At 45.5% G+C, this 65,397-nt stretch overlaps 3 long non-coding RNA genes across 3 annotated transcripts; all 3 read left to right on the plus strand.

Moving 5' to 3' along the window:
• The first annotated feature begins 2,841 nt into the window (after positions 1–2,841).
• LOC116746833 lies at positions 2,842–14,465 on the plus strand. Its single transcript, XR_004347888.1, has 4 exons — positions 2,842–2,901; positions 5,554–5,720; positions 13,064–13,161; positions 14,336–14,465. It is a non-coding gene; the product is annotated as an uncharacterized LOC116746833 (long non-coding RNA).
• A 2,878-nt stretch (positions 14,466–17,343) lies between these two features.
• LOC116746834 lies at positions 17,344–29,231 on the plus strand. The gene is made up of 3 exons (XR_004347889.1): positions 17,344–17,491; positions 23,678–23,940; positions 28,937–29,231. It is a non-coding gene; the product is annotated as an uncharacterized LOC116746834 (long non-coding RNA).
• A 2,345-nt stretch (positions 29,232–31,576) lies between these two features.
• LOC116746835 lies at positions 31,577–36,973 on the plus strand. The gene is made up of 3 exons (XR_004347890.1): positions 31,577–31,677; positions 33,178–33,331; positions 36,849–36,973. It is a non-coding gene; the product is annotated as an uncharacterized LOC116746835 (long non-coding RNA).
• The last annotated feature ends 28,424 nt before the right edge of the window (positions 36,974–65,397 follow it).

Below are 65,397 nucleotides of genomic sequence, written 5' to 3' on the forward strand. Positions count from 1 at the left end.
CGTTCATGGGAAAAGAGCTTGCTGCTGCAGGACTAGATAAATGCCAACCCAAAGCTACAGACATTGAGCAAGCCATACTGTCAAGTTCAATTATATCATCCTCACTCAGCCAAGTAATTGATATCCGATTATTTTGCCTGATACGTGTTGATGGAGAGAGAGTGTTTTCTCCCTGCCCAGGACCAGCGTCACGAGCAGCTCTGGACTGCTGCTCCAGGAACAAAAGAACAGGCAGGGCAGGCTCACTGGGGAATCTGTCCCCAGATCAACCCACCTGAGGCAACGGAGACAGGGCAGCCATCTCCTGGAATTCAAAGCAGAGATCACCCCCAGTCACCTGTCACCTTTTACTAAGTCTCTTTGACTTAGTAAAACCTTTGCATTCTGAATAGAGAACTTGCTGAAGCAACTTACTGCTTGGCAGGAATAAACTAGGTGGTGATGTTTCCCCCTCCTGTTAGCAGAAGTAGTTATGATAATGACAATGAATGTTGCTTAAAAAAAAAAAAAAGCCTATCTTTAAAAGATTGATTGAGTCCTTTGTTTCATGACCTTGATAGCTAAATGGTTATTTAATGAATGATTTGTAAGTGCTGTTACTTCATATTCAAGAATCGAGGGAAAGTATCCTTCAGATGCCCGTCTCCACAGTGAAGTGGAGATAATCTCTGAACAGCCATTTGAATCATTAGGGAATCTAATCCCAGTCCAGGGACATAGGATTTCAGTACTAACCTGAAAAAAGAAGTGAATTATACAGCTAATTATCATCGCACAGGCAAATAAATTCTAGCCATTCAAATCTGCTTCCACTCAAAAGTGCTATTTGTTGAACTTAAATAATGCCTTAGGACTTACCGATATAAACATTCTTATTTGCTAGAAAAGCCTTCATAGAAACAAAGCTCCAAGAGTCAAGCAAAGACTGAGACCAAGAAACATCAAAGAAGCACCTCATTGTATTAGGTATTTCCGTGGAGCCTTATTGGGCAGCCGACAACTGTGGGACTCTGTCTTGCTTTGATGACAATTCCGCAGGCAGAACTCTCAGACACCTGCTGTATCAGCAAACTGTTTTCTCCCAAGAGATAAAACCATATATTGGTCAATAGAACCCGTACTGTTAGGATGAAAAACACACTCATGGGTTTTTTAGGGTTAAAGGTGATGACCTTCTGGTCCAACCCAGAGAGGTTAAGACCCTGTGTGCTCTAGATCACACAGAGGCAGACCCAGGACATGAAACCACCACGTTTTCTGGACTGCTGATTCAGTGCTCTTTCTACTTCACTGAGCTGCCTCTTAGGGAACACGTTTGAATCCCTGGAGTTAAAAAAATTCAACAGAAATATTCAACTTGCTTTACACTTGAGATAGACAGCTCTCAAGTGCAAGGGGAAAAGAGGCTCCATCTCTCAGAGCCCACCTTGCCCCAGGTTTGGATGGAACTGCAGTTTCAGGGTGGGGTAAGGGGGGCAGGCAGCGATTTTGGCAAGTCTGAAGACAGCCTGGAAGTGGCTTGAAAATGTCCTAGCGATCGTGAGAGTTTCAGGAAGTACTACTGGCTTGTGGCCCACAGACTGCAGGAACTGAGCGATAAGGAGGACACATTCCAGGTGGGGGGACAAGATAGGGGGCACACGTTCTCTCCAGGAGGGGAAATCCACAGAAAAGCGAACTCTGTGGGTGTGATTGTTTCACTGTATAGCACACAGTTACTGAGTCTTTTCTATGTGAAATGAATTGCACCTTTTCACGAAATGATGATAAAAGGAGGTGTGGGTAGATGGAAGTGAGGATTGAAGACCTGGAGTTATGCTTAGTATAAAAGTCACTTGCCTGGGGGCTTCCCTGGTGGCGCAGTGGTTGAGGGTCCGCCTGCCGATGCAGGGGACACGGGTTCGTGCCCCGGTCCGGGAAGATCCCACATGCCGCGGAGTGGCTGGGCCCGTGAGCCATGGCCGCTGAGCCTGCGCGTCCGGAGCCTGTGCTCCGCAACGGGAGAGGCCACAGCAGTGAGAGGCCCGTGTACCGAAAAAAAAAAAAAAAAAAAAGTCACTTGCCTTGGAGTTCTATGTCAGGTACAACAAAGGACCCACAATGGGAATAGAGAGAACTATGGCACCTGGTCTCAGGTGGAAACAGGAGGCAAGGCCACTTTTCTTGAATGTTTTCAATTATAAGTCACTGTAGAGGAAGAGAAAGAGGAGGGTGTTATCTGCTACTTAAAATTCCCAGCAACTTCCAGAAAAATATTCTATATCTTCTAGATACACAGTAAATATTTGTTGAGAAATGAACTGCTGAACTGGTGAAAGAATGACTAGTCATGTCTCATTTATTTTGACTCTTTGTGGAATTATGTTGAATGATTTTTCCAGTTAACTAAGATTTCCTCCTATAGATGTGAAGTCACCTGCTTTTAAACATGTTATATGGTCATGTTTTTAGTGCTTCAGTCATGTTCCTTTCTTCTTAAATGTGGAACATAATTTTGCCTTTTCATTGGTTATTTTACTGTGTACAGCTGTGACTCTGAGGTTTGGAAGTGTGAGCTATTTGCCTCCACCCTACAGTGATTTTTTTTTTATTCGGGGCTTCTTCATTTTCCTTCCTTACCTTACCAATCATCACGAGTGTGCATTACTGTGAGCCGGACATGCCCTAGGTACCTGGAAACAACAGTGAACAAGACGGATGTGGTTCCTTTACAAAGTTTCCAGTCTAATCTGGAATTCAAACAAACCAGGCGAATAATTACAACCTGAGGGGAATTCTTTTTTTTTTTTTTCTGGCCACGCAGCTCGTGGGACCTTAGTTCCCTGACCAGGGATCGAACCTGTGCCCCCTGCATTGGAAGGGTGGAGTCTTAACCACTGGACCACCAGGAAAGTACCTGAGGTAAATTCTATGAAGATAACTGCTAAGATAGAGAATAATGTTAGAAAGCAGGTGGAGTATTCCTGTAGCATGGTGAGCCCTGAAGACCTTGCTCTGAAGGTGACAGCTAAGCCACATCCAGAAGGAGCAGGCCAGCCAACTGTGGGGAGAATGGCTGGCAACTCTTTCCACCTCGCTTTCCCCTCAGTCTCATTGCTGAAGTCGGCCAGCAAATATCAGAAACACACATCTGTTAAATCATTAATCTCATGTTCACAGAAAATAGAGATGTTGCTCTTAAGGGGATTTCAGTCTTTCCTTAGGTGAAAATATATGTTTATGACAACTATTTTATTTACTCTTCATCCCACTTTGGAAAGATGTGCAAAGCACTGATCCCCAGGGGAATAAAAACTGAATGATGCATGGCCCCCCTCTACCTTAGGAATTGTGTTAGTCAAGGTAAGTGAGGCTGCTTTGCAATAACAAGTAATCCCCAAATCTCGGTGGCTTAATGTACTAGTAGTTTATTTCTCACTCACACAATTTCCAAAGTGGGTCAGCAGCTCTCCTGGGTAGCTCTCCTACAAGTTGTTACTCAGAAATCCAGGTTCCTTTCATCTTGTGATTCTGGCCTCTATCCACAGAAGGTGAAGAGTGCGCTGGAGGCTCATCAAATATTTTATTTTATTTATTTTTTTATTTTATTTTATTTTATTTTTTTTGCGGTACGCGGGCCTCTCGCTCTTGTGGCCTCTCCCGTTGCGGAGCACAAGCTCCGGACATGCAAGGCTCAGCAGCCACGGCTCACGGGCCCAGCTGCTCCGCGGCATGTGGGATCTTCCCGGACCGGGGCACGAACCTGTGTCCCCTGCATCGGCAGGCGGACTCTCAACCACTGCACCACCAGGGAAGCCCTCATCAAATATTTTAAAAGACCAGTCTTGCAAGTTGCTTACAATACTTCCACCCAATTCCATCAGTCAGAACCCAAACATATAGTCTCACTCTAACAGCAAGGAAGACTGAGAAATGAGGTCTCCCTATGTTCCCAGAAAGAAGAAATGGGATTGATGAAGATATAGCTGGCCTCCATTGTAGGAAGCTCTTAATTTAGTGGCCCAGAAAGTCCAGCAGACACTAAAGTATCTTTAGGAGGGGCAACTGTTAAAAACATTAAATAGAGGTGGAATCAAAGATGGGAGTCCACAGGGATAAGATTGATTAATTCTGATTAATCAATAAGGGAGAGCTGATAAGGGAAGTCTGCTAGAGGAACTGGGTTTAATCAGGGTCTTAAAGGATGAATAGGTATTTAGGTATTTAAATGGTAGAAATAAAAAAGTGAAGTTAGACAAAGGCACAAAAATGTGAAAGTTCATACCAGCCAGAAACGGTGAGGCATCTGGTAAGACTGGAGGAAACAAGAGTGGGGAAAAAAGAGGGACCACATTCCCAAGGGTGTTGGATGTGAAGTTAAATAGTTGGATTTTGTTCTGTGGGAAATAGGACATCATGAAAGCTTTTTGAATAGGTGGTAATATCATGAGATTTGTGTTTAAAAAAAGATACTTTCTTTTCCATGTATTTGGTTGTTGGCTGAGGTTGCTGGGAAGCTTAATGAGTGATAATTAGGGATGTTGCTGCTTCATAACAGGTAGTTCTTTTCTTCCAAGAATTGACAACACTTTATATGTGCTGGAGAAGCTCATTAATCCTCAATTTCTTCAAGAATAGCACAGATGAATTAAATATCCCTCTGTGACCTACGTACTTTACTGAACTGAGAGAACCTCATGCTGGTGGCCCAAAAGACATATAAAAAATGTTACAGGTTGCATCATCTGTCAGCCTTGCAGAGAACTCTGTCCAAATTCTTTTGGGAGAGGCAGAGCCATGTGCCAGCTCCCCAGCGGAGCCCAGAATACTGACATACGAGTTCAGGGATTTTTGGCAACACTTTGGGACTCTTGTCATCAGTACGTTTGGGTTCCAGTTTTCAACTTGTTTCTGATCAGCTAATAACAGCCCATATCTTAAACTTTAACCTAAAAGATAAAGATCCATCTCTTCATGGATTCTCAATCCTACTGCTCCGTCGTCGTGTTGATAGTCAAATGTATTTCTCCATTACAGCGTTTGTCTAAATGCATGGAAATTTCGTTTAAGTCCTAACATAGTTGAAGTATCTTTAGTTTCTTTGTAGCTCCTCATCCAAGGTCCCAACCCTTTTCATTCCCATATCCCCAACCTGGAGAACAGTTGAAAATACAGAAACGTAAAAACGTTGCCACTAAGTGATCTTTCTCCAGAGAAGTTTAGCACACTTCACTTAAGTAGGAGTCTCTGTTGGTTCTGCATCCAATGGCCAGTTCTTTCCTGACTTACTCTTTGGTGTCAAAGCCATGATTTTGTCCAGATATCCTGGACTTTTCCCTAATCCGACTCAGGAATAAATCCAAATTAATCTAATCACAGCAATCTTGTGCCTCTTATCAGTGATGGATTTAGGGGTGACCCAGTGTATGCATGGATGAGAACACTTAAGATCTACTCTCTTAGCAACTTTCAATGGTGCATGAGTACAGGTCTGCTTGGGGGTTTCTTGGAAATGTTGCCTTGATTTTGAAAAGCACCGATGCCAGTATTTGTTTCTCTTCTCCCACCATCAAGATACGGTACCTGGAACAGCAGTAGCCACCTTGCAGCCCTGGGGAAGCCCAGCTGGAACAATGCCAGTGCCCTGAGGATGACCGAGCCAGGAGGACTTAGGGCTGTGGTGGCATTGCAAAGTCACCGGCTTAACCAAACCCAAGGAGTTCTACCAGGACCTCTTTTATGTGAGATGATTCATTTTCTTTACTACTCTAAGCTGATCAGTTTGGACTTTTCCGTTACTTGCAGCAGAAGCAGTGTAACCAATAACAATGGCAATTCACACCGTTTCTTACCATCCCAGTGAGGAAAGCAGATGGTCAGAGCAGAGCACTCACGTTACATCACTCTAAGCTATAATGTAATCAGTGCCCCTGGAGTTGCACAAAGCAGGTTCCGGAAAGCAGGGAGTGAGCAAATGGCTTCATTTGAGTCACCGAGGGGATCAAGAAGAAAGCCAGGAAGAAGGCAGCCAAGACAGTGGCTTCCTCCTTGAAGGTCAGCTGGAGCATGGAGCCTGGCTCAGCCAGCTCTGATTCCTTTTGCCCATAAACTTGGGCCACTTCACTCCACATCTCAAAGCTTCAGCTTTTCTCATCTGTAAGATATATGCCTCGCAGGTTGCTGTGAGAATACAAAATAATGCATGATAATTCATGCAGCGTGGTGCTTACAGCCCATGCACTATGGGCATTCAGTAAAGGCAGCTTTTATTTTAACAAGCGTGATGATTCCCAACCTTTTTCTGCCTCAGATCCTTGATGGTAGCAAAGAACCTCTGGGTCATTTATCCTCTTACTGTCACTTGACACCATAAATTCATAGGCCAGAAGGGAAGGAGAGTGTTCCATGAATGAGACTCAATTTGTAGCTGTGATCAGTGAGTCATTACTTCATGCCCGAAACCCACATCCAAACAACTCCATCTCCATGTGTGAAAGCTCGTATGCATCAGGAAAGATCCTGGGACCATACCTGAGAACACATTTTCTTTTTTTTCCTCGGATTTATTGAGATATAATTGCCATATAACATTGTGTAAGTTTAAGGTGTACAATGTGTTGATTTGATACTTATATGTTGCAGAATGATTGCAACCATAGCTAACACCTCCTTCACATCATATAATTACTAGTTCTTCTATAGTGTTGAGAACATTTAAGATCTACTCTCTTAGCAACTTTCAAGTATATAATACAGCATTATTAACTATAATCACCGTGCTATACATTAGATCCTCAGAACTTATTCATTTTATAACTGGAACTTTGTATCCTTTGAACAACATCTCCCTATCCACCCCCCAAGGCCCTGGTAACCACCATTCTAATCTCTGTTTCTATGAGTTCAGCATTTATAGATTCCACATATAAACGATATCATATAATTTTCTTTCTCTGACTCATTTCACTTAGTGTGATGGCCTCAAGATCTGCCTATGTTGTTACAAATAGCGGGATTTCCTTCTATCTTATGGCTGAATAGACATCTTCTTACGTATTCATCCATTGATAGGCACTTAGGTTGTTTCCATATCTTGGCTATTGTGAATGAACACACAGTATAGATATCTCTTAGAGATTCTGGTTTCATTTCCTTTGGATATGAAAAGGAAGTGGAATTGCTGGATCATATGATAGTTCTATTTTTAATTTTTTGAGGAACCCCTGTACTGTTTTCCATGGTGGCTGCACCAATTTACATTCCCACCAACAGTGCACAAGGGTCCACAGAACCCATTTTCTTTTTTTTTTTTAACATCTTTATTGGAGTATAATTGCTTTACAATGGTGTGTTAGTTTCTGTTTTATAACAAAGTGATCAGTTATACATATACAGAACCCATTTTCTTAAGCTATATTGCCACCTACAAACGGCGGAAAACTGGATTTGTAAGAGTCATTTCAACCGAGTGCCGCGCCACTTACAGATACGCCGCATTAATTTTTTTCATAACTACTTGTTAGCCTCCAGTTTGAGAGAAAGACAATTTAAAAAAAAAACCTGGAATGCTCTTGCTTGGAATTGTAATTGCTCATTAGAACCCCATTTCATTATAATTGTACAATTCATTATGCTGAGCACTTCATTAGAAGTATTGTAAAACTCCTGACAAGTTGAATATTGAAATGAATCTGATTTAGAGCTTTACTGTTTCTTGAGGGCATTTTCTAATTAATGCAAGTCTGAGAAACCAGAAAAAGCGAGAGTCTTCATATTTTCTTCTGGGGGTCATTACTGGAGATGTGTTTTTAAAAAAATCATTTTGAATTAGGAAGCTTTCTTTAGCACAGAAAGAAAAAAATAGTCCATAAACCCGAAATAGTCACAGTGAGGCCACATCTATCTTTACAGACACAGAGAGCTCAGAATGATCCGCACTTAATGCTAAGCCAAATGTTTTTAGAGTGCTGTTAGGGACTTCGGGGTAAAGAGAGCGGATTGAACATTTTCGCTGATTGCCCTTTCCTCTTGAAAGCCCACTGAAATGACAGCAACGGAGGTTTAAAAAGGGTAGAAACCCACAAGGACAAAGAAAATGCAGGGGAAGAACAGAGCAACAAAGTCCTGGCGGCTGCAGGCAGAAGGACAAGGACTATTGACATTTCAGAACCAAGAACCAGAATCCGAAGCCGACAGAGTAGGAGGTGAGGTGCAAACTCATTGCGCTCAGCACCCCCCTGATGTGCAGGAATTAGTGGTTCCAGTAAGTGGAGCTAAATGTGGGGCTCTAGGAGGATCAGCTGAGAGTCTGCTTGGGAAGCATTTGGATCCCCGGCAGAGGGACGGTCACTCGTCTCCACTGGTGCAAGTTGAGAGGTTTCTCCCTCTGGAGAGGGTGGAACAGAGGGTCTCTGGACTGGAAGATTCTAGAAATGGTTGATGGCAAGTCTACCATAATACAACAGGGGGACCAGATGAAAACTTACACATCTAATGATTAGACCTTCCCTCCAAGCCCTCTTAGGTCAGCAAAATGCCGGCAGCAGGGCCTAGACCCTGAGCATGAGATTGGAAGATGCTTCTTTGAGGAATCTGACCACCCAAGGAGAAATAGCTAAAAATGGCTCTCTCAGGGAGTTCCCAAGAAAACAGACAGTCAGAGCGGTGGCTCCCAAAGTGTGGTCTCCAAACCTGCAGTATCGGCAACACCTGGGAACCCGCTAAAAATGCAAATTCTCACACCCTGCTCCAGACCTACAGAATAAGAACCACTGGGGTAGGACCCTGAGATCTACTTTAAGAAGTCCCCCACCTATTCAGTAAAGTTGAGAACTACTGCTCTTCAGCGAAGCTCACCATGGACACAAAATGTCCCTTCCTTATAAATGTGAGCAGACGATCAAGGGTGAGCAGATATCTAAAGAAAGATGGAGAACAAAATAAATTGAAATAAATAACAATCTTGGAGGAAAAAGAGACTTTTCAGGAAAAATTAAACTTGGAAAACAGCTAACATTAATACCCTTGGAGGGGTAAGAAAAGATATTTCATCCATGAAAACAAGAAGAGGTGACTTTTTTTTTAAGAAGGGGTCCTTTGAAAAACAATGAAAATGGGCTTTTGAAAATTTTTAAATATGGTAGTAGAAAGGAAGAATTCAACCAAACACTAAAAAGTGAAGCAAAAAGACAGAAAAAAAAAAAAAAAACGGGGAGAAAAAAAGAAAAATCTGAAGATTAGTCTAGGAAAGTGAGCCGGACAAAGGAAGCAGAGGGGAGATATAATGAAAGAACTGAGAATTGTTTCCCAGCATTGAAGACCATACAGCCCTAGATGGGATCCACACCGTGTCCAGACATTGGATGAAAATAGATTTGTATCCAGGCATGTCATTGTCAGATTTCAGAATGTGGGAATAAAGAGAAGATCCTGCAAGTTTCCAGAAAGAAAACCTAGGCGCATACTAAGGATTAAGAACCAGAATGGCTTCAAATGTCTCTGGAGCAACATTGGATCCTGGAGGACAATGGAACAAAGAAGAGAGCCTGAAGGAAGATGGTGTCCAAAGTTGAATTCTATACCCTGGTAGACGATTAATTCTATGGGGAGACAGAATTAGTATCATCCAATGTGAGGGTAGAATAAAGACATTTAAAAACAGGCTCAGGGACTTCCCTGGTGGCGCAGTGGTTAAGAATCCGCCTGCCAATGCAGGAGACAAGGGATCGAGTCCTGGTCCGGGAAGATCCCACATGCCGCGAAGCAACTAAGCCCGTGCGTCACAACTACTGAGCCTGTGCTCTACAGCCCGTGCTCCACAACAAGAGAAGCCACTGCAACGAGAAGCCCGCGCACCGCAACGAAGAGTAGCCCCTGCTCACCACGACTAGGGAAAGCCTGCACGCAGCAACGAAGACCCAATGCAACCAATAAATAAATAAATAAATAAAGAAGTAAAATAAAAACAGGCTCAGTTTTCGAAGTTCTCAGATCGAGAGGTTAAATTTTATAAGAACTGGATAGTGGTCACTGTCAAAATATCAACTTCTGATTCACAGAGACGCTTATCAGAGAAGTACTTAAACCAAGGACTTTGTGATGACTACTGTTTGTCCTCTGCATCTATTCTCATCCCTCTTCCATCCAGGCTCTACCTGTGACCAGAAAGTTCTCTCTCCTGAAGACTTGTCTCTCCAGCCTTCCCCTACATCCTTAGGATACTAAGCAAACCCTTTTGTTCTCAATGAGGCTTCATCTTGCCTCAGTTCTAGAATTTCTATCAAGAGGGGTTTGGGTAGAAATCTAGATGAGGGGGTAGGAGGCCAGCCCTGGGGTCTTGTCTACAAGCTACATTCTTAAAAACTTAGATTTCATAGCACTTTAAATAAAACTTTTCAACGAGATTTTACTTACTCTAAATATAAGGTTAAGAAAATATTCCTTGCCCCATCAAATGTTATTTTTATTTGGGGTGGATTGGAGGACTGATAGAGATTGGGGCTGTGAGCTCAAGGCCCCCGCCTCAGCCATCCTTGGCCCTTCATCCTGGGATGATGGCAGGAACAGAGTCATTCTTCCCAGCAAGTAACTTGGAGGCTGTTTGGATGCGCCTTCTCGTTCCTGGGAATGAATTACTTCAGGTCTGACCCACTCGGAGTCTCTCGCAGTGAACCTCCCTCTTAGAAGCTGCTCTCATCAGCTGCCCAGCTGGCCTCCTCAGAGCTGCAACACCGCTTTCTCAGACAGCTACCCTTACAGAGACTGGCCAGGGCAGGCATTCTGGGTAAGGGCACAAGGACACCCTCCTGCTTTCTCAGCTTCACTGGGCCGAGCCTTAAGGCAGGACCCAGATCCACTGGGTTTTGGGTGAACGTTTTGTTTAACGTGGTGGTTAAGAGCCTGTCTTGCAGTGAGACAAAAATGGGTTCGAGTCCTGCCTCTGCAAACTATCTGGAGAATGGGACAAACGAACCTGTCTCAACTAGTGGTGGTGGATTCAACGAGCTAACGTATGCAAGGATTAAGCACATTAAATCCTCAATCAGTGACAGTTCATTAACAAAATTAACCACAACTCTCTAAGAGTTTCCTCTGAGGCAAAAGCACTGCAGAAATAGTCCCTCTGGGTTAAGGTATCTAGGAAACGAGACAAAAATCTCTAGGTTCTTTTATTTATATTCTCCCCTTCCCTTTTCCTTCCCTCCCCCCATATTGGCCTGGGGACACAGCTACAAATTAAGTCCAATCTCAGTACTAGTTCTAAAAGCTCTATAACCTGAAATATAGAAAAACAGACATATTAGATGCTTAAAGAAAATTTAAAAGACAAAATGAAACACAATGTAAAGCTTTTCCTCCCCCCTTTTATTCTAGAAGTGTGTCCCTATTTGTCTCTAACTTTCACCAGTGGGTAGAGTGATAATAATGCTAATTGGTGTTATTAGTCAAGAGCTTTCTATGTGCCAGAGTCTTTTCCAAGCATTTTACTAAGATTATCTCATTGAACCCTTATGGGACTCCTAGGAGGTAGGTACCTTTCTTATTCTTTTTCGGAGATAAGAAAACTGGGGCTTAGGGATGATAACTAACTTACGGGGAGGCATACAGCAGCTCACTGCGTGGAAGAACACCCCAACGGTTTGGGTTCCTGAAAGCATGGTGTCAGCCTCGTACAGGAGGGACATCCGTGGACTCCACCCTTCTTGTCCCTTATGGCTTCTAGGAACAGTGTGGAAAAGGTCAGTTTTCTTCTTAGTCCCATGTAGCTAGCAGGGAGCTTTCTGCATGTCCAGGGATATCTCTCTGTCCTCTGCCTCAACATACAGAGCTGTGCAGAAGGAGCTGGTCCGTGAGAACTTAGAGGCAGAGGCTGTCAGGGCTCAGTTCGACCCTCTGACTTGATTCCTATTCATCTCCAAACCCTTCAGAGGCCACGACTGGGTCTCAGATACTCTTGCCTTCCCCAGAGGGGTGCATAGCAGAAGCAACTATTCTAGCTTTGCTACCCACATTTATTTACTTTTTTTCATCTCTTCAGTTCCCTCTTGGCAAGATTATTCCCAACAGGTATATCAGGAGGAAACCTTGACTAGATGATCTGCAAAGTTCCAACAACTCTGAAATTCTCTCATTCTGTTGTTCTATAATTTAATGTTCTATAAAAGATAAAGATATGCATCACAGGTGTTAAGGGCATCCAGAAACGTCACTGGATATTAGTGCTTTCTGGGAATCTCTTTTAGGCATTGGCAGTTGGGGTCACATTTCCACTAGGCTGAGGAGAAATCAGAAGGGAAATGACCTTGAGCTGACCTTGTGTGGGCCTCTCTGTGGTCGGCTGAGAGCTCCTCTTTGACTGCTGCCATCGAGCCCAGCCCTGCAGGGTCCACGAAGAGTGGCTAAGGACCACCCTCAGAGGGTACATCATGGGTAGAGCGCGAGCTTGGATATTAAACCCTCCAGGGTTTAACTCCCAGCTCTGCTACTGACTGGCAGCGTCACCTAACCTCTCTGCTTTCTCGTCTGAAAAATGCAGGTAATGCCACCCTCTTCCCTGGGCTGTGGTAATGCCCATCTCATGGTAAGCAGTGCATCATCAGTAGCTGTTAATGATAGCATCACTAACTAGTCTAATTGCCCTTCCTGTTTTAAAGGCTCACAGCCTGTAATGCTGGGCTGGGGACCACTCTCACCGACATGGGGACTTTGAGTTTTGACTACCACCGATTCGCAAGAACTAAACTAGGAGTAGTTGTGGCTATCCCCACTGTCATTAAAAAAAATCAGATTTAATTTTGGAAATTTGAATGTATTTTTAATCTGAGCTGCCTGTTATTATCAGTGACAAAGAATTTTCTGACAGGTAAAGTTAACCAAAGATGGACTGGTTGCTTCAGCGGTAGGAGGGCTTATCACCATAGCAGGGGTGGCTGAAGGGTGGGGCAGAGGACAGCCTGGATGCAACGTATTAGAGGACATTGAAGGGCTGGTAATGGTTTTTGTTGATGACTTAAAGTTTTCTAAAATTCCAGATGTGCCTCACAGCTGTCTGAGCAGCCCTGGTAATCTGTCGTTTTTGCCTCAGGTTTCTTTGGTCTTCCAGACTACCCATCAAGTAATTGAGAAGCTATAAATAAACATTAGAAGCAAGCCCCTAATTGATCAACTTTCAGGTTTTCCTTGGTGAGTTTTCTTGAAACTTGGTTCCTGTGTATAATTTGATTCATGCATCTCTGGGGGAAAGACCTCTCCCCTGATCTTTGAGGAGGGTAGCAAATGGCTGCAAAGTCCAGGCAAGGAGGTGGTAGTGCTACATTTGCAGAGCTAACAGTCAAACCTACAAAACGAATGCAGTTTCCACGCAAGGAGGAAGGAGGAGGACAAATGGCTGTCAGACCTGTACATTTACCGAATCAACACCAGTCCCAGGACACAGAGCCCCGTACTTAGATGCTTTGGCCGGATTGCTCGAGTACTGACATAGCCTTGTAAACTGAGACCCTTCAAAGGAGTGAAAAGAAAAAATAAGTTTAGAGGAACGTTTACATAGAGGTTTCCCTTGGGTTGCAGCTGCCCAAGTGAATTAGCATCAAACCGTTGCCCTGGAAAAGGGTCATGAGCAGTGGTTTTCCCGGCCTCACACAATGCGCACAGTCAGTAAGGAAGCTGCCTGGTTCTCATTTGGAAGAAATTTGCATCTGATCCCACCCTTACCCCCAGACTTCTGCCTTCCTATATGCTTCACTCTATCATTCTGAGGCCCATATATTTACAAAAAGTGCCTTCACCACTGTCCTTTCTCCTGGTGACGTGGCTGTAAAATTCCTCTCGCTCAATCTTTCTTCCATCCCAAGCAAAACTCCCATTCTTGAGTTCAGACTAGTATCAATAAGGAGTTTGGAGTGAAAACGCTGAGTGAACTAATTCACACTAAATAACAAACAGCTGATAAATTCTTGGAGCGGTCCTAACACTTTTTATGCATTCAAGTATCTCAGTTACACAATTTCAGGGTTTAAAAGTTAACCTCTTGAATGGTGGCATCTCACTCACTAAGGTCAAGGGCAAAAAAAAGTTTTAGCATCGTAAGAGTTACCTCCTTTCCTCTGTGTTGCTTAATCTGATAATAAGGAAATGCTGCATCTGGGAATAGCGGATGGTTAACTCCCCAATATTCAGAGATCTACCATGAGGATAGATAAGAATCACGGAAACCTCTTTGGACATACAAGAAAGGAAAAGCAAGCCCACACAGGGTCCTAGAATTACTGGTCCTTATCCTGGGTACCCCTGAGATAGGGGTTCTCAGGGATGGGCCTCCTACTCCTATTTATTCTCCTTTCCTCCCTACTCGCAGTGCCAAATGAGGAGCGTCTTTGTCCTTTGGGAGTGCAGGCAGAAGGAGCACCCCTTGATGGTGGAGTTTTGACATTTAAATAATAAACACTAAAACTTACCAAAGGGGCTTCCCTGGTGGCGCAGTGGTTAAGAATCCGCCTGCCAATGCAGGGGACGCAGGTTTGAGCCCTGGTCCAGGAAGATCCCACATGCCACGGAGCAACTAAGTCCGTGCATCACAACTACTGAGCCTGCGCTCTAGAGCCTGCGAGCCACAACTACTGAAGCCCACATGCCTAGAGCCCACGCTCCGCAGCAGGAGAAGCCACCGCAGTGAGAAGCCCGTGCACCGCAACCAAGAGGAGCTCCCAATTGCCGTGACTAGAGAAAGTCCGTGCACAGCAACGAAGACCCAGCACAGCCAGAAATAAACAAAAAGAAGAAAAAAAGAAAACTTACCAAAGGCTTACTACGTGTTGTTACTGCTCTAAATGCTTTAATTCATTCATTTATTCAGCAAGTACTTACTGAGCGCATCCTGTGTGCCAGTCACTTCTAAATGCTGTTTATTCATTTATTCAACAAGTATTTACCGAGAGCCTCCTGTGTGTCAGGCACTGATCTAGGTTCTCTAGTGGTGAGCTAAACAAAGCTTCTGCCTTAACAGAGATGACACTTTATTGAGGGTTGCCGGGCGATGCACAAATAAACAAGAAGACATACGGTGTATCAGGTGATTTGAAGTCCTACAGAGAAAAATCAGCTGAGGCAAACGGGCAGAGTGCCAGGTAGATGTTGCCATATTTAGGTCTCATTGGTGAGGTGACATTTGAGCGGAGAGCGAGTAAACATGACAAAATCAAGTCACAGGAAACACCAGTACATAGACCCTGAGGTGGGAGTGTGGTTGGCCTACCTGAGAAAAATCAGGGGAGGAAGGGGTGACGGGAACAAGGGGGAGAGGGGTGAACAAGGTCAGATGGAGCTGGGAGGGAAACTAAGCAGGACCTCACAGGCTCTGTTGGATGGGGCACACGGTCGAGCGCTTTGACCACGGGAATGACTTGTTTTAAAAGCATCCTCCAGCTGCCATGCCGAAAATAGACTAGGGCGTCAGGGGGACAATTAAATGGCTAGTGCCGAACCCAGGCCGGAGGGGCTGCTGGCTTGGGCTGTGGCAGTTACACTGGAGGTGGTGAGAAGTGGTCAGTCGCCAGTTATCTCTGAAGGCAGAGCCCATGGGATTCGCTGGTGGACTGGATGTGTTATGTGAGAGGAAGAGGGGAGTCGGAGATGATCCCGAGGATTTTGTCCTGAGCAACTTCAATGGTAGGGTTGACATTTCCTGAGACAGTGAAAGTGCCGGAGGAGCTGTCTAGAGGGAGAGCTGGAATGGGGAGTTCAGTTCGGGATATTATTAAGTTTGAGATTCTCAGGCCGATCTCAGTAGAGAACTCGAGGCGGGCATTTCGGTGCTAGTCTGCCATTCCAGGGAGGCGTCCAGACTAAGAATATAAAAGTGGGCGGAGATGGTGTTGAAAAAATCACAGACCAGACACGTGAACTGAGCGTGTATGAGGTTAGAAGAAAAGTCCCAGCACAGAGTTGTAGGGCATGCCAAGGTCTAGAAAAGGAGGCAGGATCCAGGCGGGAGATGAAGATGTAACCAGTGAGATGGAAGGAAAACCAGAATCAACGGTTATTCTGGAAACCAAGCCAGGAGGCGCTTGAGAAAGAGGGAACCATCAACCACATCAAGTGCTGTGGGTAAGTCAGACCAGATGAGGCGTGACTGTTGTCCACTGGGAAGGTGCCCGAGGCCCTAACTGGAGCTGTTCAGAGGAGTGATGCCCCATCAGGGCATGTCAGGAACAACGGTGTTTATATTTAATTCCATGAGGGATATTGTGTTATATTTCTGTTTTACAAATGAGAGAACTGAGGCGCAAGAGAGGGTTGAACACAGCTGGATTGGAAGTCAGACGGTCTACTTGCTCCAGAGGACATGCCCTTCAAAGCCTGGTGTGCTTGGAACTTGAAGGCTCTCAAATCACCAGGGGCAGTGGAGAGCCAGGAGAAGCCTGCTGGCATCTTAGGACAGCAATCACTAGGTAAAGGGGACAAGAGAACAGAGAATGTGACCTCACACCCCACACCATCCGCCGCTGCCTCAAATTCATCTTAGCTTTTGGAGAGAAATGCTGGCTAAGATGGGCTGGGCAGGAGAGTTACCCTTTGCTTTTTTGATGGTATTTTATGTTTCTAGAAATTAATTCAGAATGCTTAGAGCATGCTAAATCTTCTAATAGTTAGAAGGTGTGGCATTAAATTGTCATTGGTAGAGAAGATGACAGTGGCTAAGGGTTGGTGCTGACATAAGGGTGTCTTGCTGTGAACTCCATGCTCACCAAAATTTATCTACGAACTGATGGCAGTCTCTGTGTGATGAGCGGCAGCAAACTCGTGTTTTTGCTGGATAAACGTTCTGGTTACAGGTGTGTTTCCATGTCCGGAACAGAATCCGGGGGCCTCTGAGCTAGAACGGGCTTGGAGGAGGGTGAAGGGCAGGTTACTGCACGGGAGCCAGGCTGGAAGGTCAGTGCTCCAGAGCGACCTCGCGGTCGTTCCTGGAGTGGGACCGAGGGAGGGGGCAGCTGGGAATATTCTTCTTCCTGTCGCTCCAGCGTCAGGGCTCCTTTCCTGCGGACCTGGCAGGCTGTCCTCCAGCAGTTACGCCGTAAGCCCTGGTCAGCCAAGTCTCCATTACGTTTTCTTGGTATTGGGGTGTGATTGGGGTGAAGATGGCAATCTGGATTCCTGTACTTGACGTTAGGAAGACGACCAGGTGTCTGATGGGGGCCCCTGGAGGGGACGCAGAGAGGGGGATGGGAGAGCCCCAAAGACCTGTGTCCCTGTTTCGCGTTTTGAGGCTGGTCTTTCCAGCCAGACAGATGGCAGGGATGGGCTCTAGCTGAAGTCTGCAACGACCTCAGTAAGGCTCTTGTTCTCTTATTCCTTCCAGAGGATTCTCCATCTTGCTTCTTTGGAGCCAGGGGAAAGCAGGAGCAGCCAGCATGCAGGCGACCATTTACCCTTTCCAGGCCTGGGAGAGAGAAAAGTCAGCTGACCCAAGGCCCTGGGCCCTCAGCTCTCATGAGCTGACATCCGAGAATCAGTGAGTTCTCTTTGGTGTTAAACTTTCTGCATTTTGAACAACTTCAACAGGACCTCCCAGTGCTTACATGGCTTTCTCTTTACAACTGTTTGTTCAACTGTACTTATTTTTCTCTGTGTGTATCACACACACACACACACACACACACACACACACACACACACACACACACAGGTAAAGTATCTCTCCCCCTCATCTCATCTCCTTCAAGAAAAAACCTCTCTGAAAGGGGCCACAGTTTTGCAAATGAATTTTCAAAGCTGAGTACACAAACCGTCCTTGTGGTCAAGGTCCATATAAACTTGGGAGCTTCATTTTAGCCAGTAGAGCACTTCTGGCTAAAGCCAAACTTTCTCTTTTGTCCTTATCTGCAAACTCAAAGTATTGCCATTGTCCTAAGGAGGGTCTCAAGCCCCCTTCCCAAGCATCCCAAACCAGAGCACTTTAACATCCCTGATGCACAAGAAAGAGTCACGGTTACGCTCCTAATCCTGTGGTCGTAACACTGAGCTGTAAGTCTAGCCACTGCATCGGCAAAGAAAGAAGCCAAGGCTCAGAGAGGCAGTGAGATTTGCTCTCTATCACACAGCTACTTTGAGGAAAAACCATTTCTCCTCACTCAAAGTGATTTGCTCTTGCAATCATGCCCTCCAAGTAATGCCCGATGGTTCCCATGTACGAATTCAAGTCATGAATTAATGGGAGGGCCAGAAGTTCAAGCCACCAGCATCAAAGGGATGAGAGCTGACATGTACATCCAGGAAATCTGATATGATTGGAGCCATGTGTAGATCTACTTTCTGGGGATAGAGAGAACTGAAAAGCTTGTTTAAACTATTAAGAAAATGTGAAGAGAGGGGGAAGATGGCGGAAGAGTAAGACGCGGAGATCACCTTCCTCCCCACAGATAAATTATTAAGAAAATATGAATCTAATCTTTATCTGCAGTAAGCAAGGTGGGGAGCTGGGGAACGGAGTACCAGCGGAAGCTAGGTGGTCTGTTTCAAGACAATGTTCCCCTGACAAAATGATGCTTGGAGAGAAATCTCCTGGAAGTATGGAATGTCTTCCTGCTATCTAGAATCCCTTGATTATTTCTTCTAAAAGATATTGGTTCTATGGTAGGTCATAACATATTTGGAACTCAGAACTTAAATATTTGTTGCTTATTCCATGCCCAGGGTCTCAGAGGCACTCGAGTTTTTGTTGAATGAATGCAAGATGATTTGTGCTAAATGAATACACCGATGATACATTTAAATGTTTGAATACTGCTAACTGATGGATTACTCTGAAATTAATAAGTTAAAATATAACAGGAGCGAATGTACAGCCATGTATTCAGTCTCCAAAAAATCAACAGGGACAAGAGGGAGGATATTTGTTTCAACAGCGGTTCAAATGAAACAGACATGAGAGCTTTGGTTTACAACTTAGTGAGAGCCAGAGGTATGAAGCACGTACTAAAGAGCTGACGTGATGTTAGACTGTTTCCGTAAAAGAATGGTTTCTAGATCAAGGCTGGACATCGCTACACTGTGCTCTTAGGTGATTCAACCTTACCTGGTGTTGGTAATTAGTTGTCACATCTTAAGAGGGACATGGATAAACAGACCATGTTCAGAGAATAGAGGGCATGGAGGCTAAAAGTCTAAATGCCATGATTTATTATGCCCTGAAAGAACTCAGAATGTTTGGCTAGAAGAAACAACCAAAAGTGACACCAAGATTGATTAGATGGTGCTCTAAAATTCATAAAGATTTTATGACTGTGAAGCAATATCCATCATTTATCACCAAAGGACCTGGGGTAGTTTAAGGTGGCATCCCCAACACGGAAGTCTCTGCTCCCATCGCCTGAAAAGTATTTCAGGTATAAATTAAAATGCTCTATGGGACATTGTTTTCCATAAACAAGGGGTTTAAATTATCCTGACCCACAAATAGAGATCAGCCATATGTTATTTACCCAAATAACCACAGTCTTGTCCGAAATGTTAGACCATTCCACCAACAGATTTTTTTCTATTGCTCCAAAGCATTAATAAGAATTTTGACGGCATTAAAAGCAACAAAATAAATCAATCCTTAATAAATAATATATAAATGCTCCTCTTCTTTCAGCAATGATTTATTAATATCCACTCACAGAGCTGCTTATTCTCTATCAATTCAGGCTTTTAATCACGTGTGAATTTGCCAAACCATATTTCATCCAATTAATATACTTCCATCTGTTTTTAAGGAACTTTAGCAAATGCTTTACTCTATCTATGATTCCCCTTACGTGCTAGGATATGAATGCTGTGAAAGATAATGAGGTTAGTACTGCACGACTTCTTTTGTGAACGCTTAGCTCATTTTCTAAGAAGCTTCACTTCTTTCGCTTAATATTCAATTGTCAGATTGTGCCAAGAAATAACAGGCCTCCTGCTCCCATGTTTGAAATTCATCTTTTGGAAATTTGGAAGATCCTGTTCCCCAAAGAACGTCTCAAAGATTATGACCAGGGTTCTGGGATCTTTCCAGACTCTGTGAGACCTCGTCTGGACTAGGGAGGGGGAAACTGACATAGAAGAGGCAGCTTCACGGGGGCAGACAGGTTCACTTGGGGGTGATTGCCCGAGGGAGGCACCGTGCTGACAGGATCCTTAAACCTTGTCCAGTCTCAGCAGGAAGTCATGCCATCACACCATGGCCATGTCTCTCACTGACCCCCATGAGAAGAGTGTTTGTGTGGGAACTCAGTATTTCCGATCTAGAGCTAAGTGTTTTCTTACTATTTCTTTACCATTCTAAGCTTTATTTTCCTTCAATGTATCTTTGTTTTACTTTTTTCATTTTGAAGACTTTTCGTATTAAGGGATAAAATTGAAGAAAAATTGGAGGTAATTAGTTCTGTTGTTTATTAGTTGTTGTCACTTTGGACAAGTTGCTTAACCCTACTTTATGGTGTTCAGTTTCATTCTTCCTTAGGCTAATCTTATGTAGCAGTGACTGTCTATACCATCTGTCTTCTTAAGTTCTCTTTCTGTCCATGGAGTCAATCAAAGGCACTTATTACCCTTTTAAAAAATTTTATTGCCACAGCTTATTTTTTCCCAGTTTTACTGAGATACAGTTGATATATAACATTGTGTTAGTCCAAAGTGTAAAATGTAATGATTTGATGTATGTATATATTGCAACGTGACTACCACAATACGTTTAGTTAACATCAGTCACCTCACACAGATAACAAGTGCTGGAGAGGCTGTGGAGGAAAGGGAACCCTCCTGCACTGCTGGTGGGAATGTGAACTGATACAGCCGCTATGCAGAACAGTATGGTGGTTCCTCAGAAAAACTAAAAATAGAGCTACCATACGATCCAGCAATTCCATTCCTGGGTATTTATCCAAAGGAAACAAAATCACTACCCTGAAGAGATATCTGCACCCCCATGTTCATAGCAGCACTATTTACAATAGCCAAGACGTGGAAATAACCTAAGTGTCCATCGACAGATGAACAGATGCCCATTTAAAAAATTTTAAAGCTTCCTTTCTTTAAAAATTTCTCCAGACTCACTCACTCTCACTCAATCTCATGCAGCCAAATCTTTGCTTCTGATTCTGATCCCTACCTCACCCCTTGGACTGGAAACCTTGGGTTGTCCTGCGGTTCCCTGGACACCTTTTGCCAGGGACATGGCTGGGAGTTCCCTGTGCTTTCTGCCTATACTTTCAGGCCAACCGCTGTTCACTCCTGTCCTGTCCTTTTCCTGACACCCTCACCCAGGCTGGACAGCACAGCTGCCTAGGACCAGAAGGTCAGAGAGTAGCATTGGACTTGAAAGCAATCACGCAATGAGAGCACTGAAAAACCCATAAGACCTCTAGACAGCTCTATCCTTACAAAATGTTCTCAATCCTAAAAAGCGATATATTTGAAAGCAGCATCAGTTCAAAAAAGCTTTTTTAGGGAAAAAATAATAGACGTGTGCTGGGATTTACAAGGGATTGGATTTCAGAAGTATTTTAATGTTAAAAAAAAAAAAGCGTGTCTTAGGATCGGGGAGACGCAGTGTTCTCAGTGTTCGGCGCCCGCCCACACTTCCTAGTGTAACGGGTTATTGAACAGGTTGGAGTGAAGTCAGGAAAGAGCTTTGTGCTTCCCCACTGCAGTCGCCCTCAAACCCATCCTGTCAGCTCTCCCCCCGAGGCCTTAGTGTCATCTTGGACAGATTTTAGAATGCCCTGGTCCCCTTCAAGCCCCAGAAAATCCGGTATAATCCAAATCAAAACTTCACTCCCTCATCCAACAGAAGCTTCTCCCTTCTCTCCCGGCCCCACCGCGGCTCGGGTCAGACCTGCTCCTTCTTCCTGTCCCTCCCCTGCTCTCTCTGCTGCTTCCAGGTCCCCGAGGGCCAGAGCCAGGGCAGGGAAAGGGCTCCGCACTGTGTAATGTTCCCTCTCACCGCGGATTCACATATATTGGAGAATTGCTCTGGCGCCTTCTGCGGGTTGGTTAGGCAAACCTCCCCGCCGCTCTCACCCCGCCATCACTGCCTGCACTCCCTCAGATGCAGGTCAAGGCTGCACAAGGACCCCAGTCCCCGTTGGGGAAGAGGCTCTTGGAGATGCGCTCTTAGGAGGCCCCTCAGCTCTTCCTCTCTGCACTTTGCTACTGGGCTCCCTTCCCCCAAGCCGCCAGCCCTCTTGGCTGTGGTCCTTTCCAAACTGGGGCCTCACAGGTACGCCTCCCTCTGCCCTCTCTCCTCTCCCAATCCTCAGTGGGGGCTTCAGCTAGCACCCTCCTGCAGGCTGCTTCGGTGGTGAGTCAGGCCCCACGTCTCACGACCAGCAAACTCAGGGGCCACATTTCAAGGCCCTCCCAGGAACCCTCCCATGCCCCTCCAGCCACAGCAAGGGGAAGGCTGGAGAGTTTGAGGGGACCAGCCAGCACCTGGCCAGCGAGTGGGCTGTCCATCCCCCTATCCTGAAAATCACTCGAATCTCCGCCGGTGGTGCTTTAAGGTGCTTTCATTTATCCTGGAGGCAGTGGGAGGTGGGGGAGGCTTGGGGGAACCACAAGGCTCTCCCTGGTCCTACCATCCTCTCCAAAGAATCCTTCTTCTCTCCTAAAAGCCATGAGGCCCCTCAGATGCCTAGGAGGTTGCTGGGTCGCTCGGCCTCCTCTGTCTAACTTCAAAATGGACGTGGTCAGCCCCTCCCTTTAGAAGGTGGATGGTACTTATCCTTGTCTTTGGTTTGGAGGCTTTGGCAAAAATAGGACACAGGAGGAGTCTCGATCTACCTGTTACTCTTGTTCAACTCAATTTAACAAACTTGGGGGCTTCCCTGGTGGCGCAGTGGTTGGGAGTCCGCCTGCCGATGCAGGGGACACGGGTTCGTGCCCCAGTCCGGGAAGATCCCACATGCTGTGGAGCGGCTGGGCCCATGAGCCATGGCCGCTGAGCCTGCGTGTCCGGAGCCTGTGCTCCGCAACAGGAGAGGCCCGCGTACCGCAAAAAAAAAAAAAAAAAAAAAAGAACTGTAGGTTGGAGACTCCCATGACGTTGGCCGAGGTGCCAAGGGAAGACCCTCAAAGAACCCATGAAAGTGCTAAGTAGGAGAAAGAAGCATCCTGACACCAGACTGCAGTGGTCTCAACCAGGTGAGCCCTTTCTTGCTCCCACCCTTTCCTTCACTCTGCTCCTGTTCTGGGGAAGCCTGAATCGAGAAGGAGTTCAAACAGTGATGGAGCCAACAAGCTCCTACACCACCGCCAGCTCCTAATCTTGCATCTGGCCCAAACTGGCAGGAAGAGAGGACTCTAGATTGTATGACAAACTTGAATTCTGGATTGAACTGGACATTTTTATTATCTGAAAAATGGGGCTATTTGTTAATTCCACAGGACCTGCCTGAGATTTCATCCAGGAGCAAAGAAGAAGCATTCAACTTAGCACAGAAAAAATAGTATAATTGCTTTCTGCTTGCACTCTTTTGAGTCCAGCTCATTTAAGGAAACGGTGGCTCAGTAACAAGAAAGCAGAAGCCATATCCTCTAGGGTCTAGATGGTCTGTGGACGCAGAGGATGATTTGGTTGGAGTCTTGGAAGCATGGTCCCCACATTAAGAAGTTTTTATGCATTAGGAACCCACACCCTGAGTGATGGCCCTTTAATCCTTTCTCCTTTTAGTTCCATCCCTATGATTTGATCGTCCATCATGAATAAAAGATGCTATAGGACGAGAGGAAATTCCTGTTGCCATCCTCAGGAAGGAGCTGAGCTCAAGGACACGACAGACATAGGAAACATTTGGCAAAAGACTGAACCCAAGGAGTGAGAGGGAAGCTTAGCCTCCAAGGCTGGACACAGGGTCTCTCAGGTGGGAGCACCCTGTCCACAAACTCAGCACTTCACGATGGCTGAGTGTGGGTGCGGACTGTGGAAGCAAGCAGGTGAGTAAGAGCTCAGGGTGCGGGCCCCCCCCAAAAGATGGGGGAAAGTTGAGGGTGAAGAGAGGGAAGGAGGACTGGGTGGAAGAGGAGGTCTGAGGAAGTTAGAAGGGCTCTGGCAGTGGGTTGCCAGACTTAGCAAATAAAAATACAAGACGTCCAGTCCTTTGTTTTATCTGGTCATTCTACTATAGAGACTGTTGGACCAGGGGAGTGAGAATCAATATCTTTAGCATTTGCTATTGTGGCCAGTGGAGTCATCCAGAATTAAAGAGAGTGAAACAGTGTGGAAATAAGAGTGTTCTCCATGTGAATCAGAGTCAGGGCAAACGTTAGAAATACTAAGATGCATCAACTGTCATCACCAGGAAACAGAGTCATATGGAAGACACATTGCTTGCTCTGGTGACGTAAAAGACACTAGAGAGAGCAAATTTACATTACTTGCTTTAAAGAAATACGACTTAAATATAAATGACTCTAAGGGAAGTCACATAACAACGTAAAACATATTAAAAAGTAAGTACCTTCAGCCTTTCATTTAATTTTGAGTCAAATAATTTGGTTAAACGTATTCTTTGTGTGACGCATAATTTCAATCTTTTATTTTGCATTTCTGACAATTCAAATTGTGAGAGTATGTTTGGCACAATTAATCTTAATGATATTTACTGTCTGCTGGATATTCCTAAAAGGCAGAACATCTTGAAAAATGTGTTCAAGTTATTTCATACCACTTTCAGATCCTTGTTAGCAAGCGAGAGCCGAGCTCCCATCAGCAGAGGCTTTTGAAAAACTGACAGACACAGGTCCTGATCTGCTAGCAGTATCAGAAACGTGCTTTTCATATCAACAGATTCCTGTGCAAGAGGAGGTCATTGGTGCCACCTAAAGGGTCCCCATCACAGGACCTCCCAGCTTCAGTCATGTGATGACAGCCAGCATCAGACATGTTCTTAGAGCAAAATAAAGCTGCTCCCACCTCCCCAATATTTGAAAGTCTAAAGCTCTGGGAGACTGAGCAAAAAGTGCCTCACTTACTCATGCCCTCCCCACACCCACCTCTCAGATGAGCCGTGAGCATCTTGAAAAGTGGCGCTGAATATACTTTAGGATAACAGGTAACAGGGCATCGATGAATAAATCAAGAAACCCTTCATGGTGCAAATAGATGCTGCCAGAATTAAGAGGAGAGCTGAAATGCATCTTGCAGATCTAGAGGGAAACTTGAAGCTTAGACAGGTGAAGTGATTCACTCAAGATCAACGAGACAGGGCCAGAGAGGCATTCCTGAGACCTGGACTTTATTCAGTATACTCTTCAAAAATATTTTCTTAAATTTTTAATACAATTTTTAAACGTTACTTTCCATTTACAGTTGTTACAAAATATTGGCCATATTTGCTGTGTTGTACAATACATATGCTAAGTGAAATAAGTCAGACGGGGAAAGACAAATACTGTCTGATATCACCTATGTGTGGAGTCTAAAAAATACAACAAACTAAGTGAATATAACAAAAAAGAAGCAGACTCACAGATACAGAGAACAAGCTAGTGGTTACCAGCGTGGGGTGGAGGGACAATATAGGGTTGACGGAATGGAAGGTACAAACGATTGGGTGTAAGATAGGCTCAGGGACGTATTGTACAACCCAGGGAATAGAGACAATGTTTTGTAATCACTGTAAATGGAAAGTAACCTGCAAAAATTGTATTCAGTTTACTCTTAACCTCCAGTTCCAAAGTCCAGATTTTTCTTTTTTAATTGGGCTTTCTTAAACTGAAGTGCACCTAGATTTCTGCTGCCATCAGCACCTGAAATCACAAGTTCCGCTGTGAAAAATGTTGTGATGTCTCTAGAAATTTCTCTCACTGGGAGTCCCAAACTGTTAGTTCCTCACAGCCCCAAAGCCGTCATTTTGGGGGCCAAGGGAGGTCTCCCCGATGATTTGCTATGCCCGAATTTGAACTTCGAACATGACCTGGCATTCTTTCCTTCTTGTCGGATTCCACGTGTCCTGAAAACAGAACAGCAGCTCTCGGGAGGTCTGGAGAGCAGGCCTCTCTCAAGTAACCCTCCCGAGGGAGGAAGAGCCCTTCTCCCCCCTCCTGCCTGCAACCCCTGGGGTCCCACGAGGGGCTGGCCTCAGCGCAAAGCACCAATGAGCTGGTGAGCGGCACCAGGGCCTCTGCTCAGAGAGGTCTGAGCAGCGGGGAAGCTGACGGGTGTGAGACAGAGTGCGTGGAGGTTCACGGAGGAGCAGCAAGCATCTCTCTGATTATAACTGGGGCTGCGTTTGCCTTGTCGAACATTTGAGGCTGGGATCAGAGTATGAAATAAGAGGATTTACAATAGGGCGCTTGCATCTTCGAGGGGAAAGGAGTGTGCAAACTCGAGGCTGCACCGTGGCCTTGGTTTTCTGGGCAGGAGAGCCCCAGGTGGGTGATAATCATCGCTCTCCTGCCCATCCCCGTGGTCTCCTGGCCGGTCTTCCCAGCCAGACTCTGGGGGGGTAATTTGCTCTTTCACGTTGTGGTGTGAGACGCCTTTCCTTCTGTCTTCCTTTCTTTTATTCCTCATTTTCACAGTTTTACTATCTATTTAAAACTTGTACTCTTTTAGAAAATATAATACAAACGCCTGGAAAAATAGAACCAGTGCAAAAGAAATGCAGCAAAAATTGTCTTCCTTCCACCGCTGTTCCTCCACGAAAGGGCCACCCTCTTGGTACCAGTTTCTAGAGTTTACCTTTCCAGAGGTATTACGTGCATTACCAGCAAAGTCTCTTTCTATCCACGCGTACGACGCACTTCCTGCCCCTTGCTGTTGCAGGCATACAGTTTCCAAAACACCATCCTGCTTAAAATGCATTCATAGACCCCAGTTTTCTGCAGGATAAAGCCCAGCCTCTTACTGGTGCAGAACATCCTTCACATCCGTCTCCCCAAATGAGCACCGCCTTACAGCCTGGCACCCACCTCCTTCTAGCTCCCTCCGCCTCCCACCCCACTCCAGGTTTTAGCCTCAACAGATCTCCAGGCCTGTGAGTCTCACTCCTGTTAGTTCCTTGGTCTGGAGACACTTGCCTCTTCCCTCTTCTGCTTGTCAAAAATCATTCTCATCTTTAAAGACTCAGTTCCACGTGTCACTTCTGCTGTGAAACCTTCTCCAAGTTTCCCAGTCGTGTTGACTGTTTCACCTGTCTTAGGACGCTCCCTGGAAAGTTCTGCATCCCTCAATGGGTGGTACATTTATTTCCTGAACATCCTTGAAATGCCAAATGTGCTAAGGACCAGAGAGACCATAAGCCATAACACAGTCTCCACCCTCAAGGAACTTAGGGTCTAGTGGGGAAAAGTAACACACTACAACAGAAGTGTGTGATGAATACAAGGTGTGGGGCTACACCAGAAAGGAGCCCTTTCTGCAGACTGGGCCAGGACAGATGAAGAGGCAGAACCGAAGCCGATGCCTGAAGGTCTAGAAGGATGAGCCATAGGAGAAGGTATGGAGAATGAGGAAGTGTTGAAATATCCCCAGGAGCCATGGCACACAAAGAGAAAGGCACGTGCAAACGTTGAGGAGCACCAGAGCTCACGTGACGTCGAAGAGCTCAAACAATATGGCCGGAGGCGAGAGCTGTGAGGACAGAGTCAAGTGACTAACGGGAGACAAAGTCTTCTGCTCCTACACAAACAATTGGCGTAGGAGCAAGTGACTCAACAGGTCTGGCAATTGGAGATTCATAATCTCTGACTTCCAAGTTGCAGCAGCTTCTGAAAGTTTACAGAGGATTTGGGGAAGGCCAAGGATTGCCGCTTACATGATTGCCCTTGAGTACTCCAGTTGTGGGTGTTGACAAGGTGCTGCTAGGAAATTTTTGAAGGTTAGGATTTTGGTGAATTGCTCTGTAAATCCAGGTACATAGTAATAATGCTAAGAGCTGTAGGGATTAGCCTATATTGGGGCCTCACTCTGCTTCCAATGCTATTTTAAGTAATTTACATGTTAGAGCATATTTAATCTCAACTACTTAAGGGGGAGGGTATACCATTACTATCCCCATTTTATAAATGAGGAAACTGAGGTCCTGAAATGAGGTACTGAGGTTCAGAGGCTTTCCCAGTGGTGCAGAACTTGTCCTTGGTGGAGCCAGGATTGAAACCCCAGCAGTCTTGTTGGAGCCCATATTCCTAACCATGAGGCACCATTGCCTCTCCCCAGCTGCAGTGGGCGGGTGTTTGGGTGAGCACACTGCCAGGCCTAGGAACCCAAGGCTCACTGTTCCAGAGACAGAGTCCGGGAAATCAGGGACAGATGGACAGTAGGCAGAGTGTGCATGGTTTGCCCTTGGCACCCTGAGGCAGCCACTGTCTGTAAATAACAACTTGAGGAGTTTAATTAACAGCCCACTTGCAGGAACGCCAAGAACAACAGGAACTCCACGGGTGAATGACTTGGGGGTGAAAATCAGAATCGAGGGGCCGTCTTTGCCATCTTTCAAGCTGCTACGGATAGCAACAGGCAGACTGAACTGGCCAGGTTTTGGCAGGAGAGTGGGCTCCATTAATTACACAGATGGAAAAAGCCAGTGGATGGTTTGACGGAGTAACTTCTGCAACCATAAAATCAGGAGAAATGTATGGCTAGCTCTTTGCTAAATGGGGCCCTGGATATGCATGAATTTCACCAGATGGGGGAAACTCCTCGTGATACTTGATTTCATGCCAGGGATTCTGGATTCAAATGTCAAACGATAGAAAAGTTTTCTTGAAAGATGGCGTAGGGGGCTGTAAGGAGAAGTGCTGGATTCTGATATGCAGAAGATTGGAATTTGATGTCAATGCCTTGAAGAGATCCCTGAATACATAAGCTTTAAGGAGGGGATGGAGTTGGGGGTTATAGCTATTTTATAGTCACTGTATATATTCAAAGCAAATGCATTTCAATGCCAGCAACCCAGCAGTAAGCATTGTGACCTTCTTCCTCTCTCAGGGAAGGGTGAGAGTGAGGCCAGTTGGAGATGGCAGACCAAGCCATTGGCCTCTGGGGCAGCACTCCTTACCATCTCATTGGCCTTACTCGCTGGTCCCACGTGTGGGCTGCGCTTCTGCAAGCTGCATGGTCAACGCTTTGACAGGCCGCTGCGGGGAAGCAGGATGAACACAGCACTTCGGGTGTGAAGACAGGTGTTCAGATCACAACTCTGCTACTGGCTAATGATATGCTGTTGGGTGAGTCAACTGAGCCTCAGTTTATTTGTCGGTGAAATGGGATAATAATCCCCCCACAGAGACGTTGCAAGGATCGAGGTAGTGACATATGAGAGCACCTGTAAGCTGCAAGCACTATGAAACGCTAGCTTCTGTAGTTAGCAGGATTTTGAGGCATAATTTACCTGATAGCCGCCTTCTACCTCTGGTCTTTCACATTCCCCTTTTGTTTTGTGTTGTTTATTTTTGCTATTTTTTGTTGCACTAAAATATACACACATAAAATTTAGCATTGTAACTATCTTTAACTGTACAATTCAGGGATAATAAATACATTCACAATGTTGTACAACCACCACTATCCATTTCCAGAACTATTTCATCATCCCCCACTGAGACCCTGTACCCATTAAATAATAACTCCCCATTCTCCCCTCTCCTCAGCCCCTTGTAACCTCTATTCCACTTTCTGTCTCTGTGAACTTGCCTATAATACGTATTTCATATAAATGGAATCATACAATACTTATCCTTCTATGTCTGGCTTATTTCACCTAGCGTAATGTCCCCAGGGTTTATCCATGTTGTAGCATGCGTCAGAATTTCCTTCCTTTTCCAGGCTAAATAATATTCCATTGTATGGCTAGACCACAGTTTGTTTATGTATTCATCTGTCAGTTGTTTCCACCTTTCCACAATTGTGAATAATGTCGCTATGAACATTCAAGTCCAAGTATCTGTTTGAAGTCCTGCTCTCAGTTCTTTTGAGTATATATCTAGGAGTGGAATTGCGGGATCACATGGTCATTCTACGTTTAACTTTTTGAGGAACTGCCAAACTGTTTTCCACAGCAGCTGCACCAGTTTACATTTCCACCAGCCACGTATGAGGGTGACAATTTCTCCACAGCCTCACCAACACTAGTTATTTTCCTTTTTAAAAAAAATAATAGCCACCTAATGGGTGGACGTGGTAATCCCATTTGCTTTGAAGAGTATCCGTTATATCTCCATGTGGTGAGAAACTCCAGAGTAGATAAAGTTGCCTGTCTACCCCTGGAACTCTGGCATATCAGGGAGTATATCTGGCACCAGGATTTCTTTTTGCAAAAGTTTTTATCCAAAGCAAAAAGGTTTTCCAGGGAGGAACTGGGAGAAGGGCTTGGAACCATAGTCACTTGACAGTTCTGTCCATCTGTTTATTTATTTATCCATTCATTTTTTCCCTCATTCATTTATTCCACAAATATTTATTGAATGCCTGCTTTGTAGGGAGCAAGGAAAAATTGTGTCGAATTCTGTGGCATCTGGATTTTAGAATCCACAACACCAAAAATTGGAAGGGACCTTAAGAATCCTCTTGTCCAAACACCTACCCCACTCAGCAATGTTTCCTAAAACTAGAGAGATAGGAACAGAGCTCAGGTTTCCAACTCAGTGATCAGCCAGGAATGATGTAGCCAAAGCCAGGGAGCAAAACTCCTCAAACTTGCAGGAGAATGGGTTTAAAACAAGGGCAAGCATTTGTAGGGAAGCTCTCTTTTCTTACATCTCACTAGAAAGTCCAGTCACTCGATAAGCCAGTGGGATTTGAACACAATAAAACAAGTGTGAAGAAAACCTGATTAGATAAGACTTGAGTACTCACATAGTCCTTATACTGTGATAACCTCCCTCCCAAATGTCACCTACAGGCTGTGTGCAGTGGGGAACACCGCTGACTTGGAATCTGAAAGCCAGGCAGGAGTGTGAATATTTGATTTCAATCCGGGAAAATCCCAGAGGACTAAATTCAGAGGATTTATGAACACCATCATATTCAAACAACTGGATTTCATTGACAAACACAGACTTATTTTGTAGCTCAAACTGGGACATTTCAACTATATTAAAAGGCAGAGATAAAGAGATGGAAACAGTAGATAGAATGCAACTCACAGAGTTTCCACATATATGTTTATTTTACTCTGGTTAATGTTTAAGCCTCAGGAGTCCAAAAATAAATTAGAATCATAGACAGCATCATTTCCTAAAGCCATGCTCTCTTACTATACACCCTCCAAAGCCACACAGAAGTACAAGATGGACCTCATCTACTCGTAACAGGGAGAGAGCAGCATTTTCTCAGATCCAGGTGGAGCTTTGCAGAAAGAGCTTCCCAATCTTCATGACCATAACCACGGTGTCCAAGATGATAGCTGGAAAATAAGGTTAAATACCATTATACGAAACTTTCCATAACTTGGATGCCAGCAGCCCTAGCTTCCATTCCATCTGTAATCTGGTTTCTCTACCTCATTTAATATTTTACTACCATTTTTATGTACATGGAAGTATTCACAGAAGTAATGAATGTCTTAACTATATATAAGGCCTTTCCACGTAGGACTATTAGGTTCAGCATTATTCTGTTGGGTGCTGCAAGGCCCTTTGTTGTGTCCAGGTTTCTGTGCTTATACAGCAGGATGCCGGAATCTTAAAAGGAAGCAGAAGGCTGAAGACTAAAGGTCACCCTGCAACCCGGTAAGTGACGAGGATTCAGCTGGTGACTGAGTCATCCTTGACTCCCAACCTCCCTGACTGCCTTCTCATCCGCTCTTCTCGTCCGTGGCTGAGCACCTTGAGGTGCTGGTCTACGTTCCTGACCTGCTTCCTGCTGCAAGCCCACCACCATCTAAAGAGTCACCCCATCCCATCAGCCTAGTCCTGTCTCACATGAATCCCACCGCAGTGGCTCTGCAAGAAAAGCCTAAACTCCTTCAATATGTTTTAGAAAGATTTACATTATCACAAGCATTTCAAAAGAAGGAGTGAGGCATCGGTTAAATTGACCATGAAATTAACCATAATCCTGCCACAAAGTATTCAACTAATTGAGATTACAGTCCCAAAACTAACACAGCATTCAGTGCAGTTACTAAAGGAGGTTATGCAAAATACATGCTATGCAAACACCTATCTAAAAGGAATGGATAAGGAAATTTTTTTAAGTTTTTCTTCCCAGTTTTACTGAGATATAATTGATGTATAACACTGTATTAATTTTAGGTGTACAACATACTGATTTGATATATGTATGTATTAAAAATGATGATCACATGGGCTTCCCTGGTGGCGCAGTGGTTGGGGGTCCGCCTGCCGATGCGGGGGACGCGGGTTCGTGCCCCGGTCCGGGAGGGTCCCGCATGCCGCGGAGCGGCTGGGCCCGTGAGCCATGGCCGCTGGGCCTGCGCGTCCGGAGCCTGTCCTCCGCAACGGGAGAGGCCACGGCAGTGAGAGGCCCGCGTAACGCATAAAAAAAAAAAAAAAAAAAAAAAAAAAAAAAAATGATGATCACAATAGGTCTAGTTAACATCCGTCACCTCACATAGTTACACTTTTTTCTTGTGATGAGAACTTTCAAGGTCTACTCTCTCAGCAGCTGTCAAATATACAGTACAGTGTGGTTAAGTAGTCACCATGCTGTACTTTTTTTTTTTTTTATAAATTTAGTTATTTATTTTTGGCTGCGTTGGGTCTTCATTGCTGCGTGTGGGCTTTCTCTAGTTGCAGCGAGCAGGGGCTACTCTTAGTTGCGGTGTGCAGGCTTCTTTCTCATTGCGGTGGCTTCTCTTGTTGCGGAGCACAGGCTCTAGGCACGTGGGCTCTAGTAGTTGTGGCACGCGGGCTCAGTAGATGTGGTCACAGGCTCTGGAGCGCAGGTTCAGTAGTTGTGGCACACGGGCTTAGTTGCTCTGTGGCACGTGGGATCTTCCCGGACCAGGGCTCGAACCCGTGCCAAGTTCAGGACTAGTAAGATCAATCCTAGTTAACATCTAGATCTGCCGGTTTTCTGTCCCATGGGGCGGATGGGGACCAAATCACCAAACCTTCAGTGAGTGCAAAGTGCAGAGAAACGTCAATTCTGGGAGGGTCTGAGCATGCGCCCTGCGCTCCCGGAGCGGATGTTTCTGCTGGAGGGAGGAACACTTCGGTACCGCGAGAAACCCCGAGGTTTCCGGGTGTCCTTTTTAATCTGCGTAGACACTGTTTTTCTTCTGATCCCGTTACTCACGCTGCACTCTGGTAACGTACTGGCTTTTCTGGGCCTGGAAAACCGAACCTGCTGACCACCGAAGCACCAAGGCACGTCTTGGAAGTCCACGGGACACTCAGAAAGATGCCTATTTCCTGTCAGGTAAGGGAAACCTTCCAATGCAGTGATTCTAGATTCTAGCTGTTGCTTTATGTTTGCGGAGAACTTGCTAAGGGGTGGGGACGACTTCTGCTCCGTTTGTGCTTCCATGAGGAGGACTTCTTTTAAGGGACCCCCGAGCCTCCATCCACCCATTCCGTCTGGTAAGGAGGTCAATTGTCTGGCCAGGGTATTGGGAGGAGAATCTGAGCCCGCGTGGTTCAGCTTTTCCTGGTTCCTCCTTGTTCCATACCTGCCTGCGGGCAGCTCCCATCTCTCCTGTGCACCCTGCAGGCAGAGGGGCCTAGCCCTGTGGGAAGACCTGCTGAGCTCTCGTCCCTGTGGGTATTTAAGAGGCCAAGTGTTAGCACAACCCGCAGGCTGCAGGTCTACAACCACGCTCGCTAGCCAGCTTATTTGTAATAACGCTGACATGCGGCTCCCCAACTGTTGACTGCCTGTATCTTTCTCTCTGTGGATTTTGAATTCGGGCGGAGAAGATGGGTATTATGTGTGAGCCCCTAATTCCCAAACAACTTCAGTGTTCAGAGCTTTACTTGCTTTATTCTAATTGTCCCCCAGTCCAACACATGTGCGTGCCACACAGGTGTGCACGCCTGTACATTTCCCCCTCCTGTTTCAGAGTCCCCAACCCTTGCTCTCTTCCTCTCAAGGTCCCAGGGCATCTAACACATCAGGCTGGGTGTCTGGCCTGAAAGGGCTCCAGGCTTCCTTCCTCCGGGGGGGACGTATCACTGACGAGGTGCCACGGGTCACGCCCTGGGTCCAGCAGCGTGCGTGTGCCTCTTCCACTGGGTGGACAGATGGCCATCACTAAGCCCATTTTCCGTGGGCGCCCTGGACCACCTCCTCTTTGTTTGGCCTGACCCCCTTTCCCTTCAAGATTCCTGGGGCCGTTTCCCTTAACTTTGACGCCAGGAGCCCTGCTCTGCCCAGCAGGTTTGGCGGGTCAGTTATAAAACACAAGCATTTTCTGGCAGGAAACTAACCACCAAGGAAACAAGACTGTCTCCAAAATCAGGTCAGCATGAGGTCAAATAAGCACAGCCTGGAATTTTTAAGTATCTGCAGGAGCTGATCCCACAATCTTGTCTCTCTCGTGTGCGAGGGAGGGACGCTGGTGATTTTCTGACAGTTGCCAGAACACGGGGCTCTGTGAGAGATAGGACGTGAATGCCGAGCACTTCCCTCCAACCATGGTGGTGAGGGAGCATTCATTAATATGTGGTTCCTGACGCCACTCACTCAGCTGCCAGAACCCAAGGGGGCCCAGGAAGGGGCTCCAACTGAGGCCTCCTAGCTCTCCAGCTCTGAGAATTGCTGGGGACCTTCCGGATATATTTATTAAAGTTTAAATGGGGTCATGCGGGGTGGCCAGGGGTGTGGGTGATGACACCTCTGGAGTCGTTCATTGCCCAACCAGAGAGACATGCAACAGCCCTGGGGTCCTGCGGAGACAAGCAGGTCCCCACCGAATGGCCTTATGGGACAATTTTGCCACGATCTGGGCTGGATTATCAGTTTCAGAGATTTGGCCACTTCATTTATCAGGGGAACAGAGGCCTTTCTTAGGGAAGGAAGCACCTTAGCCATGTTCACAGAGCCTGCTGTGATTAAAAATAAGAAATACACATAACACAGGGAATATAGCCAATATTTTATAATAACTCTAAATGGAGTATAACCTTTAAAAATTGGGAATCACTATATTGTATAGCTGTAACATATATAATATTGTACAGCAACTATACTTCAAGTAAAAGAAGAGGTAGAAATACACCAGCCACTCAGAGTGGACCACCTGGGTTGGGACAGGTTCTCTGTGATGGGCAGAGTGGACACTCACCCATGATGTCCTCGGCTCTGTGATCAACTGTCCCTTTTTCTGATGGCCGCAGTCTCTTTAGAGATGGAGAAATGTCCCTCAGTCCCCATTGTTACTGAGTCCTGTCAGGCTGGAGGCCGTCTCTCTTAGATGCCTTTGTTCTCTTGCTTTGATCCGCTGTGTACACGTTTAGTAGTTTAACTCATAACATAACAACCTCAATTCCGAATTACCTGGGTTGCTTTGAGACACCCGGTTTATCCCAGCCCCCAGATACGGGGCTGCTCCTGAGGCCGGCCAGCAGCCCTAAATGCTTCGCTGCACACCAGCCATGAACACACCACGTTCTTTCCCTGTTCCGTGCACTTACTGATGTAATACCCCCTGTCCGACCTCTGCTTCCTCCAAGGCGCAGCTCAAGACCCACCTCCTGCAGGAAGCCTTTCTTAACCTTCCCGCCCTTGATCATCTCTCATCCTTCGAAGCTCTGTAGTACTTGGAGATAATGGAACATAATTTAGCCCTTAAATGGGTACTGGCTAGTATCAATCACTCATTTCCTCTGTGCTCTCTTGCACCAACCAGACTCCAGGCCCTTTAAGACTAGAAAATGTATTCCATGTTTCTTCAGCCTCCCCACCATTTCGTGCCCTTCCTGACCACCCATTATTGTCTGAGCCGTGCATTTTATCACTCAATTCCGTTCCATCTGAATGCGTTCTCTAGTTTAAGGTATAAGAGTTCTGTCTGCACAACTGTAGCCAAGGTGGAGTGATATTAGCTCCAGGCCAAGGTGGCACTAGGCACGGCCCTGTGTCAGGGTCTGATCCTCACGGGTCTTAGCCAGTGTTTGTGGTTGCCCTGAAGGTGGCCCCCACCAGTCTCGAGGGGCAGGCTTTCGCATCAGGTCAATCTGCGCGTGAGTCCTGGAGCCGTCACTTACCAGGCGTCCCTCCAGGCAGGACCTCACCTGAGCTTTCTAGATCTCCATTTACTCATCTATAAAATAGGAGAGGGTCTGTATAATACCTTCCACCACACAGATCTATTTTGGGTTTTAAGTGCCATCATCCCCTGAAAATATGAGGCATGGAGAATAGGAGTTAAGAGCAGGGTTCTTTGGGATCAAATCACATGACCTTGATTGACCAAGAGACTTCACTCCCTGAACTTCACCTGTATAATAGAGATGATCATGTGAACCTCCTGGGCTTCTTGGGGATCATGCCGGACGATATTAGGTACTTGTGTGTTATTATTATTATTGGTAGTAGTCATCGTAAAAAACTGTTAGCACAGTAACTGGCACATGAAAAGTGCTCAAAAATTGTATCTCCACCATGCTTGCTTCTGTTTCCCTGAGGTATCAGGCTAGGTCTGCGGGTCCCTTTTTCCACATCTGCCATCCCCACAGCTCAAAGCAGGGCTTGCAGCCTTGTCAAATCTTTACACCATGGCAGTCCTAGGAAAGCAGAGGTGCAGCATCTACTGGTACACAGCGTGCTCTCAGCCCCACCACACCACCCGTGTTATCCTGCACCTCTGACTCCTCCATCCTACAGAAGACTTGCCATAAATTCTTACTGGAGCATGGGACATAACAATTTGTAGCGAAATAAAATCTGCAAGATTCTTCCTCTAGCAGAAATTTTGACAACAGCTCTTTTCCCAAAGGACAGCACAGAGGATGCCTGCTCTAAGGGAAGATAAGCTCTCCAGGAGAGGGGGAGAAAATCCCATCTCCACCCTACAGTGCAGGGGACCATCGGCCTTTTCAGGAGCTTGGCGTGGCGCGTTGATTCCTGTGGCTGCAGACTGTTTGATGTGCAGGCTGTCAGCCCACCTCGCTTGTGTGGGATGATCCAGGTAATTCCTCAGAGGAGAGCAACCTTCCACCCTTTGGCCCTGGACTGATGCTAGAAGCCTCTCTGACCTCTCCATCCTTTACCGTGTACAGTCCAATCTTGGAATCTACAAATGAAGGCTCAGAGCCCTGGCCAAGTTGAGACGGTTAGTACAGATAACTTCTGAAGTTCTTCCTTCAAGTTTCTGTAGCTTATGGTTTATTACTTAATTTTTATCTCTACCTTTTAGGTAGTGATTTTAACGCAGCTAAACAGGTGCCATAAGTTACTCCTCCAAGGGCCCTGCTTTTCTGTAATGATGGAGAGATCCACTGTATTCCTGCTTAATCAGATTAGCTTAAATTTGTGGACTGCCTCCAGGAAAAGGAGAAAGGTGTAAAGATGAAGCATGGCTGTTCTTCATTTTTACTGTAGCTCATTCTCGCCCATTTAATTATTGGATTTCAGGAAATCAGGACCATTTAATTGTGTCAAGGGCACAGCAGGAAAACTGCAAAGAGGCTGTAATGACTCGGGGAAGAAGCAAGTCCAGATGTAACAAAGGATGATTCTGGAAGCTTCACCATAGCTAAGCATAATGTGCTACAAACCCAGAAGGAAGGGCTAATGAAAAAAAAGCAACACAGGCATACTTAAAGCCATGATTAGCTGATAGAGGAAGGGAGAGATGAAAAGCATATTAAAACCACTGATAAGTCTAAAATGCATTTACATTTGCCTGTGAAATACAGTCATGCCCAGAAACACATGCCTAGGTCCCCAGAGTCACAGAATAACATCTGTGCCTCCAAGAGACTTCCTGCCATCCAGTAATCCATCACTGACCCAGAATCAGTCTTGGTAGAGATGTGGAGGGGACTGATTCAAGAGGTCTGGCATGGGGACCCCGTTTAACGGACATCCCAGCACGTTCTCATGCAGCTGGTTGATAGACCACACTTTGAGAAACTCTGGAGGAGATGACTCAGCTGTATGTAATATACACAGAATCTCTAAACATTCGATGCTTTGTATATCTTACACGTGCATAGCCTCTGTGTACATATGCAGGGAGAGACTGTACACCATCTGTCTCTACTGTGTATATGGATTCCACATGTGCCTCATTTATAATAGAACAACTGAACTTTATACGTTTTTGGTAAAATCAAATAAATACGGTGTGTAGATTTGAGTATTTTCTTTCGTCGCTTGGCCCAGGAGGAGAATTTAATTTATAAAGGATGACCAGAATCACAAACAAAGCTCCACATCTCTGAGAAGTAAATACAGAAGCGTCTGTGTGCCTGGCTTCACGGACCCTTCCAAACAAACTTGGGCGTCTCGTCTTTGCTGTTTTGATGGCTTCTCTTTCCTTTCAGCCTCAAACCTGACGTTTGACCTCCAAAGTCGGATGGCTTATGGAGGCTCCAGCACTGGGAGTTTATTAATGCTGTGCTCTGCCCTGTCCTGCCCAAGTGGAAATGAATTTGTTTCTCCTCTGTTAATCAGTCACCTTCAGGGATGGCAAATAGGCTTCAGCTCATGGGCTGATGATGAACATTTTGTAGAGGCAGAGCAAAGGCGTGAGTAGAGAAGGATTCTGGGGTTCTATATGGGCTCCAAATGAAAGCATGTGACATGCGCCCCTATTGGGTAGGACGGGGTCACTTTTGTATCACCTATGTGCCAGTCCAGTCCTGGGTTTTATCTTTCAAAGACCTGCTCTTTGTATAGATAATTTTAGAACTGTAAGAGAACCTGGAGGTTTGATAGCTAAGGAGTAGATCTTCCATCTCCTGACTCCACATTTCATGTTCCTGCCAGTAACCCAGTTCACAAACATTATCCACACTAGTGGGGCTGGGACTGTGGGAGGCTGCAAAATGTCATCGCCCTCCCATTCTTCCAGGCCGCCTGTTCCTATTCATAGCAGAGGCCTCTTCTGTGTAATCCAGACAGGCTTTGCTAACAGTAGTGATTTGGGGTTGAAGATGAGACAATAGTAATCCCAAACCAGGTTGCTGGGGGTTCTTGGGGAGGACATGCCTTCACTACGCCAGTGTCCTTATTTCCAAGTGGCATTTTCAAGCCTTCCATAGCTTATCAATGATGCCCTGCACTTGTTGAATTCCCCCACTTCCTTTTATTTTTTTCCCCAGCTTTATTGAAATATATTTGACATATAGAATTGCATATATTTGAACTATACAATGTGATGTGATATATTTATACATTGTGGAATATCGTCACAGTCGTTACCATATCCATCACTTCATAGTTACCTTTCTTGTATGTGGTAAGATCACTTAAGATTTATTGTTTTAGCAAATTTCAAGTATACTATACAGTATTATTAACTGTAATCACTACGCTGGACATTAGATCTTCAGGAGCTGTTCATCTTATACCTGGAAGTTTGTACCTCTGAACAACATCCCCATTTCCTCCATCCCTCAGCCCCCCTGGTAACCACCACTCTACTCTTTGGTTCTATGCATTGACCTCTCTCTCTCTTTTTTTTTTTTTTTGAATTCCACATACAAGTGATACCATACAGTATTTGTCTTTCTCTGTTTTGCTTATTTCGCTTAGCGTAATGCCTTCTAGCTTCGTTCATGTGTCACAAATGGCAGGATTTCCTTTTTAAGGCTGAATAATATTCTGTTGTGTATATATCACACCACATTTTCTATATCTGTTCATCCAGAGATACATACTTAAGTTGTTTTTATACCTTGGCCATTGTAAGTAAGGCTGCAGTGAACATAAGAGCGCAGATATCTCAAGGTAGTGATTTTGTTTTCTTTGGATATATACCCAGCAGTGAGGTTGCCGAATCACACGACAGTTTTATTTTTAATTTTTTGAGGAACCTCCAAACTGTTCTCCATAATGGCTGTACCGATTTATGTTCCCTTTTCTCTACATCCTCACTACAGGTTCATTATCTCTTGTCTTTCTGATAATAGCCATCCAGACAGGTGTGAGGTGACATCTCATTGTGGTTTTGATGTGCATTTCCCTGATGACTAGTGTGTTTGAGCACCTTTTCATGTGCCTGTTGGCCATTTGTATATCTTCTTTGGAAAAATGTCTACTCAGGACCTTTGCCCATTTAAAAATCAGATTATTTATTTATTTATTTTGCTATTGAGTTGTATGTGTTCCCTATATATTTTAGATATTGACCGCTTATCAGATATATGGCTTGCAAATATTTTCGCCCATTCCTTACGTAGCCTTTTCATTTTATGGATTGTTTTCTTAGCTGTGCAGAAGCTTTTTAGTTTGATGTAGTCCCATTTGTTTATTTTTTGCTTTGTTGCCTATACTTTTGGTATCATATTCAAAAAATCATTGCCAAGACCACTGTCAGGGAGCTCTTTCTGTATGTTTCCCTCTAGGCATTTTATAAGGTCTTTTTTTCAGATCTTTAAGTCTTGAGTGCACTTCAAGTTCATTTTTGTGAATAATGTAAATGACATTCTCAAGCCTTTGGTAGCTTATCAGAGATTCCTGCTCTAGTTGGAGTCTTCCATGTCCTAACCCAATATATGGACTTGTCAAGTTTGCTGATTCTAAAGCTATATATATTCGTGAACTGACACAGGACGGTTTTTACCCCCTGTGAAGTGTATGACTCTTCATACATACTGGAAGGCAAGCATTCCAGTGGACACAGTTTTCTCTAGAGATCTTGCTGTACACTCTTATGATTCATTGGCTTTATTTATTTATTTATTTTGATGGGGCGTGGGGGAGGAGTGGAAAGAGAGATTGAATTAACTGGAAATAAATATTATGCCTCCCCAGCATGTAACTTCTTTGATTTCAGACAGGATGATTTAGGGACCAGAATCTAGGTGGTAGGAGAGGAGGATAGCACCAAAGACAGAAAGGGAGGGAAGCTAGTTATAAGTGGTTGAAGCTGAAAGAGGAAGTGAGTTATTGAGTTATACTGTTCTCATAGCATTTCTGTTGTATTGTTTTATTATAAAGAAGGATCAATAAAAAGATGATGCTCAAAGCTTTTAATTCAGTAAAACTCATCTAGGGCTAAATACAGCTGACAGTAGCCTGACATTTTAAAATGCAAACACTGAGCTCAGATTTATTACTTTTTATGTTATGAATATTTAAATCATCCTATCCCAATGGAATCATTTTACACAGAGCTAATGCACTTACATTTTTAATTAAATGAGTAGTCAACCATTAAAAATAAAATATTGATATGAATTATTAGACTAGTTGATCGGGGAAGAAAGTTATTGTGCAAGCAATCAGATTTAAGAAAAATGAATAGAAATCAAACAACCCAATTATTGTGGCCCTTGGCCTTAAGGAAGACTGTGTCCAATATATCTCATTTCTTTATGAGCAGTCACTTTTCAAAATGTCTAAAGAAAATTATCACTGCAAATCCAGCCTCAGGTAGGAAGTCTGAGAGGACAGTACTTAACTGCTTAGTTCCTGCTACAAAATATGGGGGTAGTAATTTTCTTTGTATATCAGGCCCCAAACTTGCTTCTTCCTGGATTCTACATAAAATACAACAACTGAAACTGAAGGTGTCTCCCCTGAATTTCAAGACACCTGTGCTCTTAGCAAAGTGTGAACAAATGTAATTTTTAAAGTCACTCGATTAAAGACCTTTTGAAGTCTTTTATTTTAAGTGGAAGAATCATGGTTTAAAGCAAACCCTGGCATTCCTTCTTCTAAGTATGGTTTTCTGTGTTTGATCACCTTTAAGTGAGGCATACCTTTCTTTGAGTTGAACGTTGAGGCTTAACTAACGAAGACTGCTTATTTCTCAAATTCCTTGTAGCAGCTGAGCCTACAAATGGACGAGCACAGATTTCCCTGCCATCTCACATTTTCTGTGGGCCAATGAATTCTCAGTTTCTGTTCGGTTAGGAGTAAGTTGATAAACAGAAACAGCAAAAAGACCTTTTACCCATTCAAGAGAAGTTTGGGCTCAGATTTCTTGCTGAATCCCTCTCACTTGGCTGTTTGATGAGCAAGATGTGTATTGAATCAACAAAACAGGAGACGGTAGCATGGTAGGTGCCAGGTGATCAAAGAGCAAGAAAGGAACGGAGGAGGGACGGGAAAGAGAAACTTGAGGAGTGCGTGAATTGAGGATATTGGAAAGCAAACGGTGCAAGTGATGCCCTGGGGAGGAAAGGGGAGGGGCTCGGGACGCTGTGGGGAAGAGGCAGGGATGGGGGAAGCAGAAACAGTGGACCAAGTGAGGAAGGCAAGCTCAGGAGCTTGGCACTTAGTGTCATTTAGATCAGTGCTTCTCACACACACAGATCCCCTGGGCACCTTCTTAAAATGCAGATCTGAGTCAGTCGGTCTGGGGCAGGCCTGCAATTCTGCATTTCTACCAAGTTCCCAGAAGATGCCGAGGCTGCTTGTCCAGACCGAGCTTTGAGTACCAAGATTAGAGGACCCCAGTTTCACCTCTTGGAACGTGAAGAATGTCGGTACCAATGAACGAATTATTTATTAAGTGCCTGTTATGTACCTAGCAATCTGCTAAGTGCTCTGAAGAGTCGAAAAGAAGATAAGAACCCCCTTGGGCAGGAGTTTAGAGTCTTAAAGAGGAGATAAGAGATGCAAACACAAAACCACAGGAGTGAAACAGAGGAAGCTGTGTAGGCTGGACTGGGCCGGAAGTCTTCAGGAAGAGAGGGGTCTGTCTAAGCACAGTGGGGCTAAGACCGGTGGACGAGGGGGAGTGACCTGAAACTGAAATGCACGCAGAGGGGAGAGTGTGGAAGGCAGGTGCAAAGAACTGCAGAGATCTCTGCGCCGCGGGGCCTTAGTACTCACTCCACTGCAGCCATGGCGACCATCTCCAGGCTTGAAAAGGCTAAGTGCTGGGGGCTGGGGCTGAGTTCAGCTGAAAAGGCAGGTGTGCCTCCCGAGCCCCCGGCACATTACTGGACACAGTAATGGTCATTCAGTGACTGACTCGTGGTCAGAGCCCTCAGCAGACCACAGAGCACCTACCCTGCGTGTACTAATATGCCCTGCCATAGGCATTGGGATCCAAAGATGGGAAAAAAATGGATTCCCACTGTAATAGTGGGAGAAAAACATAAATGATGGTGGTGGCATGGCAATCTGTTGAAGATACTCAGTTCTTTTTTCTTTTTTTTAACATTTATTTGTTTATTTTTATTTTTTTAGATTAGGAAAGTATGTGGTTTTTAAAAAAATTTTATTGGAGTAGAGTTGATTTACAATGTTGTGCTAGTTTCAGGCGTCCAGCTGAAGATAGTCAGTTCTTATTTGCTTTTGCTGCTGATGGGACTCCAATATTAAATTACGTTTTCCTGTCACTGTCTTCTTAGAAGAACAACCACGAGTTTATATTAGGTTTCAGGTGCTCTGAGTTTCAAAGTCTTGCAGAAGCAGATGTCAGCTGACTTTGGGAGGATCTGACCCTCTCTAGGTTCGGCTGGAGTTGACCAAGGAGGAAGACCTCCCATGCCCACGAGTTACGTGGGTCGCATATTGTAACGCGATGACACACATAGGCATCTCGATAACTCAGCTGGGGCCAGGAGCAATGAATGTGCCTGGGAAAGAGGGAAGGCTTCACCCAGGAAGGACGTTTGGCCTCGAAGGATGAGGGGGAAGCTGCCAGCAGCTCCAGCAGAGCCGTGGTGAAATCCCTACGTTAAGAGAATGATGTGCCGTGGGTTTTAGTTGACACGGGAGCCCATGGGGGGCTGTGACAGGAGGTGAGCATGGGGAGGCAGGCTGAGAGAGGTCTTCGGCACCCAGCAGGAGTGTGTAGATCTCATCCTTGTTGCGTAGTGGTGGTAGCCATGACTTTTCCATCTTGCTTGGATAAGATGTGATTGTCTACACATAACGCTGCACCTGGCTTTGGACCATGGTCAAGAAAACAGTGATATATTTGCCTAAACTACCTTTAGAATTATTTATTTTCACTCAGCTATTTCCTGAATTATGTGGGGATCAAAGCGTAAACTGGGACAGGTGAACCACAGGTCACTTGCTGTGCAATTTTTGTCAAGGAGCAACTTCCCTGAGCCTCAGCTTTCCCTGCTGCACTAGGAGGAATGCTCGTTTTGGGACAAGAACCGTAGCAGTTCTCCAGGTGATAGTTCCTGAGTGCTTCCTGTGTGCCAGTCACATGCTTTATCCACCTAATCCCCAACCGCCCCACAAGATGGGCTCTGTTCTCAGTGCTTATACAGTTAAAGAATCTAAGGCTCAAAGCATTTAAGTCATTGACCTAAGGACACAGGTGCCTGGGGTCAGACAGGTATTCCTGAAGCTAATTGACAGTTCCTGACAGAGCTCTGGATTCTGATGTTTCCTGGGAGGAGGTTTGGGTTGGTAGGTGTTGCTTCAGGAAAGTTTGAAAAACTTCAGGTATGCTCGTGATTAAATGAATAGGATGTTCTTTAAGAGAAGAAAATGGTGATGTTGTCATAAAATGTGCTTGAAGAATTAAGACCAAAACAGTATCAAGAGTCTTAAACTGTTCACACTCTTCAATTTAGTTAACTTATTTCTAGGAATGCATTTTAAAGAAATAATCTGAAATTCACAGAGATAAGTGACAGAGATGTTCATCTCAGTGTTACTAATAAAAATTTTTTTTTCACAAATGTAACTAGAAACAACCTAACTGGTCAACCTCAGGGCAATGCCCACAACATAGAATATTTTGAAATCATTAAAATATTATTTATAAAGGACTTCAATAACATGAGGAAATGTTTATTATACCTTCGTTAAGTGGAAAAAAGGATGAAATAGCATGATCTCAACAATGGAGAATATAGCAAAATGCTACCAATTTCTCTATGGGGGGAGGGGTAGGATTGTAGGATTAAGAATAATTTTACCAGCTTCCCTGGTGGCTCAGTGGTTAAGAATCCACCTGCCAATGCAGGGGACACAGGTTTGAGCCTTGGTCCGGGAAGATCCCACATGCCGCGGAGCAACTAAGCCCATGCGCCATAACTACTGAGCCTGTGTGCTACAACTACTGAAGCCTGCGCACCTAGAGCCCGTGCTCCACAACAAGAGAAGCCACCTCAATGAGAAGCCCGTGCGCCACAAGAAAGAGTAGCCCCCGCTCGCCGCAACTAGAGAAAGCCTGTGCGCAGCAACGAAGACCCAACGCAGCCAAAAATAAAATAAGTAAATAAAATTTTAAAACAAGAAAAAGATTTTTTTAAAAAAGAATAATTTTACCTTTTCTCTAAACTTATCATAGTTTTCCAAATTTTATGCAAGAAAATGAGTTCCATGTATAATTAAGAAAAAACTTCTTTAAAAAAGCATAGAAAATCTTGTCTAAATAGCAAAGATGATCTCTAATGATATACCTGTTTTATTTCCCACTTGGAGCTGTCATCCCACCTTGACATAAGGTTGTATATTATGACTCAGAATGGACAAGATAGGTTCAGTAACACTGAACTGGCTGTGAAGGTCCTTTCCAGAGTTGTGGCTAAGAAAAGGAACCCACTCGGTCTCCTGAGGTGAAAGATTTGGGGTCTGGGCTCATGAGACAGCAGAAGTAGCTTTACAATGCCGATGGATGGGATGGGAGAGAGGGCCAGGCAACAGACTTGCCTTTAGAATGAAGTGATTCTGACTGGAGAAATAAAAGACCTCAAAGAACCACAGCATTTGATCTGAGAGGAACCTCAGAGATGAACCAGTCAACCCCTCATTTTTTCCCAGCTTTATTGAAATGTAATTGACATATAACATTACATAAGTGTAAGGTGTACAAAGTGTGGATTTGGTACATTTGTGTATTGCAAAATGGTTAACAGCATAGCGTTAGCTAACACGTTGTGATATTGTGATTTATAAGAGAAATATTTCATATATTTGGTCATTCACATTCTCATATGTATTTGGTCTTTATCCACAGTTCCTGGCTCACAGCTCCCAAAACCCTTGGAATTTTCTGCCAGGACAATTGGGCTTATGTTAACGAAGGTGACTTTTGGATCTCACCCCAGAACGGAGGCCGCCTGCCAGGAGAACCGATTCCGTAATTAGAGGGTTGGAGCTTACAGTTGCACCCCCTAATTTCTGGGGCTGGAGGTTGAAGGTTGTATCGGTTGTCATTGGCCAGTGCTTTAGTCAATTATGACTATGCAAGGAAGCCTCTGTAAAAACCCCAAAGGACAGCTTTCTGGCTCTTTTTCCCAGAGCTTCCACGTTGGGGAATCAGATGCTTGCCTCTATGCTGGGCCCCATGCTTCATGAGAACAGGAGGACCTTGCCCTATGTATCTCTTCATCTGACTGTTGATTCGTACCCCTTGATATCCTTTTTAAATAAATCAGTAGTATAGTGAACTCAAGGGTTTTCCTGAGTCCTGTGAGCCATTCTAGAAAATTAATGGAACGCAAGGAGTGGGTTGTGAGAACCTCCAACTTACATCCAGTGGATCAGCAAGAAGCACAGGTTAAAACCCGGGTGTCACACAAGCATCTGAAGTGGAGGATGGTCTTGTGGGGCTGCGCCTCTTACCTGTGGAGTCTGATTCTGTCTCTCGGCAGATAATGTCAGAATTGGGTTGCATTTGCAGACACCCTGCTGGCATCTGAGAATTACTTGATGGTGTGGCGAAGCCTCCACACAAGTTGAAATTGGGTCTGGGACCCCTTTTTCATCTCCATCCCATCAATCCTCTCATTGTATAGAGGAGGCAACTGAGTCCAAGAAGACCGGGTGACTCTGTTAAGGACACAGAGTGAGTGACCCAGACTCCCAGCCCTTAGTCTGTTCGTTTTTATCATCCAGGGCTGCCTCCCAAGCTTTGAAATAAATGTCTGAGTGCTTTAAATAGGCATCTGCAATTTATTATCATAGTGGAAACTCTGAGTCTCCGCTGTCCCTCTACGTGATCCTAGCAGCAAGCCCAGTGCCAGATGAAATCACACTCGGGACTCTTGGCCATTGTAGCTCTGAACTGGTTAGATCCCGGATGTCCCCGACCAGAATGGCAACAACTCCAGAAGCTGGACTCCTGGCAGAGTGTCTGTCCAGGATCTGGGGTGGGAATCTGCATTTCTGGAATTCATGAAGCTGAAAGGGAGAAGAGTGTCCAACAAATGTGCCATTTTCAAACCGGATACAGCGCCCTGGTATAGTGGGAATATTCTTAGCCCACTTTGTGGAAATTGCTCACCTCTTTCTTGGCCTTGGACATCAACCCGAGGAGATGGCTGCCCTTAGAGCAGTGAGGAGAGGTCGGGGTCCATGGTGGTAGCAAGGGGCCCCAAGAAGCAGAACAAACCTCTAGACACAATGCATAAAATCCTATTAGGATGAAGATGTTGGATGTGGCAGTCATGGAGGAAATGGGCTGGGGTGGAATATAGCTGGGGGCAAAGGGAAACCCCCTCTGACTGGGAGAAATGGGGGCTACTCCTTACTCCTTTCAGAGAAGCTTTCTAAGCTGGTGATGTACCTGGGACTGGTGGTCTCAACGTCAGACTCTTGCGCTTTCTGCACTGAACCTTGCTCAGCCCTGTCTGGTTCCTGGATGTGTCCGCTTCATTCTAGTTCTCTTGGTACCTGGGATCCCAAAGAACCAGTAGTAATGCCTGGGAGCAGTGTCACATTGGTGGAGACAGCAACACAGGTGTGTCAATGACAAGCAAAAGGAAAAATTATCAGGGAGTGGGGAGGAGCCTCTTCCAAGGTTTGAGGTACAGAGTGACCTACTGGTGACAATAGAGGTCATCAATGTTTCCAGCGACCACAAGGAAAATTTGCCAGTTTCCCTACATTCTGTCTGAAGAAGGGAAAGGAGCAGAGACACTCAGCGTTGCCATAGCTTTACTAGAAAATAACTTATAATATCACCTAACAGGAATCTGTAAGACTTCGTTAAAGTAAAAAAAAAAAAAATTAATTCAGTACGTATTACATGGCACACATTATAAGGGCTATATGCTGGAGGATTCAGGTATAAGAAAAGATAAAGTTTCCGCCCTTGTGGGGCTTTCAATCCAAGGAGAGACAAAGAGTGAACCATTATTTGTAAGTGCAGCAGGTAGCACAATGGGGAAGCACAATGTACTCCATATACCGTATATGAACTTAGGGGAGGATCCAGATTAAATGTTATGTTATGCATAAAGTTCTTAGCATGGTCTCTAGCACATAGTAGGTGCTCAGTAAATTGTAGCTGTTATTTTTGTTATTACTGATGGCCTGAAAAACATGCTTCAGGGGGGCAGCGCCCTTTTTGGGATTTGTGACTTGGGAAGGAAAGTCTGTGATCCATTCATTCATTCATTTGTCCATTTTTTTTTTAAAGCTTTTTTTTTAAAATTTATTTTTTGGCTGTGTTGGGTCTTAGTTTCTGTGCGAGGGCTTTCTCTAGTTGCGGCAAGTGGAGAACACTCTTCATCACGGTGCGCGGGCCTCTCACTATCGCGGCCTCTCTTGTTTCGGAGCACAGGCTCCAGACGCGCAGGCTCAGTAGTTGTGGCTCATGGGCCTAGTTGCTCCGTGGCATGTGAGATCTTCCCAGACCAGGGCTCGAACCCGTGTCCCCTGCATTGGCAGGCAGATTCTCAACCACTGCGCCACCAGGGAAGCCCCCCATTTGTTCATTTTATATACTTTTTTTTTTTTGGTTATATGTTTAAGGGGCTGTACTCAGTGAGAGAGAAACAAAAACACAAAGAGTCCCTACCCTGAAGGGGCTCCGATTCTAATTCGTTTAATTATAAACAGATAATTTCAAAATGATGCAGCAGGAAACATACTATTTAACACAAAGACCAGTGATTTCAACTCTGCCTCTCAGGGTCCAAAAAGTCTTCACTGAATAAAGGATGGGAGTTTAGTCTAGAAGATTGTTCTCCGGGGTCCCTTGTTTTATTACCAGTTCTTTCCTGGGTGTGGGGAGGTAGGTAAGGTGATTTTTATTTTTGTGTTCTTCTTTCCGTATTTGATCTCTCAGTTCAATCACATGATGAATTGCCAAAAAAAAAAAATGTTGGCAAGGGTTCATTGCCAGGCTACCTAATTTTTGGCAGTCAGAAAAGATTCTGAATAAGCATGTTTCTTATAGAGGAATTCACTTCCAAATTAACCATAAAATGGTCCATCTCCACAAGGACTAGGGCTCAAAACAAATTGTGATTTGATTAAAGTCTCAAAGAATACTGTGTGTCAAAGAAGGTGAGCCATTTCTGCCTCTGGATCCCTGTGACAGTCATCAAATGTTTGCAAGAAAACAAAGCCTGGCCTCACAGAGGCCATTTCCCAAGCTGTCACCCTCAGGCAGGTCCTGCCCTCTGCATCTCACTGCCCGGGCACCTCGGCATCCTGGTGGCAGAGATTGTCTACAATGTCTCACAAAGGGGTGAAGGAAAAAAGAATGAACACTTAAAGCAGATTCCAAAGTCCTCCTCAGACAAGAAATGTGATGATCTTTTTGTCCCTTTAAGCCTGTGTGTGGCTGAGAGATGAAGACGCGTCCCACTCTGCAGCCTCTTCTCTGCCAGGAGTTGGGGCCAAGTCAAGAGTAAAGGCCAGACTCAGCATGTTGACGGATGATGGCCCAGAGAAGCACGGGGCCATCTGATGCTTCCTGCGGCGCCTGCGTCTACCCCTCAGGAGAGGAACGGCGGAGCTGAGTCTGCCAGGCCCACGCCCTTGGAGAGCTCTCTCGTCTCTGACCCTGGGGGCCACCCCACACAGCAGAAGGCAAAGTTAGTTCCTGCTGACTCTGACTGGTGCCGCAGTCCACTGGAGAAGAGCCCAGCTTGCCTCTTTCTAATTCCTGTTCAGGACGAACAAGCTAACGCAGCTCTGGCAAAACAGGAAAAGGGGAGGAAGAAAGCCGAGGACGACCGCTCTTCCCAAGCCCCCTCCCTTCCACCCCAGAACCTGTACCTTCAGAGAGGAGGCCTGTTCTCCAGCAAGACGAGATGAGATGGGCAATGGTTTTTTGTTGTTTTTGGCGTCGTCGTTTGTTTCAGATCACAAGAAAACTCAGGACGGCTGATCCAACTGTGAATTTCATAAACCAATAAATCTGATTTTTCATAATGCCCCCACTCCAAGCCAGAGAAAGAAGAATCTGCTCTAGAAAGCCTGTCTCTTCAAAGAAATGCAAAGAATGCTTAAAGAATGCTTAAAGAATGCAAGGTTTCCACCATAAGATGCTCTGAAAGTCAGAAGCAGGAAAAGTAGAGACAGAGGAAACAACCCTTGGTAAACACTTGCCTACCTGGACTGCTTCCTTCTTCAGTAAAGCCCTGGATTGTGGTTGCAACCTGAAAAGTAGTGAGCATTCCCCTCTATTTGTTCCCACCTTTGGCTTCCCCGGTCCCGGAGGGGTAAAGGCTCAGAGATAAAAGTGCAGGCAAGTTCCCTCTGGAAATTCCACACAGAGCAGGAAAAGCTGGTAGATTCCGGAAGGATTTTCATCAAGATGCTAACTGGGGTTACTTCCAAGTTGTAGGATTTTATGGAGTTTTCCTTTGCTTTTTATATATATTTTTTCTGGATTGTTGGAAATTTTTCTTTATAATAAAGCTGAGCTATGTTATAATCAGGAGTGAAATAAAATATACATGTGACTGTGGCTTTCTCCTCTTTCCAGAGACCTCAGTAAAATAAAAACATGGGAATAAACTCAAGATAATTGAAGGAGACAGTGGGGAAGAGACCCCAACACATTTTCAGAAGAAGTAAAGAGAATGAAAGCCCGTTGATGGATAATCAGATCCCAGAAGCCATATTCCAGAATGGTGGTGGGGAGAGCGGGGTGAAGATGCAGAGATAATTCCAGTTGTCTGCAGATGCGCTGGCCGTGGGTGGCACCCCACGCTCTCCTCACCCATCCCTGAGTTTGGAGCCTTTGCAGCCAAATTCCAGTAAAAATCAGAGCTCCGTTTTCTACAGTTGTTGACATCTTTCTGAGAATTAGGGCTTCCAGACCCTTGGGTAACCACCCCCCAGCTTTTGACACTTGAGAGCCTCCCAGCCAGACTCCTCTTTCATCTCAACCAGAGTGAAGCCTGCCTGTCAATAAGCCCCATAAAATGGTGGCTGGTGGACATTACCACAGGCGGGTAATGAATGGAGTCCATTTAACCCGAGGGCACAGCACATGCTTCCTGACATTGGGCCCATAGTATAATCCTAGCTCAGCGCCTCCTCAGTGTTTATGGAAAGAACTGATTTGATGTATTAACGATTTCAGGTTATATTAAAATAAAGTTTATTGGTTTCCCACCTTGACAATCAGACTAATAGAACACAGAAGACTTAAATATGGTTATAGGAAAAAATGTAATATGATCAACCTTGACAGTGTAAAAACAAATTCCAGCTGTCAGAAAATGAGAAGGGTATGAGAAGAAGGCTGGAGCGCTCATATCTTAATCTAATTTCGTTGGGAATCGAGGTACTTTCTATGTGAATCAGTGTAGCCATTATGGAAAATAGTATGGAGCTTCCTCAAAAAATCAAAAATTGAACTACCATACATACGATCCAGCAATCCCACTTTTGGGTATATATCCCAAGAAAATGTAAACAGGATCTCATAGAGATATCTGCTCTCCCATGTTCATTGCAGCATTATTTACAATAGACAAGGAAACAAGCTAAGTATCCATCAGTGGATGAATGGATAAAGAAGATTTGGTGTATATATATACCAGAAACAACTCTTGCGAGTGACAAGAACATTTCAGTACAATATTTTCAGGTGGTTGGGTAGTTTGATATGCTATGATTTCCAATTTTCACTGCTGAACTTTCAAATCTCATTAAAACAGCTCTTTGTTGCTATTTGCTAAGTTAAATCAGCAGTGATTTCAGCAAATAAGCAGACATAACAGGTTTCCTCTTGGCAGGTAGAATCAGGGACCTCCAAAATACACGATTGAGAAAGTGATTTCGGAGCTAAAGCATTGGGGGTGCCTTTATAAGGATTGTCTTCTATCAATCCTAACTGCTCTTTACAAGTGAATGACTTTGTAACAAAAAGAAGGCCCTTTCTTCTCCCCCATGGTTGCAGTGTTTACGCTGGCAGGAGTCTGGGACAGGTGGATTGCTCAGGAGTTTGGAAATGTCTGTTAGTGTCTGATGCAACCTGGTATCCTGAAGAACATTAATTAAAAAAAAAAAAGTTCTGGACTAGAACATATCTCTCTTAGTTTTAGAGCGACCTTCAGTCCCTTAGCTGGCCCTTACCTAGGGCTTTAAAAGTTTTTCTTAGCATCTGGCCGGAAGAATCGTGAGGAAATGCTGCAGTGGCTCCACATTCATTGCGTGTCCCCTAGGGGCAAGGGACCGTGTTGGCGCTGCTGAGTCAGACAGAGTCCCTCCCTCAAGTGGCTCTCAGTCTAATGACAGAAGTAGGACAGGGCTCTGAAAACTATAATTCAAGGTCCAAAGAAAGAAGGGCCGTGAGAAACACAGGCAGGGACAAGTCCTGCAAAAGGAGCTAAAGATCAATGTGCTCTTTCTGATGAGACGTGCGGATTTGCAACGCGCATGTGTCCAAGGACCCCTGTGACAGTGATGGAGGGAGGACGGGCAGCGCTGGGGTGAGCTGGGAAGACGGTGACTTGTATGAGGGCGCAGGGGGAGACTTACCTTAGGTTTGAGTCACTGTGGAAACAGGAACTGTAAGGACAAATCAGAGGCAGATGTAAGGAGAGCCAGACCTTCCCCCTGCCGACCCCCTCAGTGCTGTGGCCCTCCTTCCTGACCTTGACCCCCTGCCTTTGGTCTTCGTGTGCATACCGAGAGTTCTCAGGCTCTACTTCGTCAGCGGGGTCCCACTCCTGCCGGTCTTCATCCTTGTCCCCTCCCTGTCCCCCTCCCGAGAAGCCAGGTCTCTGCCTAGTAAGGACTCAATTACTAAATGACCCAAATGACTAAGTTGGTAATGACTGCACAGATTTGCCTCTTAGCAGCCTGTCTCTAAGAGTGCACCCCGTCACTCCACAGCAGGCCGGCAGAAAGATGTTTGAGGACTTGTAAGGGCAGAAGAGCCCTGAAAAGTCACCCAGTCCAGCCTCCGACCATTTGTATCCAGACTTCTGAAATCATCCCCCACAGACAGCCAGGCAGCCCCCAGCCCCTCCCGCCTGTGGGTGACTCAGAGACTCATCCCATGTGTGTCTTTATTTCGGGTCTCTACCTTGGTAGCATTCAAGGGGATTAAGGTCTGAATTAAGGGCACAAAGCCCCTCTTCAGCCCTGGGGCAGCAGAGCAGGGGAGGGAGAGGAGGAGGGTCCCAGTATCGGGGAGATCTGGCCCAGGAACAGCGAAGAGAACAAGCCACTACTCAGGCGGGCCAGCTGTTTACACCGAGGACGCGGGCCTCACAGCAGCTGCACGGGTCTGTGGCTGCTGACGGGCTGGGGGGACAATGTGGGCATTCATCCCTCCAGCTGCTCCGCTCAGCATGCACTCGGGACGCAGAGGGGAGCGAATGAATGAGAGGGGAAAGCAGAAGGGGAAGGCAGGCGTCCGACGGCAGGGCCTCTGTCAGCTCTGAGCTGAGCCATCGGCTGCAGGGGAGTGCGCACTTCTGCTGCCTAACCTGCCAAAATCTATAACGAGGCTAGTTAAACATTCCCAGCATTTCCAAAGAGTCTTCGTGATATGCCCCCAGTGAGCTGCCTGCTGAGAAAGGGTGGACAGACCCGGTACCCTCAAACCAATTTGGATGCAATTCAACCCTCCCCCCCCCCGCAACCGTGAAGATGAGCTGGGTCAGTGATTCTCTCTGTGATCTCCCCATAAGAGTCCTGGATGGAAAATGAGAAGAATTGGCCTCACCACTGTGACCGTGACCTTGGAGTAGTTACGTAACTGTTCCAGGCTGCCATTAAAATGGACATGATAACAGCTGCCCTACCTACTTCACAGGGTCGCCATAAGGATGAAATGAAAGAACAGCCATAAATCACGTTATACACGACAGACCAATAAGGCCTCGAGACTAGGGGTGGGCAAGCTTTTCTGCAAAGGACCAGGTTGTAAGTTATTTCTGGCTTTGTGTATCACATAAGGTTGCATATTCTTCTTTGTGTGTGTGTGTGTGTGTGTGTGTGTGCGCGCGTGCGCGTGTGTTTAACAACCCTTAAAAAGTGTAAAAATTATTCTCAGCTCCTGGCCTGCACAAAAAAAGCCCTAGTTTGCCAACCTCTGCTCGAGAAAAACCGCAGGCGAGGGCTGGAAGTAGGGTCAGCCCTCCAGTGGTTGTGATAAATCTAAATATAAATAAGTGTTAATAAATAAATAGTATATGGATAGTCTGTGAATATAAATAAATATACATACCCATGGTATTTTCTAACTTGGGTCCCTATTAGTGAAACAGCTTGAACCCCAGCCCATGGGCCGTCTCGTTCAAGAGTTCCTAGGCTGTCTTGCCATTTACTGAGCTATTTACTGTCTAGACTACAGCGTCCATGCTGACTTTCTTTTTTTAAATTAATTTATTTAATTTATTTATTTTTGGCTGCGTTGGGTCTTTGTTGCTGCGTGCGGCCTTTCTCTAGTTGCGGCGAGCGGGGGCTACTCTTCGTTGCAGTATGTGGGCTTCTCATTGCAGTGGCTTCTCTTGTTGCAGAGTATGGGCTCTAGGTACGCGGGCTTCAGTAGTTGTGGCACGCGGGCTCAGTAGTTGTGGCTCGTGGGCTCTAGAGCACAGGCTCAGTAGTTGTGGTGCATGGGCTTAGTTGCTCCCCAGCATGTGGGATCTTCCTGGACCAGGGCTCGAACCCATGTCCCCTGCACTGGCAGGCGGATTCTTAACCACTGTGCCACCAGGGAAGCCCCATGCTGACTTTCTTAGTCGTCTTAAATTGGAGGCCAGCCTTCAGCCTCAACTTGGCTTCAGAGCTTCACTGGGTCCCCATATTGATGAGACTTGAGGAAGACCACCCTGCCTTCTTAGCCAGTGCCGCCCGGGCATAGCTCCTGTAGGAAGAGTGGGTTAAGACCCTTATTTGGGGACCACTACTGCCCATGTAAGAAGCAACTCGTGTTACCTGTGACAGCACACAAACAGTACTTTGTTGCAGTGGTTTTTTTAAGCTGTGTCATCATTTCTCCCATAATGCCCTAATGAGGTAAGCTGGCTTTGTCACTGTCACTACAAAGAGGGGAATATTGAAACGCAATACTCAAGACATTAGCATCAACCTTCATGATTGTGTGGGGCAGTGGTTTCTGGTTCTTTCTGTCTCTGATGAAGAGTCATGTCCCTGCTTCCCCTGGTATGTCTCTTTTTTCTTTCCTTGTCCCTCACTCCTTGTTTGAAGATATTAGAAGAGCCTCAGAATGAAGCCTGGATGAAAATAGCAGAGAGCAAAGGGTGTTTCATTCTCTTCCCTTCCAAAGGATTTCCAAAGAGAAGTAGCAGATCAGTACCATGATCTAGACTAGAATAATAAAAGCAGCCAGATTCAGATATAAGCATACAGGAGGCAGTGCTGACCTAATAAATCTTGCTTTTGTTGGTACCCTGTGGAAATATGATGAAATAAACACAACACTTTAGAACCAGGTTCTTAGATAGCAACTACCTCGTACCTTCTTTTGACAGGAAGGACTATGTCAGCCAGAAAGGGTGGGAGCTTTCCAGGAAGATGGCTGGTGTTCAGAGCTGAGACCAGCACAGTATTCTCTTGACTCTGGGCCAGCCCATTGTCCACTACATCCTGCTGTTTCCCAGGGTGTCAGCTGCCCCAATGGCCACATCCCTGCAGGGCTACACTTCATGTTTGTCATCGCATTGTTGTGATCCTGAGAAGCCTTTTCCCAGTTTAGATAAAGAGCTCTGTCATTTCTAACTGGATGCAGTGTTTTCCCTCTGAATGATTATTTCATTCTGTTAGTGCATAGGGCTAAAAGCTCAGCACTCCTGCTGCAGCACTGCATAGAGTAAAGCTCTATTCTACAGAGGAAAGTCCTAGTCTTCGAACACAGACCACCTCAAACATGGACCAAGGATCTTATAACTGCCTGGCCCTGGTCACAAGAGGGAAATTGTGGAGGGTTCAGGGTAAGTCTAACATCCTCCTGGGAAAAACAACCCGAAGGACCCATTGTAGAGAAGGTGGCCATGTGTGTCATTTTCACCAATGAAGGAAAATACTTTAGACATAAAAACCTAGCCGAGGACAGTGCCTGGCAACCATTCGGCACACAATGCAGGTTGATTAAATGAATGAAAACTCTATTCTAAGGAGATTTTTATGGTAAAGCTTCTTAGGAGAGGAATTGGACATACTAATGACCCTAACAGATGAAAGGCTTATCTGGGAACACTGTATAAACATCAGTTTCTTAGTAAGAGTGTAATAAAGAGAGAAGGTAGATGGTAGTGTCTGCCACCCAGAAAACTGGGGAGGCAAAGAAATAAAAAATTCTTACTCTCCAATTTCAGTTTCGTTTACGCTACATGCATCTGTTATTGTGTTATATTCCAAGACTTTCGTTTTTACTAAAGTTTGGGTTGATCAACTCCTGAGAGTGTACGAGAGACATGTCTGAATCTCGTAACGAAGCCTTCCTAATAACCATTAATCGCGGACAAGGAGTGTGAGTCCTTGTTAGCTTCCATCCTAACACTGGACATTCTTGAACTTGCCTTTAGACTTTGGGGAGGGGTGCATCCTGCTGTCTGGCGGCTGTGGCCCTTGCTGTAGGACCTCCCAAGTAGCCCAGTCCACCAGCTTCATAGGCACCCTGAGAAGGGACAGACATCTTTGGTGGCACATTCAGGGGAGGGAAGGTGTGACAGACCTGCCCTGAGGAACTGCTGATTTTATTTCTACTTCATATTCTGCCATTCCTCTGGGGAAGACGGGTAAAAACACATTTAGAGGAGAATGTAGTTTGTCAAAACATCCCATGACTCCCACTAACTTCAGGATAAAATCCAAACTTAATTGGTGTGGCAGACAAGGTCCTCCATGATTTGACCTCAGCCTTCCTTTCTAATCCTCATCCTCTGTCACTCCCCATGTAATCCAAACCTCTGTGAACTACTTGTCCCTTCTCAAATGTACCATATTCTTTTATTACCTTTGTGCCTTTTGCCTATGCTCTGCTCTGTGCCTAGAAGGCCCTTTTTCTTTTTTGTGATTTGGTGAACTCCTACTCATCCTTCAAGACCCAGCTCACATAGTCCTCAAGAAGCCTTTCCTGACTCTCACAGGCAAAGTTATTTCTTTTCTCTATTCTCCCTTAAGGTTTTGTGCAAACATCTCTGACGATACATAAGTCTCTCCAAGAGTTATTTATTTATGGGTTTATCTCCTCCACTCACCTGTAAGCTCCTGATCTATTGGGGCTCTAACTACTTATTACCCCCTGAGCCTAGCCCCATGCCTGGCCATATTAGTCACTAAGAAATGTTGAGTGAATGAATGAATGACCTGGAACTAGGTCTTAGAAGGCTTTGGTGACGCAACAAAATGATTCAATCTCAGCCATTGTCAGTGGTGTCCAAAATGATCCATTGGAGTACAGGGAGAAAATATTAGAACTGCTGTTTATATTTATGTTTGTCAAAGATTAACAATGAAAGTAAGCTTTCCTAATATTTTATATGAATCCATAGTAGCACATTGATACATATGTTGAGAATCAGGGTATGCATTTAAAACACTGTAGGCCACTGTTACATATAATGGGAAGAGTGAAAAATTCTGAACAGGGAAAAACCATGAAAACAAGTGTGTAGGAGAATTGATCTTGTAGACTGGAGCGAGGGAGGACGTGAATCGGTGTGGAAAACACTACAGTGGTCCACTCACAAGAGATCATAGGAATGGAGTGGGGGGAGGAAGATCTACTAAAAAATTACTTTCGTTATCATTGTCTTCATTATTATGAGCAGGACAAAGTTTCCTATTGGACAACGATAAGCAGAATGTGTCAGAGACCCTAAAATGCAGTCAGAACCTGGGGGAGCCGACAGAACTCCAAGGTAAAGGTAGAATACTTTGCCCAGGCTTGGATTCTTCTAAGTGACACTTTAAAATTTTTTTCTCCACTTCTTGGAAGGGGCAGCAAATAGGGATCACCCATCCGGCCTGCTCAGTCCCCAGGTGTGGCTTCTTAGTAAAGACTATTTATAGCCTCAGGTTTCAGCAACATTGTGAAATTGCTGTGTGGGAGGGGAGGATGGTGGGTCTGGCCCCTGGCTGGGTGAGCGGCCATCTCCTGGCTGCTTCCTGTTGGCTTAGGAAAGAACAGAAGAAGGTGGATTTGTTTGTCAGTTGAGCAAGCAGCTGTTGCCCGGCCTATGCCTGACTCTGTCCATTTAAATATTAACCATCTCTTAAAACATTTGTGTTTTGTGCCCAAGGCCAAGGGGGTCCCCAAGAGAAAGGAGAGGAGGAAAGGATAAGAGAAAGGAGAGGAGGAAAGGATAAGAGAAAGGAGAGGAGGAAAGGATAAGAGAAAGGAGAGGAGGAAAGGATAAGAGAAAGGAGAGGAGGAAAGGATAAGAGAAAGGAGAGGAGGAAAGGATAAGAGAAAGGAGAGGAGGAAAGGATAAGAGAAAGGAGAGGAGGAAAGGATAAGAGAAAGGAGAGGAGGAAAGGATAAGAGAAAGGAGAGGAGGAAAGGATAAGAGAAAGGAGAGGAGGAAAGGATAAGAGAAAGGAGAGGAGGAAAGGATAAGAGAAAGGAGAGGAGGAAAGGATAAGAGAAAGGAGAGGAGGAAAGGATAAGAGAAAGGAGAGGAGGAAAGGATAAGAGAAAGGAGAGGAGGAAAGGATAAGAGAAAGGAGAGGAGGAAAGGATAAGAGAAAGGAGAGGAGGAAAGGATAAGAGAAAGGAGAGGAGGAAAGGATAAGAGAAAGGAGAGGAGGAAAGGATAAGAGAAAGGAGAGGAGGGTTTGCTACATCAACAATTTATTCGTTCCACAAACAGTAGTGGAGCGTCCACGGTGACCCAGGCACCACCCAGGGTTGGAGAGCTGAGTAGAACCTGATGTCAATCCTAGAGACTCACAGTCTAGCAGAGGAGACAGATGAGTTAATACAAGACAACCGGGAAAGGCTAAGCCCTGGACTGCTCTGTACCTTCTCAGCATCTCCATTTACCAAAGAAGGTTCCATGGGAGAGATGGAGGAAAAGATCGTTGATCTGAAAGTTTCCAGGGTCTGGGTCCCCAGGGCAGTGATTTTCAAACTTCAGTGAGCAAAAAGTGAGCTGGAAGCACTGTTGAAGATGCAGCTCCCAGCTCGGCAGGACTGTGTCAGTGGGTCTGGAGCGGGGCCCAGGGCTCTGCATTGGTCCGGCTCTCCAAGTGGATTCAGATTGAGTGGCCCGTGACCACAGCGGCATGCTGCCCTTCCAAGCAAAAGTCTGGGCCTGGAGCTGCAGGCCCTGGGGCGAGTCCACCAGAGGCTTATGGAAGAAACTGAGAGAAAGGAAAGGGAGCAGTAGAGACGGTTAAGAGCAGAAAATGGAAAAAGAAAAAATCTAGTTTTCGAGAGAGAAAAGGGATGTCTCTCTAAGGAGAAGTGAGCGAATGTTACCAGGGGCCCTGGCACTGCTCAGTTGACTAGTGTCCATGTGTTAGCCATGATTTTAAGAAAGCACAAAGCAATGCCTTGGGCATCAGTAGCACCTGGGGGACCCTGCTTTTCCTTTGTCACATCCCTCGTCTTTCTTCCGGATCTGTCCACGGCCACACTTGGCTCACCTGCAGGCACTGAGGCTGAATAAAGCCGTGGGCTGTGGAAAGGGGGACCATTCTGGAGGAGGCGCGCTGACCTGACGCGGTCTTCAGTGACTTGCCTGGTTCGTGGCAGCTCTGTGTCGCCGCACCCTCACCCTCCACAGCCCCCAGGCTAGTCTACCCTGGAGCGGTGTCCAGCTCGCTGCCTGGGGAGGCCACAGTGGGCCAAGCTGCAAGGAGACAGCGCTGACGGCCACCAGCAGTTTGCCACCAGTGGGCTACAGGTCTTAGAACTCGTGCTGGTTGCAACAAGAGTGTTCTCTTTCTGAAACTGGTTTTAGGCCCGAAGCCGAGTCCCTGGGGTATGGTTGGTGTGACCCCAGCACCATTTGGTTCTTCCTCGGCTGCAGGTATGATGCTTCTGCTTATCGTGGCACAGTCCCTAAAGCAAACTTTCTCCACTTCTTTCCAAGTGGACGTCTCTTCCTTCATTCTTTAAGCTCCTGCTCTAGTATTACCTTCCTTGTGACTCTTCCTTAACTATCCCCTTTCCCAGTGGGAGGCCCTATCATTATGGACTCCTTGTTCCCGTGTGCCCTACCCGTCCGACTACAAGCTCCGGGGATCTTTCCCCTGGGAGTCACTAGAGCCTAATGGTAAGGAACTCTGGCTGACCTGAGTCACTAACTCAGCACTGCCACCTGCCAGTTCTGGGACCTCAGGCAAGTTACTTCCCTGTCCTAAGTTTCAGTTTCCTTACCTGTAAAATGGGCCAACAATCATACTTACGATTAAGGTTAAATGAGCTAGTTCTTAGCCCAGCGCCTGCAACGTGGTAGCCCTCCATAAATGTTTGCTCTTCTCATTATTCATATGTACATCCTTACTTTTACCCTAATCCCCATGGACTCAGTACAGATCAGATGCTCAGTGATGTTTATTGAATTTACAGATAAGACATGTAAATTTCTCACTGGATCTGTTCATTAATACATTTTAAGAAGGAGTGGGTAACTCAGTATTTTCCTTTATTTCATCGATATTTTCTGGTGTTTCCTCTATTCGAGGATTTCTTTAGAGTGGAATTAATCCAAATAAGTTCAGGCAGCCTCTTCTTAATCACTCTTCTTTTATGTCCATTGATTCAGCGTGTTTTCCTCACTTCAGTCCCCGTCCTCATATTTGCTGTCCTGCTTCTGGAGGAATAAATCAGGACATGGTGGTCATTTAAAAGCACTTTAAACTGCATCTAAGTTCTCTAGGGGGAAAGAGCTACAGAATTCTACTAAGTCTGTTAGAAAGTTTGAATTCCGCTTCTCCCACTGTCCCTTTCCATCTTGTGAAATGAAATGGGAAGAACTAAGTAAACTCCAAAGTCCCTTTTAGTTGCAATGGTCTGTGACTTTTAGAAAGGTAAAGCGACTTCTATAAACAAACATAATTTAACGACAGTTCTGACTCCCTCATATGGGTAATCTCGGAAAGAAATTAGATGCAACCTCTACTACTCGCCCTGTTTGCTGGGCACCTTTCCTACTTACCTGGAGTCACTAGACGCTGTTGGCACTGCTGAGCTAAATGTCCAGATGTTTGGTTTAAGTCCCTCTGAGTTCAGGGATTCTGAGGAAAGATAACAAGGGTGGACTGAGCTTAGAATGAACTAATTAAGCTCTTCTTAGTGATCTTAATCAAGTAATCGAAGGTTAACTATGAAAAGGAAACATCATAAAAGTAAGGGAAAAACTGGTAAATAATTTATGGGTTTCCCTCCCCCTCCAGGAGAAGCTGAGCACAGCGTAATCTATGCCAGGGAGGCTGAAGATGGGGAGTTTGCCCAGCCTGACCCCCAGCAAGGAGGTCTCTGAGTCCAGGAGCCCCTCACAGTGCAGGAGGATCCCCCTTCACCCTAGCAGGGGGCCAGGGGACAGTCCTTTGCCCTGTCTCCTCCTCCCTTTCTTTTCCAGTGTGGCCCACCTTGAATGCAGTCCTGGGCCACTGTTTCTCCTCCTCGTATAATCCATTCTCTTTTTGAAAAGCATCTTTTAAAAATCTCATATATACCTCTTTCCCCAGGGATTGCGATAAGCGCCCACTGGGCCCAGGCCTGTCCCTTCCCTCACTTAGTGAGGCCAGTGCCAGCTCTGGCGCCTCCCTCTTGCCACTCTCCATTGACTGCTGGTGATTGGTGATTGGTATGCTTTTTTTGTCTCAACACAAACCCAGAGATTCTTCTGTCAAAGACAGTGCCTAACTGAGTCATCCATTCAGTGAAAGTCTCTTCAGCATCGTCTGTGTGCCATTAGGCACTGTGCGAGGCCCAGGGCATGCCATGATGGATGAAACGTAGGCCCTGTTTTCCAGAAGCTCCAGAGGGAACACAGACAATTCCAGAAGGATCGGTGTTATCTAGAACTATCTAGAACTAAGTACAGAGGGCTGCGGGACCCAGGGGAAGGAGTGACTGGCTCTGCCTTGGGGCTGGCAAGGTTTTGCAGGCAGAGAAAGGAAAGGACAGCCAGGAACAGGACACAGAGTGTGTGTGTTGAGATGCAGGGTTTGGATGAAGCAAGGCCTATTCAGGAAGTGGCTAGTGGTTGCGGGGGAGCAGGAACACCGTGCATGGGGTGGGAAAGTGATTGGAGGTGAAGTTGGAAAGCTGGGTTGCTGTCAAGTGTGAAGAGAAGCTAAGGTACTTGGACTTGATCCTGTTGGCAACAGTATCATCATCAGATAACTCAGCAAGGAACTGAAAAATAATATGAGTCTTAGGTTTTCCAATATAAAGTTACCTGTTCAGCCAGCATCCTTGTCAAGTAATTAGAGGTTAAACTTGAGAAGGGATCAGTGGGGGAGGAATCTCTGAGGCAGCCGTGAGTGTAGTCTTGACCGGTGGAAGCTTCTGTAGAAAGTGGGGATATAATTACTCTCAATCTTCAGCTTTCTGATTTAACTCCTCCATAAACCAAACTTGTTTTGCTGCACTCCTAGAAGGGAATCGGCTCAGCTTCCCACATGCCGTCGCTGTATTACAGTGAGAGATGGTAAGTAATCAGATTTCTGTCAAAGTGCTTTGTAACTCAGGATGTTCTACAAATACGATGATAATTAGTACCGCGGTTTCCCCGGGGGATGCTCAGAAGTTCCAACCAGGATACATCCCTACTCAGATAACCTCCTTGGAGAAAGCGGTGCCCTTCAAATTTAACAGGCAACTTTAAAGCGGAGACACGGGGCAGTGGGAGGGCACGGGCACAGGTGGGCCAGATCAGATTTGGTGGCCGTGAATATCATTGTTCTCGCTATTCAGAATAATAAGCGTAAGGCGGCGAAGATAAAGCATGTTTTGTAGATCTCTAGCTTTTCGGCTTGTTTTGGGGGTTAACTAAACTGGGATTTTTAATAGCAGAACTTCTCAGAGCCTTGAATGTGCTCACGAGCATGTGAATTCAAAGGAGGTTTTAGGCACAGGGTGTCTCAAGTTCGTTTGACCACCAGACCCCCTCCTATTTCCTGGTCCACACGGCCTGGAGGCCCTCCAAGACCCTCAAGAAATATTAAGAGTCCACTCTCTGGCCACACTATATTTTAAGAGGAAGATGCCCATTTCCAGAGGAAGCTGGAGGTGACCTGTGGGGCGGGATTCGTGGCAGAAGCCGCAGCAGACGCCCAGCCACCTAAGGCCGTGAGTGTTCCTCTCTGCTGTAGCCTTGGGGGCTGACCTGAGGGGCTTCTCCTGTTCTTGGCCGAGAACTGCCCTGCTTTCCATCGGCCTCACCCCACATTACCTTCTCCTTGTTACCAGCGCTGGCTGGTAGCCTCATCCCTAACTTCTGACTATTCCTGTTCCTTGATATTTTTAGCCCTGGCCCAGAGCTTGTTACAAGAACTCAGCAAGCAGGGCCCAAGGCTACATCATGAATATTCTCTCATTGCTGTAACATTGGCTTATGAAATGTGACTATCTTTCCTCACATTTTTAAGTTACTATTTGGTTCTTTTTTAGGAGGGCAGGGGGTCTTTTAGGACTCCTTTTGTTCTATATTCCACCTCACATAGTTAGTAATTAACTTTTTTGGTTTTACACGTGTTCTCTAGGGTTTGATCTGTTTTCTGATCTTTGTGTGTTGTCTTGTTTTCATCTCCGATGCTTTGGTTTTCTTTACTTGGGGGCAAGAAGAGACCACAATTCGGTTTGGCTTTCATGTTTAGTATTAATAACGTGATTTTTTAAAGCATGATGTTGTCAGAATTGCATGCACAAAGTGACCTTCTCTGGGGGTCATGGTGAGGACAGCTGCATTGAGCAGGAGAAGTCGTCGTCCCCGTTTTATTAGGAACAACTATACTCTCCGAATTTGGCCCTTCGGGGTTGTCCTCCGTGGGTCTCTGCCCCTCTAAAGATGCTCCTGGGTCCTCTTTTTTTTAATTATTATTTTTGGCGATACGCGGGCCTCTCACTGTTGTGGCCTCTCCCGTTGCGGAGCACAGGCTCCGGACGCGCAGGCTCAGCGGCCATGGCTCACGGGCCCAGCCACTCCGCGGCATGTGGGATCTTCCCGGACCGGGGCACGAACCCGTGTCCCCTGCATCGGCAGGCGGACTCTCAACCACTGCGCCACCAGGGAAGCCCTAGGTTCTCTTTTCGAAGCAAAGCTGATTTCTGAAACCTCATGATCCATTTCAAAAATTAAACCAGCCCCTCCATTTGAATGAGAAACTGTCCACCAGCTTCAAGCTTTACCTTAATCAGTGTTAGTTTTATTCAAGTTGAAAATGTCCTCCTGGGGAGTTTCCTGGTTGCCTAGTGGTTAGGATTCCACGCTTTCACTGTGGAGGCCAGGGTTCGATACCTGGTCGGGGAACCATCCCACATGCCTCATGGTGTGGCCAAAATACAAAATAATAATAATAATAAAAATTTTTTAATTGAAAAATAAAAATAAATAAAACCAAAAAAATGTCCTCCCGGTGCCCTCTCCTTCCACTAAAATTCTTGATTCCTTTTAGAGCCTCATTTTACTCAAAATAATACAATTTCTTCCATTCTCTTATGCTCTAGGCCTATATTTCCATCTGTTTATGGAAGAAACCTGTCTCTGGAGGACCTATGAGCTTGTCGAATTCAGCCTGTCCCGAGATAAAGAGCACTGCCCTCCTCACCCTGCCCCAGCCTTGCTGTTCTCACGCATCTGACAGCCTCCGTGCAGACGAGCAAGCTTAGATTTCCCAGGCCTCATGGCATCTTCCTTCTTCCCCATTCCGTCCATCTAATCTGATCTAATTCATATTTTTTTCAGTTCTGAATCAGTCATTCCCCTTGCGTGCATCTCCTTCTCTTCCTCCTTTCTGTCGTTGCCAGCTCTTTTCCGAACAGCTCAGTAACCTTGTTGGTGATCTTTTATGAGAACTGCCCCTCCTCTGAGTCCATGCTCTACTCTGCAGCAAGAAAGGCTTAATCAGCAATGAATACTCCCCGCCCTGCCCCACCTAGACCCCTCTGCGAGGACCGGCATCAGGTCCTCAGCAGTAGATTGAGGGGCAGCCGAGGCAGCTCACGCCCTCAGGAGAACGGTCGTCGTCACTGTGTGACTGAACCAAGCTACTCTAACTGCTCCTTCACCTGCTCAGCCCAAACTACAGGGGCCTTCAACAAAGGA

Source organism: Phocoena sinus, chromosome 21, assembly GCF_008692025.1.
Source record: "Phocoena sinus isolate mPhoSin1 chromosome 21, mPhoSin1.pri, whole genome shotgun sequence".
Classification (NCBI taxonomy): domain Eukaryota; kingdom Metazoa; phylum Chordata; class Mammalia; order Artiodactyla; family Phocoenidae; genus Phocoena; species Phocoena sinus.